This window comes from Jaculus jaculus, chromosome 13, assembly GCF_020740685.1.
Source record: "Jaculus jaculus isolate mJacJac1 chromosome 13, mJacJac1.mat.Y.cur, whole genome shotgun sequence".
Taxonomy (NCBI): domain Eukaryota; kingdom Metazoa; phylum Chordata; class Mammalia; order Rodentia; family Dipodidae; genus Jaculus; species Jaculus jaculus.
In genome coordinates this window covers 35,741,867-35,813,955 of record NC_059114.1, presented here as the reverse complement: position 1 = coordinate 35,813,955, position 72,089 = coordinate 35,741,867, and positions in this window count along the sequence as shown.

Genomic DNA, 72,089 nt, shown 5'->3' with positions numbered 1-72,089 from the left:
TTCAATCTTCTCTTTGCCTTGATTAATTTGTTTAGAGGTTTTGAAATAGGGTTCATAGATAAAAAAGGTTGTTTTTTTAAAAAATAGGAAATAGCTGGTAGAAGAGGTATATTTTGTCATTATTTTTTTCTTTTTTATAACCAGGAAGTAGCTTTTAACTATGCTAGCACAGGCTCAATAGATTCACATCTGACAACTGAGCCCTGAATATAGCCTGGCATTATTGTATGTATGTATGTGTAGATATATGTATACACACACACACATATATGTATATATTTTTTTTGTATGCATATATACATATATACTTTATTGTCCTTGTCTCTGATGTACAGTTTTTCATCCTCTCTACCCTGATTTGTCTCATACAGTAACATACTATTCCAAGCTACTGGGCACATTCAAGGCTGTTATGTGTGCACAGACACAAAGTTGTCTTCTCTTTGTTCTATGACAGTTCTTACCACATTTCCCCCTTAGGATCAGAGTATCATCATGACTTTGGGATTTATACTTCCATAACATCATCTCATATGTGGCTGTTTTCCTTTCGATCATAGCCTCAGTGAGACAAGAGACTAACTTATAATCAAGGGATCAAGTAGGCTTTATCCCAGGGATGCAGGGATGGTTCAATATATGGAGATCAGTCAATGTCATGCACCACATAAACTTATCCATAAGAACCACATGATTATCTCAGTTGATGTAGAGAAGGCCTTTGGCAAAATACTAGAAAGGATAGTCAAGGAAGGTTTATATCTCAACACAATAAAGTCTATATACAAAGCACTTAAAGACTAAATAATACTTAATGGAGAAAGACTCAAGGAGTTCCCATTGATATTGGGAAAAAGATAGGGGTTCCTACTCTCACCAGTGCTCTTCAAAATAGTACCCTAAGTACTAGCCTAAGCAATAAGAGAGGAGAAAGTAATAAAATGATACAAATTGGAAAGGAAGAAATCACGTTAGCCCTATTTGCAATTGACATGATAAGGGACCTGCAAGTCTCTATCTCAAAATATCTACACATACATACATACAATAATGCCAGGCTATATTCAGGGCTCAGTTGTCAGATGTGAATCTATTGAGCCTGTGCTAGCATAGTTAAAAGCTACTTCCTTGTTATAAAAAAGAAAAATTCAATAAAGTGGCAGGATACAAAATCAATGCACAAAAATTAGTAACCTTTTTATATGCAAAGGACAAATATACAGACAAAGAAATCAGTGAGGCTATCCCATTTTTCAATAGCAACAAAAAATATTAAATACCTTGGAATAACACTAACCAATGAAGTGAAAGACCTATATAATGAAAACATAAAACAAAACTCAAGAAAGAAATCAAAGAGGACTTGAGAAGATGGAAAACTTCCCATTTTGGTACTATATATAAATATAATTCAATACTAGTATTAATACTAGCATCATTCTTCACAGTGTTAGAAAAATTGATTTCAAAATTCACATGGAATGGCAGCAGGCCTCTGATATACACACATATCCTTGGAGGAAAAAGAAAAAGCACCTCTGGTGGTATCACCATACCCAACCTAAAGCTATATTACAAAGCCATAGTAACATAAACAGAATGGTACTGGCATAAGAACAGAAAATAGACCAATGGAACAGAACTTAAAACTCAAACTTAGGTCAAGTAACTACAGCTACTTGCTTTAGACAAAGATGCCCATAATGTAGATTGGAGAGAAGACAGCATCTTCAACAAATGGTGTTAGGCAAATTGGATGACCATGTATAGAAAAATGAAACTAGACCCACTCATCTCTCCATACACAAAAATCAAGTCCAAATGGATTAAAGACCTCAACAGAAGACCTGAAACTCTTTTCCTTCTGGAAGAAAAATAGGAGGCAATCCCCATAATATAAGAGTGGGTGAAGGCTTCTGAACAAAATCCCAATAGCCCAGGAAATTAAACAAGCATGCAAACAATGGGATTTCATGAAGCTAAAAAGCTTTCACACAGACAAACATACCATAAGCAAAGCTAATAGATTACCCACTGAATAGAAGAAAATCTTCTCCAGCTAAACCACTGACAGAAGCCTACTACCTTAGAATCTACAAAGAATTACAAAAACTGAACAATTTTTATAAAAATCAAAAAACCCACTCCAAAAATGGGGCAGAGAACTGAGTAGGGAGTTTTCAGAGGAAGAATTACATGTGGATAACACACACTTAAGAAAATATTCAACATTCCTAACCATTAAGGACAGGCAGATTAAAACAGCTCTGAGCTTCCCACTTACTCCAGTAAGGATTTCAATCATGAATCCAGCATCATCCTGATACCAAAAGCAGGCAAAGACAGAACAAAAAAAGAAAATTATAGACCAATCACCCTCAAAAACATAGGAATTCTCAACAAAATATTGACAAACAGAATAAAACAATATATCAGAAGGATCATTTAACTTGTCCACATAGGTTTTATACCAGAGATGCTGGGATGGTTCAACATATGCAAATTGATTAATATAATACATCATATAAATGGACTAAATGACAAAAATCACATGATCATCTCACTAGATGCAGAAAAAGCATGTGACAAAACCCAATATCCCTTCATTAAAAAAATGCCCTTCAGAAACTGGAACTAGAAGGAACATATCTCAACATAATAAAGGCTATTTATGAAAAAACCTACAGCCAACATAATACTAAATTGAGAAAATCTTGAAGTTTTTACACTGAAATCAACAACAAGGCAAGGGATCCACTGTCCCCACTTTTATTTAATATAGTACTGGAAATCTTAACTGTAGCAATAAGGCAAGAGATACACATAAAAGGGATACAAATTGCAAAGGAAGAGATCAAATTACCATTATTTACAGATAATGAATCTATACATAAAGGACCCTAAAGACTCTACCAGCAAACTGTTAGAGCTGGTAAACACTTATAGCCACGTAGCAGGATACAAAATAAAAATATCAGTAGCCTTCCTAGGTGCTAATAAAAACAGGCAGAAGATAAAACAAGAGAATCACTCCCATTCTCAATTGCATGAAAAATAAAAATAAAGTACCTTGGAATAAATCTAACCAAGGATGTGAAGGATTTCTACAATCAAAACTTTAAAACACTCAAAGCAGAAAATGCAGAAGACACTAGGAAATGGAAAGGCATTCTATGTTCTTGTATTGGAAGAAACAATATTGTGAAAATAGCAATTTTACCAAAAGAAATCTACACATTCAATGCATTCTTCATCAAAATCTCAATGACATTATTCACAAAAATAGGAAAAACAATCCTAAAAATTCATTTGGAAGCAAGAGATACCTTGATATAAAACAGTATTGAGCAATAGAAATAAGGCTGGTAGAATCACTATATGTGATTTTAACGTGTATTACAGAGTCAAATAACAAAAGCACCTTGGTACTGGCACAAAAACAGAAACATAGATCAATGGAATGGAATAGAGTTCCAAGAAGCTACAGCCATCATAACTTTGACAAAAATGCCAAAAATACTCAATGGACAATAGACAGCCTCTTCAATAAATGGTGCTGGGAAAACTAGATATGTATCTGTAGAAGGATGAAAATATATCCTTATCACTCTCCACGCACAAAAAGTAAATCAAAATGGATCAAAGACCTTAATATTAGACTTGAAACAATGAAAGTGCTACAGGAAAAGTTAGGTAAAATCCTTCAACATAATGGTATAGGCAAAGACTTTATATCATTCCAGTTGCTCAGGAAATAAAACCATTGATCAACTGCTGTGACTTCATGAAATTACAAAGATTTTGTACAGCAAAAGTCACTGTAAATAGAGCAAAGCGAAAACCTACAGAATGGGGGAAAATCTTTGCCAGCTATACATCTAAAGAGTATTAATATCCAGGATATACAAATAACTCAAAAAATTAATAATAAGAAATCAAACAACCCAATTAAAAATGTGTTATGGAGCCAGGCATGGTTGCACACACTATTAATCCCAGTCCTTGGGAAGCAGAAGTAGGAGGATCACTGCGAGTTTGAGGCCAATCTAAGACTACATAGTGAATTCCAGGTCAGCCTGAGCTAGAGTGAGACCCTATCTTGAAAACACAAGAAAAAATAGTGGGGGGAGGCTATGGAATTAAATAGAGAGTTATCAAAAGAAAAAATACAGATGGCATATAAACAACTAAAAAATGTTCTACACTATAGGTGGGAATGCAATCTGGTACAGCTACTGTGGAAATCAGTGTGGAGGTTCCTAAGACAGCTAAAAATAGATTTACCATATGACCCAGATATATCACTCCTAGGCATATATCCTAAGGACTCATTTCACTACCTTAGAGATACTTGCTCAACCAAGTTTATTGCCACTTTATCTGAAATAGCTAGGAAATGAAACCAGCCTAAATGTCCCTCAACTGAGGAGTGGATAATGAATATGTGGTATATTTATACAATGGAATTCCATTCAGTTGTAACTAAAAATGAAATTATGAAATTTGCAGGAAAATAGATGCATCTGGAAAGGGTTATACTTAGTGAGATAAACCAGGCTCAGAAAAACAAAATATTATATGTTCTTTCTCATATGTGGTTCCTAGCAACAAATGATTGAACTTTTATGTAGTTTGAATAAAACTCAGTAACAAAGGCTAATAAGCTAGAAAGGGAATAGAAAGGGAAAAGAAAGCAGGGACTTAAAATAATGGTATTTTATATATGCAAGTAGAAGAACAGATTAATGGGGGTAGAAAGGACTAAGTGAGGTCAAGGGAAGAGATTGAGTAAAGGAAAGGTAGAGAGTGGACTAATAAAAATCTTACAGGTAGCTGGGCGTGGTGGCACATGCCTTTAATCCCAGCACTTGGGAGGCAGAAGTAGGAGGATCACTGTCTTCCTGAGACTACATAGTGAATTCCAGGTCAGCCTGGACTAGAGTGAAACCCTACCTCAAAAGACCAAAAAAAAAAAAAAAAAAAAAAAAAAAGTAGAGGTTATGAATAAGTCATATGGAAATCTACTTTTTTGGACAATGGAACAATCAAAAGTCATAGATTGTTATTAGAAAATTTTCAGTGCCAGGGATGAGATGCCTTCCAGTAAGTTGTTGACCAAGGAGGTCCCTGACGACCCTAAAACATTACAGACCATTACAAGGATCTTGGTTCCCCACCAAGAATAGATAATAAGAACCTATTGCTGAAAACACCACATATTTGTGCTGCAAAACCACTGAGAGATCCTGCTAGAGCTGAGCTGAAAAACTCCTCTGTGTAAACCACCTGAGAGAAAGGCAGAAAAAGCTACACTGCATGCAGCTCCATGGGCAAGAGAAATCGCTAGGGGAGACATCGGGAGCCATTTGGCTGGACTTGTATCCATAGCGCTGGGCCTTTGGCAGCAAGACTTTAGCAAAAATATAGCAAAAACTTTAGCAAAACTATTGCACCTACATGTAAGCAAGGTTATATATATTCAGTGTAGGAAGCCATTTGACTGGCCTTGTATCCATACCTCTGGGCCATTTGGCAGCAAGACGTTAGCACCTACATGTAAGCAAGATTATGTATATTCAGTGTAGGAAGCCGTTTGGCTGGCCTTAATAGTATTGTGTACTGAGAAGTGATTGAAGTGCAAAAACTCTGTAACAGGAGGGAGTTTTTGATAGAAACTTGTGTGAAGCTCATGAAATTTTTATCCATGGAAAAACTGTAGGAAGATATAAAAAGGAATGCTGTGAAATAAACCACGCTTCAGTCCTGGACTGGAATTCTTGCTTTCATTCTCTCTCTGTCTTTCTTTAATCCTCACTCCCCATCAGGCTCAAACCCTTTCAGCCAGCAGGCTCTGGCAAGTGGCACCCGAACGTGGGGTCTGAAGACAGTGATCTAATGTGAAGGACACCACTGGTTTGAAAAAGAGCACTTGGAAAAGAAAAAGGGAGTGGTGAGTAATATAAGTAAAAATGGGACAAGGTAATAGTCGTATGCTTTTTGTTCATATGCTGAAAAGTATGTTGTGTGCCCGGGGAACCAAAGTTAGTAATTTTTTGGAATTTATAGAAAAAGTCTGTCCTTGGTTCCCAGAAGGAGAAACTATTGATTTAAGAAATCTTGCAAAGGGTAGGGACTGAACTTCAAGATTATTATGATACCCATGGGCCAAGTAAAGTATCAGTGAAAACTTTTAGCTTGTGGGCTTTAGTTAGAGATAATTTAGATCCTAGACATGAAAGAGATAAAGTTAAATCAGGTACAGTTAGTTAAAGACAAAGGACTGCTTCCCAGCATGGACTTAGAAAATGAAACTAAGCCTTCTGTTTCACATGAGGAACCAGAGTCTGAATGTAAGCTCTTATTTAGAGAAGAAGAATGTTGTCTTGATCATTCAGATCCAGATCAGGAAGAAGTAGAGGAAGAGGTGACAAACGGTCACCAAGAGGAAGACCTTCCACTTTTTATAACTTTTACTAAATCTGAGGATGAACAGAAAGAAAAATATTTAGAGGAAATGCAACATTTGCAAAGTGTGGTTAAATCGCTGTCTTTACAAGTACAGCAATGTCAGGGAAAGCATACTCCAGGAAATACAGCCACTCCCAATCCTCCTGCTGTAATGAAACCAAAACACACCCTGAGGATACTCAACACCTACCAAAGCACAGATCCATAGGTTCCTAAGAGCCCATCACTACAGTAGACTTAAAACTATGGCTCAGGGAATTTGGTGGAAGAGAGGGCTTAAAGATTGTGAGAGCCAAAAGTTGAGACATCATTCTTGGAAGCATTTTCTCCCACCAAAAAAACATCCTGACTTCTGCTCCCACCACAACCACAACCACAACCCCACGGGGAATACCTACAACCCCACTAAGGATATGCCCAATGAAATGGGGGCAGGGACAAGGGAAAAGAGGGCATGGACACATATATCCATGCAAAATAAGTTGTTAATAACAACAATAAAAACATTTAAAAAATAAAATTCTCATGATAAAATGGAAAACTACCCAACCCTAACCCACCCAAACAACTAGAAAAAAGGCCTCTTTCCTTTGTTGGAAACTGAATGTGCTCTCTTAATCAATGCTGTTCTTCTCTCGCCCAACACCTAAACTTCTTTTCCTTCAATGGAAGCTTTTGTGTACAATTTAATACTAGTTGCCTATTTTATTTCTTTTATTACTGAGCCATCCACACCTTACTAACACACCAACAAAGTCCCAGTGATTAAGGACTCTAACTGAAAGGCTTCTAGGCACAAACTTTCTCTTAGGTAGATTTGGAAGGGATAAGAGAAAAAAAAAGAAAAGCAAACAAGATCCCAAAAGAATTTGAAATCTGTACCACATATGACTACATCTAATATTAAACACAGCCTATAATGTAGTCAAATTAATAAAATCTTCAACATTCATAGGTTTTCACATAAAGTAACATGTATGGTGTGACTTATAAGACAAGAATAAAATGATACTTTCCTCAAAGAAAAATGATTTTTTGTTGTTGTTGTTTATTTGAGGTAAGGTCCAGGCTGACCTGGAATTCACTATGTAGTCTCAGGGTGGCCCTGAACCCATGGCAATCCTCCTACCTCTGCCTCCTAAATGCTGGGATTAAAGGTGTGTACCACCATGCCCAGCAAAAAAATGAATTATTTGGACCAGACTCAAATATACCACTACTGAGGTTGTAGATTAGAGATATATGAGGACTCCAAGATAAGACTGAATTCTGTTAAAGCACTTGATTATCTACCTGAGGGGAAAGGTAAGACCCTAATGCTGAAGACAACACATGTTGCTGATACAAAATACCAAGAGATTTGGCTGAATCTGGAAGGAAGCCACAGCCCAATGAGTAGCCCATATAGTGCTAAAAACTGCAACATGAAATGGTTGGTAAAAATGGCTGAAAATTCTGTGAGCAAGCAGGGGACCCTGGTATATGAAAGCAACCATTTGACAAGATGTACACATATATGAAACAGTGGCACCCAGCCACTGGGTAACCAGTGGCTTTCTGATTGGCTAGGAGATTCATTCAGTGGAAAGAAACCCATAGCTGGAAGTGGGAACCAAGATTATGGACTCAAATGAGAAGCTCCTCCTAGCCTTTAGCCTAAAATGAGGCTACACCCATCAAAATATCTCTAAGTTAACAATGTTTGTACCCTTAATCTATCCTGATCTCACTCCTCATTGTAGAATATGTTTTTCTATTTCAGAAAGTAGCGAAAACCAAGGACAACCAAAATCTATCAATAGGACAAGGATCATTGACTCCATGTTAGCAGATGAACCACCCCTATCACAGCAGCTATGGGCCAGGTGAAAACACAAAGGAATTGGCAAGATGAGCAAGAGGATTATACTAAGTGAAGTAACCCAGGCCCAGAAAAACAAACATCGTGTGTTCTCTCTCATATGTGGATCCTTGCTACAAATAACTGGACTTCTGTGTGAGTGGGAAGAAAACTCAGTAGCATAGGGCAGTAAGCTAGAAAGGAGATATAAAGGAAATAGAAAGGGAGGGAGGGGGGACCTAATAGGATGGTATTGCATATATGTAAGTAGAAGAACAAATTAATGGGTGTGAAAAGGCCTGAGTGAGGTCAGGGGAAGAGATTGAGTATGTAAAGGTGGAGGGAGGGCTAATCAAAATATAAGAGGATATAAAAAAGTCATATGGAAACCTACTTTTTTGGACAATGGAATACACAGGAGCCATAGATTGCTACTATAAAATTTTCAGTGCCAGGTATGGGATACCTTCCAGTGAGTTGTTGGTCAGGGAGGTCCCTGATGCCCCCCCAAATTACAGGCCATTGCCTTGGTTTCTCACCAGGAATAGATGGTAAGACTATTTGTAGCTGAAGACCCCATATACTTGGGCTGCAAGGTCACTGAGAAACCTTGCTGCAGCTGAACTGAAAACCTCCTCCATGTAGACCAGCTGACAGAAAGCTGGAAAAAGCCATGCTGCATGCAGTTCAATGGGAGAGGGAGAAATCACCAGTGAAGATACCCAACAGTGGACACTGAAAGCCTTATATTTGGCCAACCAGGCCAAATGAGCCAATGGGTGCAATAGTGGTGCATCTTTTTTGGGGAAACCAACCACCCTCTAATTTAACTGGAGGCCTTCTCCATGGGAGGAAATATATCCTTGATACCAAAAACCTACAGCAGTCATGAGCCCAAGGAGTGTAATGTCTATTGCTACTTGGCTAAAAGTATATACCATGCTCACCAAATTGCCCAGTAAGCACTTCTCTTAATGTTCATACCCATATACTAATGCTACTCTCACTTTTGGCTAGAGAACCTTCTCTTTTCAGATGGCAATGACCTTGGGATGACTCAGAAGGCACCATGGTGCTGAGAAGAATTGACAGAAGGAGTGCTCAGCACTGAAATATCTCAATCACTCCTTCCATGGCTCAGGGTCCATTGTGGAAGAGGTGGTGGAAAGTATGTAAGAGCCAAAGGAAGGGTAGGGCTGCTTACAATGTGCTGCTCCAGACACAAAATGGTCTGGATATCTATGACTTCACAGTGCCTGACACTACCTGCACAAGACCATCATAATGGGAGGAAAAGATGATGACATCAACATGAAAGAGAGACTGATTGAGAGGGAGAGGGGATATGATGGAGCATGGAGCTTCAAAGGGGAAAGTGGGGGAAGGGAGGGAATTACCATGTGATATTGTTCACACTTATGGAAGTTGTCAATAAAAAAACATATTTTAGAAAAAGCATCTCCAGGCCAAAAAAAAAAAAAAAAGAGAGAGAGATTTTGGTTCTAGTTTTTTATAAATTAGAAAGAATATATTTGCTGTGTATGCAATGCAGAATATATTTATTGCAAGAATTTCATCTAGTATTTTTGCAGACTTCAGAGATAACATAAATTTATCAATAGGAAATTAAATAAAATATTCTTTATTATTATTTAATGTCATATGAATATCATGCACCCAAAATGTAAATATATTTTTGTAGTTTAAAGAGGATTATCTAAGTACATGCCAAGTTGGGATATCTCCTGGGGAGCAGAATCAATTTTTAACTGAACATTTGGCCACCCAACTAAACCCTGCTTTTGTGAAACAGAGAAGCATCACACTCAGCAGACAAAAGACTAGCATATCCCCAAGAATAAAGAGCTGCCTGGCATCCCAAACCACCACCCTATCTCTTGGATGATTTCTAAGACAGAGGAAAGTTTAATTGGTTTCTTTCAAGCCTCGGAGATTTTGCCAGATACTTTAACATTCAATTGGAGATATGCAGTAAAATTTAAGTTCACATTGCCTAACATTTGTGATCCTCCAACTAACCTGAAGATACTCATTAGAATTCAAGTTTTCAGATATATTTGAGAGTTGCAGATTCTTAATTACAAAGAACATTCCATTTATTTGTACTTTTCATAAACACTCAAGAGTTCTATTATTTATTTGGCTTTGAAAATGCTTCTTTATAACTATCGAAAGTGTCCTTTAGCCGGGCATAGTGGCACATGCCTTTAATCCCAGCACTTGGTGAAGGAATCCCATGCTCTGCCCGGACATGGCGACACCCCAAATCACTCACGAGAAGTGGTCTTGATGAAAACTGCAAGAGGATTTTATTCCAAGTGCGCTGGGGCCCACAGTCGTACACTGCACAGGGGTAGAGGACTGCAGAGCCCCGAATGCAGGAACGGGACAGTTTTTATAGGGTTTCTAACAAAGCCTGTGCAATAGACCAATCATTTTTTTAATATCAGGAGCCCACAGGGTGTGAGCCAGTCAGTTTGTGCAACCCCATAGTTTCTAAGCCAATTAGTTTAATTTGTTCAAGCCCCTCGTGGACCAATCATTCTCTTATGACCTTGGTGGTCAGCATTTGCGCAGGTCCTTGGATGGGAGTAGCAGAGTATGGTATCAGCCTCCTATGACCTTGGTGGTCTGAGGCAGGCTGCTACAGCTTATGGTGTGAGCTACTAAGGCTTACAGTGTGGGCTATTAAGGCTTATGGTGCAGGCTATTTACAGAAACCAAATAAGTGGTTCACTTCATTACTCATTTCCCATCCTTGAGGGCTATCTCATGCCCTTTTTACCTAGTTTTATATTAGGAGTGGGCTCTGATATAATGAGAAGAGGGATTCTTTACTTGCTTCCAACAGAGAGTAAAGCCTGGATTTTGAGGTATGCAGGGGCCCACTTAAGCTCCCTTTGGAGCGTGATAGTATTTCTGGGCTTCTGAATTCTTGGGCCTTTCATTTCCCACTTTTTCTCTTGTTAATAGTTCTAATCCTAGAACTTGGAAGGACTAAATGTAATCTTCTTCTCTGCCCTGAAGGACCTTATATTGTTGTCTAAGTATCATGATCTGGACCGCACTCACTTGTTCTCTAACAAAAGTAAAAATCTTATTAAATATGCAAGGCCCAACTGAAAGCATCAGGAGCAAAGCCATTAAGGGTCCCATCAGGGTGGAAAGCAGAGTAGTCATCCAGGGGGACTTGTTGAACCATCCCTCAAACCATCCTTGGTCAGTTTCCCTCTCCCTTCGATGCTTTTCTAGTCTTTCCCTGAGTTTGCTCATGGAGTCTCTGATAGCTCCTGAGTGATCTACATAAAAGCAACATTCTTCCTTTAAGGCTGCACATAATCCGCCCTCTTTTAGGAACAGTAGGTCTAATCCCCTCCAGTTTTGTAAAACCACTTCAGATAAGGAGGTCAGGGACTCCTCTAGATTACTAACAGATTTCTCTAAAGCTTGGAGATCCTCATTTATGACAGCATGTAGTTCACCAAGCCCTCTTTCTAATTGTTGTGGTCCCGTGACCAGGGCTGTGGTCCCTGTCCCCACACCGGCGGCTATCCCTAAGCCAAGTATGACTGCTAGGGTAAGGGTTACAGGCTCCCTTTTGGATTGGGTGGGATGATAGTCATATTCATCGATGACTACTTCCTCGGGATGGTAGTAAACCCGGGGGACAAGCTGGACCATTATACAGAAATTTTTGGATGGGTTAAAAACTAAAGTAGAAACACAGGGAGTTAGCCCAGTATCACATGCCCACCACCTGTTATACCCTGGCACTAGATATTGGTTGTCTGAAGTCTGACTATAGGTCAGAGTAACATTACAAAGATGTTGGTGGGACGGGGGGGCCTTTCCTATACATGCCCCCCTTCCTGAGACCTCGGGGAGAGTCAACTTGTTTTTGGTCCCCATGAACACTGGCTATTATGTTCTTTAGTCATATTAAACTCCCCCATAGTTGCCATCCCCTCATAGTAGGGTGGTCCTGAGGATAAACAAAGCCAGCAGGCAGAGGTAATGTTGGGGTTGGTGGCATTTATGGCAAGGAAGGCCCCTTGGATTAGGTTAAAGAGCCTCTGTCCTGTCCCGTGTGGGGCTTCCGAGAGTGGGCTAGTCAAAGGGGTTCTAGCAGTCGTTATGTGATGGGTCTTGGCTGCCACTGTGGGTGGGAGCTTGGGTAATGCCACTTTAGGGGGTCCCTGTCCTACTAGAACTTTATTAGGTCCTACTGCTCTTGGGGTGGGAGGCTCTATCTTAAGTCGTATAGTAAAGTTTAGGCCCTTATCCCATCCTGTCATATAAAACCTGAGTCCCCAAGTTTTTCCTTTTATCCAGTCTCAGGACTCTCAACCTTGGGGGTGAAAGAGATGCTGAGAGGAACTGCTTTATTCCCATCTAATCCTTCCTGAACAGTAATCAGGTCCCAGGAGGAAACTGGGTGCCAGTAGGTATTGCCTGTAGTTTCACAACCCCAGTATTTACAGTAGAACTGTTTTATCCCTCCACAACTTCGTTTAGAAGTTCGGGGGCAGACATAAAATGGAGTATGCTGCATCTTACATTGGGCTGGCCCAGAGCTGCACCCCGGGTTGTCTGCCATGTATTGGCCTTGGGAGATGACCCCTTGTGTGAGTGCCCAGTTAGCCACATGAGAGTGGGACCTCCTCTGGGGTAAGTTCTGGGATATCCCAAAATTCTACCCCGGCTACCAGGGAACATATGTCTGGGGTCAGGACAGGCCACCAAGTCCAGGGGGGCGCTTCCCTAGTTGCAGTCCATATTATATCCCCCATTTGAGAAAGCACTTGCCAAGTCAACTTTTGGGGGGCATGGGGATTGGAGGCATCACCTAGCTGGAGAAGGAGAAGCCACACGGCGAAGCCTAAGTTTAAGGGGATTGTCTGTCCTCTCGGCTTGCCATTCAGGGCCCGGTGGCGGAGCAGGCTTGACGTGATATGCATGGATCCAGGTGGGTATTCCTTCAACTTTCATGGCCATTGGAGTGGTCAGTAGGACGAGGTAGGGGCCCTTCCACCGAGTCTCAAGGTTTCCTGTGTGGTGGCATCTGACATAGACCGAATCTCCCACCTGGAAGCGATGTGGGACCTGTAAGTTTCCTTCTCCTGAGTAAGCCTCCCGGAGTTGCTTCCACGCTCATTGTCTCACCCACTTGAGTGCCTTGAGCCTAGAGAACAGAGGCTGGGAAAGCAGCACATCAGTACTATGTATAGAAGTTATTTCTACCAGTGGAGGAGGCCCCCCGTATAGCAATTCATAGGGGGTCAGTCCAAATTGTCCAGGTGTGTTTCTGACCCTAAAGAGCACAAAGGGTAGGAGAGCTATCCAATCATTAGTGCCAGTCTCTGCGGTCAATTTGGTGAGGGTCTCTTTAATGGTTCTATTTATCCTTTCTACCTGTCCTGAGCTTTGGAGTCTGTATGCACAATGTAATTTCCAATCAATCCCCAATATTTTGGCCAGTCCGACTTACCTGGGCAACAAAGGCTGGACCATTGTCTGATCCTATTACCTTGGGTATCCCAAATCTTGGGAAAATTTCTGGCAGTATTTTCTTAGTCACCACGGTTGAGGTTTCTTTCTTGGTAGGATAAGCCTCTACCCATCCTGAAAAAGTGTCTACAAAAACTAGTAAATACTTATTACCATACTTAGCTGGTTTTACCTCAGTGAAGTCCACTTCCCAGTGAGCACCTGTGCTGTCTCCCCTTAGCCTCTTCCCAGGAGGCATTCTTGAGGGATTAGCATTGACCATCTGGCAAGGTACACAATGCTGGACTACTGAACCAGCTATCTCTGGCAACCTCAGAATATGGTAAGGAGATGTCTGCAGCAGTTTTTGTAGATGTTTGGCCCCCAGATGGGTTAGGCGGTGTATTTGTTGAACGTACTCTAGTCCCTTTGCTTGAGGTAGAATCTCTTTTCCCTCTGAAGTAAAACAGGCCCCCTCTGGAGTTTCAGAGAACTGGCCTAACTTTCTAACTTCTTGCCAGTCACCTGGGGTATATCGTTGCTCACTTTTTTGGTTTTTTGGCTTTTCTATTATGGGCAGAAGGTTGACCCCCTGGGCAGCCTGCTTGGCCACTTGGTCAGCCATCTGGTTTCCTTTGGAGATAAAATCTTTGGCTTTTTGGTGGCCAGGGCAATGCATAATGGCCAGTCTTTTGGGTAGATGTAGAGCTTCTAGCAAACTTAGAATTTCTTCTTTGTTTTTAATTTCTTTCCCTGCTGAAGTAAGTAGCCCTCTCTGTTTGTAGATGGCCCCATGTACGTGTGCAGTAGCAAAAGCGTACCTGCTGTCCATGTAGATATTCAAGACTTTCCTTCAGCTAGTCGTAAGGCCTGTGTGAGGGCTATGAGCTCAGCGTTTTGTGCTGAAGTTCCTTCTGGCAGACTGCTGACCCAGACTGTGCGTATTCTGTCTACTATCGCCGCCCCAGCCATCCTCTTACCTTCTACGATGTAACTGCTTCCATCTGTGAACCAGGTTAATGTTCCTCCAGTCAGTGGGACATCTGTAAGATCCTTTTGGATCCCAGTTTCCTCAACCAGCAGTTGATGACAGTCATGAGTCACCGTCTCATCAGTTTCTTCAGGCAGAAGAGTAGCGGGGTTGAGGATGGCAGGTGGGGCAAACGTTATCCTGTCGGTGAGGAGCAGGCTCTGGTAGTGAGTCATACGGGCGTTAGTCATCCATCGGTCTGGGGGCTGCTGGATAATGCTCTCCAGGGCATGGGGGGCAATGACAGTTATCCTCTGCCCTAGAGTTAGTTTATCAGCATCTTTGATCAACGTGGACACTGCCGCTATGGCTTTTAGACATATAGGCCATCCACTAGCCACGGGGTCAAGTTTCTTTGATAGGTAGGCAACGGGTCTTCTCCATGGCCCTAAGGACTGGGTTAGGACTCCCTGGGCTATCCCCTTACGCTCATCTACGTAAAGGGTGAATGGTTTGATCACATCAGGGAGGGCTAGGGCAGGCACACTTAATAGTGCCTTCTTGATGGCATCAAATGCCCCCTGGTGTTCAGAGGTCCAAATGAATTTTCCTTTCTCTTTAGTTAGTGGATAGAGGGGGGCTCCTAGGGTTGCAAACCCTGGGATCCATAGTCTGCAGAACCTAGCTGTCCCCAGGAACTCTCTAACTTGTCTGGCCGTAGTTGGGACCGGTATTTGTACTACAGCCCTCTTTCATGCCTCTGTCAGCCATCTTTGTCCCAGTAAGAAAGACTCTTGGAGCTGGGGAGAGATAGCCCAGTTACTAAAATGCTTGTGCACAAGCATAAGGACATGCTTTTGGATTTCCAGTACCCACATAAAAGCCACACAAGGTGCTGAGCACCTATAATCCCAGAACTGCGGAAGTGGAGACTGGCAGATCCCTAAGGCTTGCTGGCGATCTAGTCTAATCAAATTGTTAAGTTCCAGGAATTGTGGGAAACCCTTCTTCGAAAACCAAGGCAGACAGTGATTGATTCAGACACCCACCATCAGCCTCAAGCTGGCACACAAATGTGCATATATATACAAATGTACCCATCGGAAAGAATGAGCCCATACACATAGGAACATGCACACCCATATTCAAAACATACACAAGAAGGGGTTTTTACTAAAAATGAAATAATGTCACTTATTTATTATTGTAAAGCATACTAGGTTTAATATTATAAAAAATTAACATAACAGTTTTCAAACCATTATAAATTATTGAAATAAAAACCCTTCAATCACATGTTGAAAAGGATATTAAAGATCTTCAGTCCATCATGTGAACTACAGAAAGTGTCACTAGTTGTCTAGGAATTTAAGGCTTTCAGTGAGAAGTTTCAGTGGTCATCTAGGAATTTAAGGCCCTCATTGGAAGATGCCACTTGATTGTAAGATCACTGTGAAACAGGATATAATAGAAGCCATAACAATGTATAGTGTAGGCAAAATTCAGCACTTACCATGATGTTTATATGCCAGTTTTCCTGGTTTCTGACTATAATGGGGGAAAGGCACAAAGAAAAATGAATTATTAAAACATCATTTTCAATTTGCTGAACATTGCATTAACTTCTTTTTAATGAGAGGAGACTGGAACATAGACCAGTTTTGAGAGTCCCTGCTCTGTGATGACAAGCATCTGAGCCCACCCTAGCTGGAGTCCTTTCCTCCTTCTGAGGTTCCTGACTCTTCTTTGTGCCCAGTCCTCACTCAGCCTTGGGAGCGGGATTAAAACTTGTCTGAATGATTCTGTAGAAACAGATGCCAATTTGGTGGTTATATGCACCTAGACTTTCTGAAAGGAAACACTTGTGAGGGCAAAAACCTGCAAGAGTTAGGAATGCAGTGGATCAATGCAAAACAAGTTCATGTATGACTTCACTGGCATTCATCATATTATCTAGAGGCAAGGTTTAGTGGGAATGGTTGAATAGAGGAGCCCTATGCTGCTCTGCCCTCTAAGGAAAGTTTGGAGGCTGTCAACAAGTTCAAGACACAAAGTAGTTGAGAACGCCCTCCATAAAATGATTCATTGTGGGTGGATTTCAGAGTGCCATATCTAGACTTTTTGCTCAATTATGTTACAATACAGTGATTACCACTCAACATGGCACTTTGGAGTTATGTTATTATGTTGGTAACCAGTCTGTCACTAGCAATTCATAATAGTTAAGTTTTAATACATAGGATTGCAACCTCTCTAGCAGGATTATCCTGAGAGATAAACTACAAATTTTTTTCTTATAATTCTTCAAGGAAAACTACAGGGCTGGAGAGATTGCCTAGTGGTTAAGGCACATGCCTGCAAAGCCTAAGGATCCAGGTTTGATTCTCCAGGTCCCATGTAAGCCAGATGCACATGGTGGCATGCCGGAGCCTGCCGGCTGAAAGGGTTCGAGCCTGATGGGGAGTGAGGATTAAGGAAAGATAGAAGAAAGAGTGAAAGCATGGACCCCAGTGCAGGGCTGAAGCCAGGACTGAAGACATCATTTATTTCACAGCATTCCTTTTTATATCTTTTTTACAAACAGTTTTTCCATGGACAAAGATTTTATGAGCTTTACAAGTTCCTATCAAAAAACCTTCCTGTTACAGAGTTTTTGCATTTCAATCATTTCTCAGTACAAAGGACCAGCCAAATGGCTGAGGATACCTAATCTTGCTTACAGGTAGGCTGCTATAGTTTTGCTAATGTCTTGCTGCCAGACAGCTTCCCGACACTGAAGATACACAATCTTACTTGCAGGAAGGCTGCTATAGTTTTGCTAATGTCCTGCGGCCAGAAGCCCAGGGCTATGGATACAACTCCAGCCAAAATGGCTCCCAACAGTGGCACCTGTGTCTGGAGTTAGTTTGCAGTGGCTGGAAGCCCTGGCGTGCCCATTCTCACTCTCCATCTCTCTCTGTCTCTAATAAATAAATAAAAATAAATATTTTTGTAAAGTTGTACTTTGAAAAATACAAGTGGGTTTCTTTGCTACTTGTAGTGAAAAGTGTCAGTTTCCTGTATATGTCTGCGTTGTAAGAATCATGGGGATTCTTCAGCATGTATCTGCAGAATGCTCATTCATTGGGAAAAGTTTGGCCATCAGTTCCACAGATGGGATTTAATTCTCTGGTGCAATACAATTGGAGAGGTCTCTACTTATTACAGTTTGACTGTAAAACATAAGGAGAAACTATAGATGAGCACAATTGTATAATGGAGCTATCTGAGTCTCACTTAGTCCTCATACTCAAGTCAAATCTCCCCCACTATTTTTTGTATAAAAAATTATAAAACTGAATAAGTTCACAGACATTAATACATCCTCTTATGCATATTTTTACATGTATATAAATATGTAGATGTAATTTAACAGTATTGATATTGTATATACCAATGTATACCATGTGTTCTGCTGAATCTATTTTTTTGACTTCTTATCTTTATTCACATGTTTAGAAGTATGATTCATTTTCTTTACTTCTATATAATATTCTACTGGGAGAACACATGAAAAAACTTATTCTACCCTAAGTAAATTATTACTTTCAAACTTCTGTTTTTCTAGAATAAACAATTCTATTTTAAACACCTATTAAAATATATTAGATGCTTGTGGATAATAAGAGCTTTTGGCCTATGAATAGAATTTTTTGAATGATGGGATATTTTGCTTCATATATAATGCTAAATAGTTTTGTGCAATTGGCAGAAGTCCATTTCTTAATTTTGGTGTCACAGTAATACAAGTTTTGTTCAGCTTAGTTCTTAGATTTTTTTCAGAATCATACCATTATACATTTTTTGGTGAAATCATAAATACAATATAAAAAATCTACATACTTATATTTTGACCTTTTCAAATAAATCAGTATTAACTTACCAAGCTAGGAAGATTACTTAAAAGCACAAAAGCAGTTTCTACAATCAGTAGAAAATAGAAAAGTTAAAACTAAGACAAAGAGGAAAACATGTCTACAGTGGGAAGTAGCCACTGATCTTAGTAGAAGTAACATTTGAAATGTGTTTACTAGTGACCATGCCAGTAAGTATGATTACTTATAGTAGTACTAAGTACATATTCATAGAATGGTTTTAAATCTGGGAATGTTTTATTAATTACTCATCTCTGAAACAATCCTCCTAAAGATAACATGTTTTCTATTCCTTAATATATGAAACAAACTGAGGTAAATAATACCTTGCAAAAATTGATGCATCATGTAATTAATTAATACTTAGTAACAATTATTAAGGCTTAATGTACTAGTCTATCAAATATCTTACAAAGAATTCTCTCCTTACACAGACCTTGACTTAGTGGACTCAGCTGGCAAGCAACAAATAGTTTTGCCAAAAAATACTAGATCTGAATGATATCATCACTTCCTATGCTTTAAATATGACCAACATGTAATCTGACCTCTAAAATTGGGTGGGAAGTAGCTTTAACCAAGCTTTTGAAAGTATACTACTGTTTATTACCTTTTTCAATTGTTATTAGCTGTGGACATATTTAATATGTAAGAAATATGCCAGAGATGCAAGCATGCCATTTCAGGATCATGAGGAACTGAGTGCTAAAGAGCTGCACGACACAGTTCCAGCCTATCTGACTCTTCCTTGAAGTCCAATATGGCCCTTCTATAGAAAAATCACTGGCTCTCTATGCTATAGGTATCTATGGTTTCCTGTATAATGTTTGTCTTTCTCTGTCTTTCACTTGGTGTACCAATCTCTAAGTTTACTTTTCCAGTAAAAACTTGTGTTAGTGAAGTGTTGGTCAATTTATCTGAAAGAGGCTCTAGCATAGAATTGGAAAAACAAGAAAATGGGTCAGAGATAATTGTTTTCCTTAAAGGTCTTAATTAAAGTCAGGCATGGAGTACAGTACACTTAGGAGGAAACAATGAACCCCTGGAACAATGTAAAAATTGTTATATGACTAATTTTTGTGAATGGTAGCAATTTCAGCAAACTATGACTATTTAATAAGAATCCTTTCAGAAAAACAACTGAAGTCAGAAAGAGTTCAGTTGGGAGGACCAAAGTCTAAGTATTGGAGAGACATGAAAAGGAAATTTCAAAATAAATGTTTGAGGGATAAATGGATCTATTGGATCAGCGATTAATGATGGGAACCCCTGCTTGTGGTTGTTTTGTCTCTCACCTTTGATACAGTAATTGAAAGTAGAAGTTCAGGAAATCACAAGTGCTTAACTGCACATACATGGGGAAAGTGTGAAAATAGTTAATCACTATAGGGGCCTGACGACTGTACTTGAGGTGAATAATTATGGGATTGTCTGGTGAAAAGGAATAACAAAACGTTTCTATAAATTCTGTGAAACTGTACCTGTTTTGACATTTGCTCTTGCATGACATGATCAGAAAATAAAAGACTAAAGCTAAGAGCTGTGGTAGCATAAAAGTATAGAAGCAGGGAAAAACAGAGAACAGAGAAAAAGAAAAAAAAAAAAAAAAAGAAGCAAAGAGAAAGAGAAAGATGGAAAAACTCAGCTGCCTTCAGCATTAGCCTGTCAGCTTGCACCAGAACTTGACTTTGAGTCATTATTGTGCCACTCCCTTTCACACCTCTCTTCAGGGACTCTCCTTCAAGCCAGGACTGGACCCCAGCAGAAATACATGCTGGTACCATCCTTTCCCTCCTCCTTGCTCATTTTTTGAATAGGCCTTCCTATTTTGGAATGCACTAAGGGGACAGCAGTCAGCTATGGGGGAAGGGCAATGTCTCTGTGTGCAAATTGTTCAACTTGACCATGAGTTGCTCAGACAGATGTTGGCCATTTTACCCCCATAGCTCAATGTAGAACCCTCTGGCACTAAACAAGCTACTGAATGGGGACTGACTCCCTTGCAGATTCCAGCAAGGTCACTATATGTTCTATACCAAGAGCATATGGCGTCTTCAGCAGTAGGGTCTTACCATTCACCTTTGGTGGGTGATCAAGTGCTCTGACAGTCTGACAGAAGTCTGTCTTCTTTTAGGAAACCTTGTGGGTCTCTCTGATCAGCAGCTTAATGTGAATGTTAACCACATCCTGGTAATGGTAGTTACAGGCCAGCACTAAGGGATAAGAAAGAAGAAAAAGATAGGTAACTGCTTGCCTGTGAAGCCTAAGGACCCCAGTAAAGATAGGTAATATAAAAGAGAAATAGAGAAGAGAGAGAAAGAAAAAAACAGGAGAATATTTAGGTTAGTCTTCATCCTACACTCTCCAGGGCCCCTTTGATTCAGGTGTTCCCTCTAAGGACCTGATGAAGGTTCAACCTTTTAGTCTGTCTTTCAGAATATAGGATTTTATGGTACCAGTTGCATTTGGGTCCAGTTTTGGGCAACCCCCCCCACTCGTACCCTCCCCTCCAGTCCCACCCTCACTATTGTCTGGTCCTCAAGATGCCTATTAGGTATATCAGCATCTTGGGCAGATCCAAATTAGGAGCTCCAAATGAGTGAGACCAAGAAACTATTGTCTTTCTGTGATTGGGTGGGTTTGCTGAGAATGATCTGTTCCAAGTTTGGTTACTTTTCTTCAAATTGCATTGTGTCATTTTTCCTTACTGCTGTGTAGAATTTGATCATGTAGATATACCATATTTTAGTTATCCATTCATCTAATGATAGGCATCTGGTTTGATTCCAGTTCCTAGCTAATATGAATAGAACAGCTATAAACATAGTTGAGCAAATCTCTATGAAGTGAAGCATAGAGCTTTTAGGTTAAATGCCCAGTAAGGGAATAATTGGATCTGTTGGGAAATTTATAGTAAACCTTCTTAGGAGCCTCCATACTGCTTTCCAAATTGGTTATACCATTTTACATTCCCACAAATGGTAAATGAGGGTTCCTATTTCTCTACATCCATGCAAGCATTGGTTTTCACTTGATTTTTTAATCTTTTCTATCCTTCTGGGGTAAGGTGGAATCTCATAGTTGCTTTAATTTGCATTTCCCTGATGGTTAAGGTGAGAGATAATGAACATTTTCTTAAGTGTGTGTTTTCCTTTTGTATTTCTTCCTGAGTGGATTGTTTGAGTTTTTGTTGTTTAGGGTTTTGAGTTCTTTGTAGATTCTAGAAATTAGGCTTCTGTCAGTTATATAGCCAGCAAAAATTTTCTCCCATTCTGGGGTTAGTCTACTGGTTCTGTATATATGTCTGTGAAAAACACTTTTTAGCTTCATGAGATTCCAATGATTGAGTGATTGCTTAAGTTCCTGAGCTATTGGAGTTTTGTTCAGGAAGTCTTTTCCCACTCCAATATCATGAAAACTCCCTCCTATTTTTTTTCTTTCAGTAGTATCAGAGTTTCTCATCTTATATTAGGGTTTTTGATCCATTTGGACTTCATTTTTGTGCATGGAGCGATGTGTGTACCTAGTTTAATTTTCCTGTATATGGTTATCCAGTTTTGCAGCCCCATTTGTTGAAGGTGCTATCTTTTTTCCAGTCTACATTGTTAGGGCCTTTGTCAAATATCAAGTAGTTGTAGCTACTTGACCCAAAGTCCAAATCTTCTATTCTGTTCCATTGGTCCATATTCCTGTTCTCATGCTAGTACCATGTTGTTTTTGTTATTATGGTTTTGAAATATAGGTGTAGATCAGGTATGGTGGTGCCTCCAGAGGTATTTTATCTTTTGATAAGGATGTGCTTGGATATCTGAGGCCTTCTGCCATTCCATATATATTTTTACATCATTTTTTTCTATCTCTGTGAAGAAAAATGTTGAGATTTTTATTGGTGTTGCATTAAATCTATATTGCTTTTGCTGTGATTTCAATTTTCACAATGTTAATTCTGCCTATCCAGGAGAATGGGAGGTATTTTCATTTTCTCAAGTCCTCCTCAATTTCTTTCTTGAGTGATTTTATGTTTTCATTACATAAGTCTTTCACATATTTGGTTAATGTTATTCCAATGTATTTTCTTTTTTGTTGTTTTTGCTATTGAAAATGGTACAACGTTGCTATTTTCTTCTGTATCTTTGTCTTTTGCATATAGAAAGGATACTGATATAGTGTGTGTGTGTGTGTGTGTGTGCATGTGTGTGTGTGTGTGTGTGTGTGTGTGTGTGATTTTGTATCTTGCTACTTTACTGAAGGAATTAATCACCTTTAAGAGTCTTTGGATGGAGGATCTTAAGTCACTTATACATAAAATCATGTTGTCTGTGAATAGGGCTAACTTAACGTCTTCCTTTCCAATTTGTATTCCTTTTATTTCTCCTGTCTTACTGTTTGAGCTAGGACTTCTTGTACTATGCTAAAGAGCAGAGGTGAGCATGGACACATTGTTTTGTTCTTGATCTCAATGAGAATTGCTTTAGTCTTTCTGCATTAAGTATTATTTAGGTTTTAGGTGATTTGGGTTTTAGGTAATAAAGTCCTTAGAGCAACTCTTGATTCCAGAACATACCTATTGAGAGTCTCCACCCCACCAACCTGGAAGAGAAAACACAATGCAGAGGCACCACGAGCTCTGGCCACTCTCTATTTGGGTTGTTTTCCCTTTCAAGAGTCATTATCTGGTTGTGGGAGTCTTTATTGTCTTTTTGGTGAGGAATTTGGATCATACAGGAATAATAGCAACACAGGTAAAACACAGCAAGACTGTCCCCAGAGGAGGATGCAACTAGCTCAGGAGACTTGACTCACTTGTTTATCCACAGGCCTTCACTCAGCAGGAGTTTTGGAACATGTTGATCTGATTTACTCCAAAGTATGGGGAATATGAAAGGAATAAATTGTTAGGGATCCTAAGATAAAAAAACAAAATATGAAAGCTTTCTAATATGTCGGGCTGAAAAAAACAACCAAAAGAATAAAAGCAAAAATATAGAAAAATAAATTTAGATAATATCAATTAGACACATGTCTATATGCTTGCTGCTGGGCAGTACCAGACATATTACACTTAAGAGGAAATTAGAAAAATTATAAAAGCTTTGGGTTTCAGGTGCATGCAAATATAAACATGAAGCTATACGTAATACAAAGAGTCAATTATTCTGGTTTATTTTTGGTTTTTGTTTGTTTATTTGTTTGTCTTTGAGGTAGGGTCTCACTCTAGCTCAGGATGACGTGGAATTCACTATGTAGTGTCAGGTTGGCCTCAAACTCACAGAAATTCTCTTACCTCCTTCTTCCAAATACTGGGATTAAAGGCATGTGCCACCACACCCAGTTCCATTGCTCCTTTTAGACAAGGGGACACTGTGAACCTACATTCCAAGTTCACAACCAAGAGTAGACATCAGGTGGAGAACTTTTACCAAAGACCCAGCTCCAGTACCAAAATAATGAATACATGTTTATACAAGAAGCTTGGGAATGGTATGCTTGAAGGGCTCCCAGAAGAGCCTCAGGGTATCCATCACTAGGAAATCCTGGGTAGATGCTAGAGAATATTAGAAACAAGCAAGGGAAGGCTCAAGATGGAAACTGAAACCACATTGCACATGGTTAGATAGTTTGATTTCTATCAGAGAATCAATTAGGAGGATATGTAGCTAAAATTCATTGGAGCCATTAACCTAAGCCTCATCACAGTTTGGGAAGGAATTAGGTGGTTGGAAGGCCTGAGTTCAAACCCTATCTACAACCAATTTATCTTGACACCAAATCTATCATCTCTAAATCACAGATTTGTAACTTTAAATGAGAAACTAATTTCTATCTCATATTTTGTCATAAATAATGTTTATTTTCTGTTTAACTACATTCCTTCCCCTACTGCAACCCAGATTTCTTGATATTGAATAAAGCAATGAATTACAAAAGAATTTTTTGAACTAGTATGCACTATATAAATTTAATGGACAAGATATTTGAGGGGAAATTTAACTAAAGACCAAATTTTAAATTTGAAGTTATTGTCAAGGATTTTGCACCCCCCCCCCCAAAGGTCTCAGTATCTACAGCAAAATGTCTGCAACTCAGTCTTTTTGTGCTTGCCACCTCCCTTCAAGTACAAAGATTACTGGCATGTGACACTATAACCCACAATAGGGTGTGTGTGTGTGTGTGTGTGTGTGTGTGTGTGTGTGTGTAAGAGAGAAAGAGAGAGGGAGAGAGTATACACATGTATGCACATTTTAAAACTTATTATGTTTTGAAATTTCATTATGTATGTTAGTCATGTATATTTCAGTGTGCTGTGTAAGGACATTTTCATGAAAATATATAGTGTTTGAGCAGACTCTACCTCATGCTTTTCTACCCTCTCCTACATCCCCTCTCCTTCCTATGAGTCCTCTTAGTTCCTATAGACAGCTTGACCCTCTTTTTGAAATTCAAAAAAAAAAAAGTTATATTGATGCAATATATACATACAACAAAAAGTGTAGAGAATAGTGGATTCTTTTGGTCATGTATATATTGCATAATATGTTTATATATTGTGTAGCTGTTAAATCAGTTATATCTCCATATTTATAATTTCTCCATGGTAAAAATCATTCAGAATTGTTCTAGCTTTGTGAAGCACACAATACATAATTTTTCAGGTTTTTCAAAGTAGGGTCTCACAGACCTGGAAGTCCCTATGTAATCTCAGGATGTCCTTGAACTCATGGCAATCCTCCTCCCTCTGCCTCCAGAGTGCTAGGATTATAGTCATGCACCCCTATGCCCGGCCATAATTGTTTCTCTAACTCTGCTTTGCATTAGCACATCATATCTTAATTCCAACTGTAATTTAGTACCTGCTGATCATTTTCCATTCCATCTTATGTATTCTTATGTATAATTGATTTGTGTTCATTGGACATCTTTATGGAACACAATTAAATATTTCAATACAACTATATGGTACATGTGTATATTATATTATTATGTGGTATATGTGTATAAGTATATATATATATATATATATATATATATATATATATATATATATATGGTAAACATTGGAATAATTAGCATATATGTCAACTCAGACTTCTTATTTTGATGAGAATATTCAAAATTCTCTCTACTACTATAATTGCTGTAAACCACAGTAGACTTACTATGCTATAGGATATTAGAAATAATTCCTCATATTAAGCTGCACCCTTGCACCCAACAGCCATCTCCACTCAAATACTTACACACACACACACACACACACACACACACACACAAACACACACATGAATACACATTAAACATATACATACTACACTCTCTGTAGGCTCTGGTAGTCCTTGACTTAAGCAATTTTTGCTCAGCTCATAGGTTAGGTTGGCAAAGCTGCCTAAGGAATGTACCTGAGAGGCTTAGAGGATCCCAAGTGGGACACTGTCATCAGCAGCTCAATGGAAGAGGTACAAATATGACCTGGACTATTTCTCCAAGTTGTTATAGCAGTGTTGTGTCCAAGATACTTAAACATAGCTTAAGACCTACAAAGGCTATAGACTGCCTCACCAAGAAGCCAATGGATATGGCATGAGTACAGATTCTAGGAGCCATCTGTTTCTCTTGCCAAGAAGAACAATTTTTCTCTGGGTTCAAGATTAATCTCAGAGATGAAGTTGTTAAGTTAAGGTGCTTGCCTGTGCAGCCTAAGGATCCATGTTCAACTCTCTAGGGCTCACAAAGCCAGGAGCATAAAGGTGAAGCAAGTGCAAGGTTGCACATGCCCACTAGGGAAGGAAGCATCCAGAGTTTGATTTCAATGGCTGAGGCCTGGCATGCCAATTTTCTGTCTGTCTTTCTCTCTGTCTTTCTGTCTGTCTCAATCTCTCTCTAAAAGACTTTTTAAAAAGTGAATTCTGATATTCCAGATTTTATTTTTGAGAACAACTTTGTATTTTATCCTGGGACACAGAGCACAAGTCATCTTGTCTTCTGTGAATGCAAGATCTTGATTGTGAGACTCTAATTGGAGATTCCATTGAAATATGATATCACAATAATAGCCTCAGAGAAATATCAGCATTTACCAAAATGAGAAAGATAAATAAATTTATCACTTCCTCTGTAGAAAAAGAAAAAGAGGAAGAAAGAGAAAGAGTATTAAAAAAACACAACATAATCTCTGAATAATATATGTCTCTAAATGAATACTTAAACCTGGCACATGATAGAAAGGATTTGTTCAACACATCAAGCAGCTAGGCATCCCTGTTCTTTAGCCCCATATCCAACCTCAACCCACTGTGAGATTCATTTGTCCCCACTTGCTCACTCATAACTCAGCCTAGATCTACAAAAGAAAGTCACTAAGGAATATGCTATTCCATGGACACTAAGAGGAACATGTACTTGTGGAAATACATGAGCAATGACTTTATAGTAGAAAAGCCTGTGGATGAGAATGGAAAGTAAGAGAAAGAAAGCTGAGAAATGTGTATACCATTCTGGTAGAAAATCACATTTCAAAAGACAAGGTTGAAAGTCACCTGAGTTACTTTCCACCTTTAATTGTTGTGTTAGCATGGTGAATTTTGGAACTCATCAGTCAACTTGATTTTTGTTCAGTCATGCTGCCTTTAGCTGAAAGACTGCAAGATTGAATTTCAGGGAATCACAGGCATATAGTACTTGGCATCATGGCTTTGCAATTACATCGTAGTGACTACTGCTCTGCCATTAGTATTTCCCAAAGTACTGTACTAAGTCAAATTAATTTGTTTCCACATCTGTAGACATTCCAGCATAGAAATGTTGACCATTCACATATTACCTCATGAAATGAGCATTTTAAGAAAAAAACAGAATTATATTTCCTTGGATTTTATAATATTGTTATAGTTATCTTCGCAATATTTAATGTATAGATTACCAGGCAAAGAATTTTCTTTAAAATGTGTGAAGATTTGTTTATACCTCAGAAGTCAAAGATTTACTGCAGTGTTCTCACCTAACTGCAATGCATAAAGTGCATACATTGGCATAAGTGGTTCCACAGACTGGGAAACATTCTCTTGTACATTCTTTACCATGAGTCCTGTGTCCAAAACAGCCTGGTTTTAAAACAGAAAAATACAGAAAATATTAAATAGTGAGCATGTGAATATAAACCTCTTAAAAATCTTAGTATCATCTGTCCAGTATGTGCTCATCTGTATTTAGGTTCAAAGACAAAGACATACCTACAACCCAGTAAATAATAAAGTATTATTGACCTTTTAACAGAAGTCTTTTGTTGACAAAAGAAGAGTTGTAAAATTGGTCCAATTTGTTTATGTAATGGTGTATAAACACCCCAAAACCTGTAATCTTCCTATCTCAGGTCACACTTGTAAGGCTTCATGCAAACCACTCTGAGGCAAAGATGAAAGCTTTTACTTAGGAAAGGCATGAGCTTCCAGGGCTGACTCTCAAGGGGCACAGCCAACTTGAGTTTCCAGATATTGGGCTTTATAGGGCTTCTTCAGTTGGGGGAAGGTGAAAAAGGGAAAAGTTGAATAAAATTATTTCTTTCAGGGAGATCTAAGATAGCCAGGGTGTGAAATCATGACCTGGGGGCATTGTTAGTCAGGAAAGAGATAAGGGATAGGCAATTTCTTGAGGAATATGGATAATCCACTTCCTTGTTACTGTTGCCATCCTACTCTCCTTGGTGACTCCATTTTGGGAGTCTGGTCTGACCTAACATTCCAGCTTTTGTTAATGATAAGTTTAATTTCTTTATGCTGACCATAGGGGTGATAAATTCTAATGGGAGAGGCTAGATAAGGTGGTGGATGGGTCTCCCTTCAGGGCAGGTGATAAGAATCAGTTTCATGTGACTAGAGGTGCCAGAGTGGTGAGATCAATAGTGAGCACCCTCCACTAGCATTAGTGTGGCATGCTGACTTGGTTCTGAACAAAACAGAGACTTCTCTCATATCATCTCTGTACTGATCTGGCTTCAGAGCAGTCACTGGTGACATCTGTTGTAGCGAAGGTGAGGAAGATGGGCTTTGCGTGCCCCATGAGAGGACAGGAGGAAAAATTAAGAAGCTTCTTACCCTTATCAACAGCTATGAAACCAAAACACCAGGCACAAAGGGGAGGATGGATACTCATAGGTGAGGGATAGAGGGCTTGGGACAACAGAGAGGAGGCAGAAGGACATCAGTGTATTCAAGAGGAGTATTTTAGGATGGGGTAGAGAGTAGGAAAATGAAAGAGAGAGAGAGTTCAATTTTGAGAGTGCCTATGGTATTACTTATTCCTGGATAAGGTAGAGTAAGTGCTAAGGAAGGAGGAGGCACAAGGAATAGTTCTGATTCTGGCTAAGGCAAGTGGGAGGAGCTGGGGCCAGGGTAGGTGAAGTTTAGAAGGAATAAGGGACAGGCAGGGAGAGGCAGAGGCATGAGTTAATGTTAGAGTTTAGTATTGTAAGCCAGCATCAGACTGGGGAGCCAATTAGTCTGAATCTTTGTTTATATTGTAATTATATCTTGTAGTTTATTTTGTAGTTATATTTTTCTTACTGGGTAATTAAGATCATGTAGACTGCCATTATTAACTGTATAATTTGGGGGTCAATAATGGTGCTGTAGGAGAGAATTGTAGGGATCTGTGAGGAATTCTATGACTCCTTTGTTACCTGCTAGGATAAGTCAAAGCCTTGCTGACTAAGTCACCTCCCTCTTTTGGGAAGCATGGAGGACTGATTTTCTTCTGATGTGACTCTCCTGTTGCAGATACACTGACTTGTAATTCATTTCTGGGTCTTCATATCGTCTCTGATCAAGAAGACAGGTAACTTGTCAGAAGCTAGAAGTTAGTACTGTCCCATCATCTCCTGTGGCCTACTGACATGGGAGCAAGAACCAAAATATTGCTTATCCTTTTGGCACCAATGTTTTCAATAGATTTTGGCTTCTACATATGGTTATTAATCACTCAAAGAGACTATACATATCTGATTAGCAAATCAGATTAGTTAAAAAGGGTGCAGAACATATCTGGTTAGCAAAACAGATCTGGCTAGAGAAAAAGACAATAGTTTAAGATTATTTTGATTAGTATTTAAACTTAGTTGTCAGGTGACAGTGTAAGTTATATTTGAAATATAGAATGCATACACATTTATCTTTTCAGTATCTGTCCATTAAAAGTATAGGCAGAACATTTTAGTAGCTCTGAAAACAGTATTTCATTAATAACTTTAAGGCAATTGATTTAATCTAGAAATTATATACCAGGAAAAAGACAAAATGGCATAAAACTTGGCATCTGTGTTTGAAAACAACTTTGATCAGTCTGTCTACCAATGTAAGTACTAATTACCCCCCAAGCTGGAAGCAGAGCAGCAATTTAAGATTATTTTTCTAGTACAGAAACACATCTTAAGTATCAATATCTTTATAAACAATGAAATTAAGATACCAGAAATGAGACAATTAATTAAGTGAATGTCAGACATAGGCAGGGCCCTGGGTTAAAGCAGACCTAAGTTGTCTGATATGAAGGCACTAGGCTATGGAGGGGTCCCAGCAGCCTGATCATATCTCAGGGACTGGACCAGCAGGGGAGCTCCTACCCCCATTCTTAGGGGTAGCAGTAAGCCTGGACGCCTGGACAAAATCTTGGACCCCAAGATTGGCAGGAAGTAAGGCCACTTCCTCTCCAAGCAAGGGATACCTAGACATTAAGATAAGACTTAGGCTTTGCCTATAACCCTGTGGCCTTTGGCCAGTTGCCTAGGAAACTGCTTTTATGGTATCAGCCAGAACCTTGCACAGCCCAAACCCCTGCCATTGCCTACCTGCTGGAATAAATGTCCCCATATGTTAATTAGGTAACAGAAAGCAACCTTGTACATCCAATTCCCTTAGGAGCCTCAACTGCTTATAAACCCATTTCACTGACAATAAACTGAGAGATGTTCACGGAAACTGTTTCCTGAAAGCCTTTACTTTTGTGTGCCCATCACCCTGGTTGCCTGAGTGCCTTTGGGGGGAACATAGCACACCCTGGAGGGAGGACCCAGGAACCCACAAGAGAAACCTTCACTGAGACTGATTATACATAGCTCAAAAATAAAATAAAACTTGGTCATTGTTGAGTTAAGCAAGCCTGATTTTAGTGTACATTAGAGAAACTATTACAGACACAAAGTAATTTCTTAAATAAGTACCTTTTCCATTGAACAATTTTAAGGCTTAACTAAAGAAATATTTATGACTCTTACACGAATCTTAGATAAACCATATTAACATTGTTTGTATACAGTGGATTTCCGTAAGACATAAGGAGTTCCCTCAGTCTTTGTAAGAACAAAATCACAATAAGTCACTTTTTATAAGACTTGGACTATAACTTCAGTGACCATCACCCAGCAAAATCAGCATGAACAAGACAAGAACCATCTTAAAATTAAAAAGTGTTAGCCAGGCATGGTGATACATGCTTATCTATAGCCAAACATCATAGACTTTGTATAAACCAAATTACAATATCCTTATATCTGGAGAAGTCTGATATTGACAAAAAGTAGAGTTTACATATCTAAGGTTCATGATGCTACAGAGAGTAAACTATGAAAAAATGATCTGCTAAACAGAATTGAAAATAAACAAGAAATCTATATTATGTAGTAACATTTTTAGCTTAAATATGAAGACGTTAAAAATATTACAGTTTTAAGCTTATGAGAGAGAAAGAGAGAGATTTAGCACTTTTAAAAGCTAAATAAGATGTCCCTCCAATCTCTAAGTCAGTTTCTAAAATTAATTCACCTATATCTAACATACCCCCAAAATAGAGGACCTGAACTAAACTGCCATGATCTAATGAAAAAAGGAGATAAATCTCATGGTAAAAAAGAGGTAATGGGCATACTAGGGCCGCTTGCCACTGCAAACAATTTCCAAATGTATGCTCCACTATGTGCATCTCACTTTTCAAACAAGCATCTTTAACTGCTGAGACAAAAATAAATATTTTTCATCACCTCCAAAATCAATTTTATAGAACTATATTGAATTCCAAACATACATAAAATTTCTTGACACAATCTATGACTATTCAAACCTTAATGAACTCTATAATCCTGTCTGTGGTACTTTGATAAACTTTCTCAGTAATGATATAAGTTAAATTTAAAGTACTAAGCTTGACAGAGGAAATGAGAAATTACATCTTAAATCACAGCATAACTTTGTTTAGGATTTTTTTTTTTTAACTGTTCACCATGAAGAAAATAGTTTTCAAGAGTGTGACAGATAAATACTCCTTACTTTTCCAAATGTTATCTATTTATCTTTGTTATGAGCATGTAAGGACCAGCATATGGTCCAGGGACAGTTTAGATAAATAACTTTGTTTTTCTTTGTGTGTGAGAGTAAAAATGCAAAGTCAAACTTTGTAAGCAAAAAACTAAGAGTACAATGACATAGTAAGAGATTACCAGAAGGTGTGTGTAAAACCCTAGATAAGTAGTGGAAAATACAAAAACCACAGCTGCTCAGCAACCGTTCTCCCAGTCCTCCCGACACTATGACTGACTGAACAGCTGCTCAGCAGTCCAGACTGAGACCACCGGAGACGCATCACCGATCCGAATTCATCTGCCCGACACGCTGTCTGAATGACCGAGACGACCGAGACTCGCCTTGAACCGAGAGAAAAGTCGGAGCACGGACCGCGCAACCAGGTTGTAAAACGTCAGAAATCTCGCAGACTGAGTCTCGCGTTGAGACCGAGTCTCGCGATACTGCGTCCCAAGATCGCGATATCAGGTTGTATACATGTTAGACTCGTTAGAAATATTCTTGTGTTAGTAGTGATGAATATAATTTGGTTATATATTATATTAGCTATAATATTAGTTGTGATAGTTTGGACTTGCTTGTGTGTGACTTTCATCCCAGTAAACTCCTTTGCGAGTACACCAGCGTCTGAGTATTATTGACCTTCGTGGGCGGAATCCTCTCAACCAATCATCTTTGAGAGTGCTCGCGACAGCTGGCGTAGTCGGCAGGATCCGCCATAATTAGAAGGTCAATTTCAAATTATAGCTTCTAGAAATCCTAGCTTTGAAATTGAAACTAAGTGTATGACTAAGTGACTGACGGGTTAGTACCAACCACCACGATGCCAACTTTGTAACAGGAGGAAGAGCAGGTATTGGTGCTGGAAAAAGCCTGGCCAAGAAAACACCTCCCTCCCTAAGGGTGCGGAAGTATCGGTAACTTCACGCCACGATGCCAACTCTGTAACAGGAGGAAGAGCAGGTTGATGCGCATTGGAACCATGTCACTAAGTCAGAACTTATGTGGAAATTTCTAAGCAAAAGGATTGAAAGAAGAGCTGATTTAAAATTTGAACAGCTCATGAGACTAGAAAATCCATCGAATTTGACCTGGTATATTCGCAAACGAGAAGTTAAGTTTCTTTATTGGTTATCAGACCTATTGTGGAGATGAATTCCCTAATTAAAAAACTGAAGGGAATAAAGCTTTCTCCAGTTACAGGAGAACCTCCCTCCTCAGAAGAGGAAGACAAATGGAGAACTACTGCTGAAGCAGTACAGTCTAGGATAGGAATGGAGCCAATTAATATTGATTTGGATTTAATTAACCCAGAAAGAGTTAAACCCTTTGTGGAATCAGTTTCTAAAAAACATGTGCCGGCAGTATTAATGAAAACTGTGCAAGATTTAGACAAGGACAGATTAATGGGCAAAAGGCTAGCCATGAATATTGTGAAGAAGCAGAAGGACCTGATCAACCCTTCTGGTGCTTCTTACTCCTTCCCGGTTACTACTACTACGAAAAGGACTCCCATGGGTAGAGCTATACAAAAATTAGCTTCTAATTGGTCTAAAGCCCCCGCCGAACCGGGAACTTGCATAGAGGAGTCCAGAACCTTTAGTCCCCAAGAATTGTCTGATTTAAGGAGGGATTATGCACAGAATGGACTAAAGGATGCCCAGTACTTAGTAAAATTATGGGAAAAGGGGGCAGACACAGTGATGCTTCATGAAACAGAAATGAGAAAAATTAGAGGTATTATTGAAAACCCCTCCATTCATGAAGCTTTAGAACATGTTTTAGAAACTTCAAAGGGTGACACCCATTCCCTGATAGACTGGCTAACTGCAGCTTGGAGATTAGCTTTCCCCTCTCTGGACTTAACTCAATTTGAAACTGCAGGAAGGTGGAATTCATATTCAGACGCAATACAAATTTGCAGAAAACTGGGAGTATTATATTATGTGTATAATCAGGTAGAGACACCACAAGCCTCACCTTTATTACCTGCTTTTAGAAGGCTCATTATTAAGGGCACCCCACAACATCTAATGAGTCTTGTAGGTAACTTACAAGGTGCAGAAACTATAGCTGATGCTATTCAGTTTTTTAAAGGATTCAGAGAACTTGAAGCACAAAATGTAGTGTCTTTTCAAGTTAAGGCACGGACACTTCCCAGGAAGACAAATGGAGAACTACTGCTGAAGCAGTACAGTCTAGTTTCTAAAAAACAGGTGCCGGCAGTATTAATGAAAACTGTGCGAGATTTAGACAAGGACAGATTAATGGGCAAAAGGCTAGCCATGAATATTGTACATTCATCGACATACTTTTTCTCCACAATCTTTGTAACCACTCTATAACGATCGTTTTCATCAAACATTTAAAGTTTTCCCTCCAGTTTATCTTCTTTAGTCAGTTCATTTTATAACATCCAACAAAACTTTCATTGTCCTTACCATGAGACTTTTTAAAAAGGCCTTTTGAAATAACTTTTTTTTATAAAAGAGTAGACCAGATTTGAGTTATACTATTTATTCAGAATAAACATAGATTTTTATCATTTATTTATTTATTTTGGAACATTGTTTTTATAACTTTCAAAACATATTTTTTTAAAAAAATATGAAAGTAGATTTGAGCATTACTAGAAATTTTCTGATAAACTCAGTATTGAGTACTTCTAAATTTTTTTTTTAATTTATTTGAGAGTGACAGACACAAAGAGAAAGACAGATAGAGGGAGAGAGAGAGAGAATGGGTGCGCCAGGGCTTCCAGCCTCTGCAAACGAACTCCAGATGCATGCGCCTCCTTGTGCATCTGGCTAACGTGGGACCTGGGGAACTGAGCCTCGAACCGGGGTCCTTAGGCTTCACAGGCAAGTGCTTAACTGCTAAGCCATCTCTCCAGCCTGAGTACTTCTAAATTTAAACACAAATATTAAGACTGTTTTTCTGTTAGTAGTCCCACTGAATCATAGAGAGATAAAGTAAACCTAAAAACAGTTGCAAATTTCTCATAGGAAGCCCCTACTTTTGTCCATGCTATAGAGTTTCCTCAGCCACAGCAGTTTTTTCCCAGGTTCTAGCATTCTACCCGTCGGGAACACAGTGGGACAACATAACCTCCTTTAAAAAAATTCAGCGATAGTTTTGGACTTCCTTCCAAGGTGCAAGTCAACTTTCTGATCCTGCCAGTTTACAACTCTTTAAGAGTTGGGGAGTCTTGTATTTTTTCTTGCCTATGATCTTACTTTCAATGTTCCTCTTGGGGGACACTCAACAGTAAAAGTTGGCAATGCCATCTAATACAGTGGGCTTGGTGGAGAACATCCCCCATAATGAATAGCACTGCTCAGAACAAAAATCATTCTGCAGCCTTAGGGCTGTGAGCCACATACATACTCATACACACACATTCAATTTAAGTGCACTTTTCATACAGACACCAGACAAACATTTCTCCTTCACGCATACATTCATTCAGAAGCTATGCATTCCTATCTTAAATTTCTATTCTATTTACAACTCCTGAGACCAAAATCAAAACCTTGATACCAGGCAGGGAGTCAGGAGAGGCTGAGGGAGCTGGAATTTCCCAAGGAACTGTTGGGTCCAGGTATCTGATGTCCAAGTCAAAAGTAGAGGGTGAAGAAAGAGAGCACATCCTGAAACCTTGGCTAGAAGGACCTGGAAGGAAGAGCAGGTAGAGCAGAGAGAAGGCTGTACACAGAGAGTGAAAAATGCCTGAATATAGGGTATATTGGACAATCTGCCTGTACGTTGGCAGAAGTTTTTTTTAACGCAGTGAGGATTTGCAAATCAGAAGTACCCATTGTCTAGCTTATATTGTGGCCAGGCAGACTTACAGAGAAAGATAAGATGCCTTCCAAGAGTTATAGTGTTTCTTAAGGAGACAGGGAAAGAGCAAAACAAGGGTGAGAGAAAGGTACCAGGGCTTAAGCTGGGTTTACACAGAACACCAATATGATCACCCTGGCCCATTAGGGTGAACGGGCCCTGCACCTACCATGTACGCAGAAGACATATGGGACACAACTGTCGACTTTTTAGCCTGTTCGTGGGCAACTGTTCTCCCAATGGCATAAGCAGCTGACAGTGAAAGATGATACCTCCGGAGGTGGAGGAAGAAGATTGAGGAGGAGAATGTCCTGAGATGGTACAACCAAACCAAAAGGCGCCCCTTAGGGTCCAGTAGACAAGAGGCCCAGAGGTGTTGAGAGTGTCTTTCTGGAGACCTGGGTTTGAGACCCAGAAGTAGGTTATGGGATAGCCTGGCATATTGGCATGTCTTCCAAGAGGAAGGATTAACCTGAGAGCAGCCCAACCCTAGAGGGACACTTACCAAGGAGGCAGGAGATGAACAAAGGAAGAAGAGTGAGGCCAAATTGTGGTGGGTGTGAAAGCCAATATCAGGCTGAGATGATATGAAGCCTTCAGAAGATCAGTGGCAGCTCAAAGGTCTGGCCAGGGGAAAGGAGGTCTGTACACCCAAGAGGACAACCAGAAACATCCTGAGTCCAGGCACTAGATGGAAGGTTTGGGAGTGACCAAGTCGATGAAAACCATTCTAGGCAAAGATGAAAGTTTTTATTCAGTAAAAGCACAAGCTGCCATTGCTGGGAGCACAGCCAACATGAGTTTACAGGCAATGGGCTTTATCGGGCTTCTTCATTTGGGGGAAGGCAAGGAAAGGAACATTTGAATAAAAAGGGTTCCTTTAAGGGAGATATAAGGTATCCAGTGTGTGGAACAAGAGTAGTGACCATGAGACTTAAGAAATAAGGGGGAAGGAAATCATGACCTGGGGGTGTTATAAGGCAGGGAAGGGATAATGGCTGGGTAGTGTCTTGAGGAATGTGGGTAATCTAATCCTTGTCTCTGTTGCTATCCTCCTGTCCTTGGTGACTCCATTTTGGGAGCATGTCACAATCTAACACCCCTTTCCTCATTCCCCCAAGCTAAAAGCGATCACTTAACTAAATTTCTGTTTACTATCTTCTTTTTTTTTCTCAACTTTTATTAACATTTTCCATGATTATAAAAAAATATCTCATGGTAATACCCTCCCCCCCCCCACTTTCCCCTTTGAAATTACATTCTCCATCATATCCTCTCCCTATATCAATTAGTCTCTTTTACTTTGATGTTATGATTTTTTCCTCCTGTTATGATGGCTTTGTGTAGGTAGTGTCAGGCACAGTGAGGTCATGGATATGCAGGCCATTTTGTGTCTGGAGGAGCATGTTGTAAGGAGTCCTACCCTTCCTTTGGCTGTTACATTCCTTCCACCATCTCTTCCACATTAGACCCTGAGCCTTGGAAGGTGTAATCGATATGGTACTCAGTACTCCAGTCACTTTTTTCCAGCACTATGATACCTTCTGAGTCATCCCAAGGTCACCTCCATCTGAAAAGAGAAGATTCTTTACCCAAAGTGAGAGTAGTGTTAATATAAGTGTATAAATATTAAGAGAAGTACTTACTGGGCAGTTTGATTAAGAATAGTATATACATTTTTCCAGACATCAGCAGATGTGATACCTCAAGGGCTCATGACTACCCCTGTTTAAAGTTTTCAGTATCAGGTATGTATTCCCCCCCCCCCCATGGAGTAGGCCTCCAGTTCAATTGGAGGGCAGTTGGTTTCCACCATGACAGACGTGCTGCTGTTGCACCCGTTGGCTCATTTGGCCTGGCTGGCCAATTATAAGGCTTGCAGTGTCCACTGTTGAGTATCTTCACTGGTGGTATCTCTTTCTCCCATTGAACTACATGTAGAATGGCTTCTTACAGCTAGCTTTCTGTCAGCTGGTTTATATGGAGGAGGTTATCAGGTCAGTCCCAGCAGGATTTTTCAGTGGGCTTGCAGCCCAAGTATGTGGAGTCTTCAGCAATAGGATCTTACCATTGATTCTTAGTGGAAAACTAAGGGCCTCAGCAATGGCCTATAATGTTTTGGGGGCATCAGGGACCTACCTGGCCAACAACACACTGGAGGTATCCTATGCCTGGCACTGAAATTTTTCTAACAATGATCTATGGCTCCTGAGTGTTCCATTGTCCTCAAATGGAGGATTCATATGATTTATTTGCATCCTCTTAGATTTTTATTAGCCCTCCCTCCACCTTTCCTTTACTCAATATAGCTGTTTTAAGAACCTCCACACTGATTTCCACAATGGCTGGACCAGATTGCATTCCCACTAACAGTCTAAAAGGGTTCTTCTTTTTGCACATCCCTGTCAGCATTTATGATCACTTGTTTTCATGATGGTAACCAATCTGACAGGTGTGAGATGGAATCTCAGTGTAGTTTTAATCTGCATTTCCCTTATGACTAGGGATGTAGAACAGTTTTTTAAATGCTTATATGACCTCCATATTTCTTCTTGTGAGAACTCTCTATTTAGCTACATAGCCCATTTTTAATAGGCTTGTTTGATTTCTAATTATTTAACATTTTGAGTTCTTTATATATCCTAGATATTAATACTCTATCAGATATATACCTGGCAAAGATTTTTTCCCATTCTGTAGGTTGCCTCTTTGTTTTATTCACAGTGTCCTTTGTAGTACAAAATCTTTGTAATTTCATGAGGTCCCTGTGGTTAATCTGTGGTTTTATTGCCTGAGAAATTGGGGTTGTATTCAGAAAGTCTTTGCCAAGACCAATATGTTGAAGGGTTTCCCCTACTTTATCCTCTAGCAGTTTCAGAGTTTCAGGTCTGATGTTAAGGTCTTTAATACATCTGGACTTAATTCTTGTGCAGGGAGAGAGAGAATAATCTATTTATAATCTATTTATATTTATATTTATAATTTATATTTATAATCTATTTACATTTTATTATAATCTTCTAGATACATATCCAATTTTCCCAACACCATTTGCTGAAGAGGCTGTCTTTTCTCCATTGAGTATTTTTAGCAGTTTTATCGAATATCAGGTAGTTTTCAGTGGCTGGACTTATATCTGGGTTCTCTATTCTGTTCCATTAATCTACATGTCTGCTTTTGTGCCAGAACCACACTGTTTTTGTTACTATGGCTCTGTAGTATTGGTTAAAATCAGATATGGTGATACCTCCCGCATTATTTTCATTGCTCAGTGTTCTTTAAGATATTCAAGTTTTTTTGTGATTCCAAATGAATTTTGGTATTGTTTTTTCTATTTACATGAAGACTGCCTTTGGAATTTTGATGGGGATTGCATTAAATATGTGCATTGCTTTTTGTAAGATTGCCATTTTCACAATAGTGATTGTTCCAATCCAGGAATAAGGAATGTTTTTCCATTTCCTAGTGTCTTCTGCAATTTCTCAAGTTGGTGTTTTATAGCTTTCATTGTACAGATCCTTTATTTCCTTGGTTAGGTTCATTCCAGGATACTTTATTTTCTTTGATGCAGTTGTGAATGGGAGTGATTCTCTGATTTCATACTCTGTGTGTTTGTTGTCAGCATATATGAAGGCTACTGACTTCTGTGTATTTATTTTGTATCCTGCTACATGGCTGTAGGTTTTTATCAGCTCTAACAGTTTGCTAGTAGAGTCTTTAGGGTCCTTTATATATAGGATCATGTCATCTGCAAATAATGATAACTTGATTTCTTCCTTTCCAATTTGTATCCTTTTTATATGTGTCTCTTGCCTTACTGCTAAGGCTAAGACTTCCAGAACTATATTCAATAAAAGTGGAGATAGTGGACACCCCTCCAGTTTTTCCCCATTTAGTAATATGTTGGCTGTAGGCTTGTCATAAATAGCCTTTATTATATTGAGATATGTTCTTTCTATTGCCAGTCTCTGCAGTACTTTTATCATGAAGTGATGTCGGATTTTGTCAAACACTTTTCTCCATCTAATGAGATGATCATGTGGTTTTTGACCTTCAATCCATTTATATAATTTATTATTGTATGTATTCAATCCATTTATATAATGTATTGCGAGTATTTTGTTCAGGATTTTTTACAGATTTGTGTATATTGAACCATCCCTGCATCTCTGGGATAAAGCCTACTTGGTCAGGGTTAATGATCTTTCTGATATATTCTTGTATTCTGCTTGCCAATATTTTGTTGAGAATTTTTGCATCTTTGTTCATGAGGGAGATTGGTCTGTTATTTTCTTTTTTCTGTTCTATATTTGCCTGGTCTTTGTATCAGGTTGATGCTGGCTTCATAGAAGGAGTTTGGTAGAGTTCCTTCTTTTTCTAATTTATGGCAAAGCTTAAGAAGCAATGGTGGTAGGTCTTCCTTGAAGGTCTGGTAAAATTCAGCAGTGAATCCATCTGGGCCTGGGCTTTTTTTAGTTGGGTGATGTTTGATAACTTTTTGGATTTCCATGCTCTATTTAAGTGATTAATCTCATCTTGATTTAATTTAGGTAGGTCATATAAATCAAGCAAATCACCCATTTCTATCAGATTTTCATACTTTGTGGAGTATATGCTTTTATACTATGTCCCTATGATTTTTTGAATTTCTCTGGAATCTGTCGTGATGTTACCTTGTTCATCTCTGATTTTATTAATTTGTGTCTCTTCTCTCTTTCTTTTGGTCAGATTTGCTAAGGGTTTATCAATCTTGTTTATCCTTTCAAAGAACCAACTCTTTGTTTCATTAATTCTTTGGACTTTTTGGTTGTTTGTTTTTATTTCATTAATTTCTGCCCTAATGTTTATTATTTCTTCCCATCTGCTGATTTTTGGTTTGCTTTGTTCTTCTTTTTCCAAGGCTTTAAGATGAAGCAGTAGGTCGTTTTTAGGTGAAGCATTAGCAGTACTTGCAACCTTTCTACTTTCTTAATATAGGCACTTAAAGCTATTAATTTACCTCTTAGGAGTGCATTCATTGTGTCCCAGAGATTTTGGTATGTTGTGTTCTCATTATCGTTTGACTCTATAAATTTCTTGATTTCCTTCTTGATTTCTTCATTGACGAATTCATCATGTAGTAGTGTGTTGTTTAAATTCCATGGTTTTGTGTATGCTCTAAAGCCTTTCTTGCTATTGATTTGTACTTTGATTCCATTGTGGTCAGATGGAATCCAAGAAATTATTTTAATTTTCCTGAATTTGTTAAGATTTGCTGTGTGTCCTAATATATGGTCTATTTTAGAGGATGTTCTGAGTGCTGCTGAAAAGAATGTATATTCTGCAGCATTTGGATGAAATGTCCTGTATATATCTGTTAGATCCATTCCTTCTATGACCTCATTTAGTCCTGATGCCTCTGTGTTTATTTTTTCCTGGGATGACCTTTCAATTCATGAGAGTGGGGTGTTGAATTCACCCACTTCAACTATGTTTGGTGTTATCTGTGACCTTCATTCTAATAGTGTTTATTTGATGAATTTGGGAGCCCCCTATTAGGTGCATATATGTTTAGGATTGTAATGTCCTCCTGTTGGAGTGTGCCCTTAATCAATTTAAAGTGACCTTCCTTATCTTTCTTGACTAACATTGGACTGAAGTCTACCTTGTTAGATATTAGGAAAGCAACCCCTGCTTGTTTTCTAGGCCCATTTGCTGGAAACACCATTTTCCAACCTTTCAACCTAAGATAATGTCCAGCCATTGTAGAAAGGTGAGTTTCTTGGAGACAACAAATTGTAGGATCCTGCTTTTTAACCCAGTCTGCAAACCTATGTCTTTTGGTTGGGGCATTGAGGCTGTTGATATTAAGAGATATTATTGAAAGGTGTGTATTTATGTTTGCCAGTTTTTTTGTTTTTTGTTTTGTTTTGTTTATTGTGGTTCTGGTTCTAACTTTGCCCTCTTGTGTTAACTAGTATTTTTGAGTATTAGTTGTTTTTTCCAGGTTCCTTATATGTGTGCTTTCCTTCTCTTTGGCATAGAGGATTCTTTCAAGCATTTCTGTAGAACTGGTTTTGTCTTCAAATACCCCTTTAGCATGCTTTTGTCATGGAATGTCCTTATTTCTCCATGTATGTGAATGGATAGCTTTGTAGGATTAAGTAACCTTGGTTGACAGTTGTTATCTTCAGAATTTGGAATACATCACTCCACACCCTTCTGGCTTTTAAAGTTTGTGTTGAGTAAACTGCTGTAATCCTTTGCCTTTGTAGGTAACTTGATTTTTCTCTCTAACTGCTTTCAATACTTTTTCTTTGGATTGTGTGTTTGGTAGTTTGATTATAATATCGCAAGGGGAGGTTCTTTACAGGTTGTGTCTGGTTGGTGTTCTAAAAGCTTCCTGTATCTGCATTGGCAACTCTTTCCCAATTTGGGGGGAGTCTTCTTCTATGATTTGGTTGAGGACACCCACTATGCCTTTGGAGTGAAATTCTCCTTCTACTATGCCCTGAATTCTTATGTTTGATCTTTTCATAGTGTCCCGAATATCTTGAAATTCCCATTCATACTTTTCTATAAGTTTGTCTTTCTCTTTGTTGGACTGTATTAGATCTGCCACCTGGTCTTCTAGCTTAGATGTTCTGTCCTCTCCTTCATCCATTATACTGGTAAGATTTTCTACAGAGTTTTTTTTTTGTTTCATTAACTGTGTTCTTCATTGCTAGTAATTCTGACTGGTTTTTCTTTATTATTTTCTTATCTATGTCTTGTATTGACTTCTTTATTTCATTAAATTGGTGTCCTGTGTCTTCTTTGATTCCTTTGATTTCCTCTCTGATTCCTTTGTACACATTTACAATCATTCTCTTGAAATCTTTCTCAGGTATTTCTTCTAACTTGTTGTCACATGAGGTCATTTCTGATGCATTAATACTTTTTGGTGGACTTATATTCTCTTGATTTTTGGTGTTGTTTGTGTCATGATGTATATATTTTTGTATCTTGGATTAAGTTAATGCTTGGATTTTCTCGTTAGCTGGGTATTCTTTGCTGTATCAATTGATCTGATGTTATATATCTTCAGGGTAGGAGATTAAGATGTTAGGTGTGGCTCTTAACACTGTGAGTATCTAGAAAAGTGTTCCTTGGGGTTGAGTTTGCCAGCTATGGGAGTATTCAAGTAAGGTGAATGGAACAAAATACAGGTGTATTCTAAAATTTAACTAAACACTGTACACATTCAATCAAAAACAGCACCAAGTATTTATGCAAGAGTAGGTATTATAACAACCAGATCCTCTATCAACAAAGAGGTTAAGATTTCTGGTCTGTTGAGGGTTCCAAGTGAGCTTGTGACCAAGTGAGACCCTTCCCTGGTGCAATCCCAGTTAACTTTTTGGACGATTTTGGTCTCAGTCAAGTAGGATGGCTGGGTCACTGGTTCGCTGTTCTGTTTTCTGGAGCTGTGCACTGGCTTTTCCTGTGGGGCAAACCGCGCCTGGCAACTGTGGCCCTGGAGACTGGCACTGCCTCTGCTGGAACTGCCATTGCTGGAGCCACTGCTGTTGCTGCCAGAGCCAGAGCCATGGTTTCCACCACCACTTCCACTGCCGGAGCCGGAGCCGGAGCCGGAGCCGGAGCTGCTTTGGCCTGCCTGTGTGGGCTCTGGATCTCTTTTACTTCTCTGCTGCTATTTTAATTTCTTTTACTCCTCACTTTTTAGTAAAAGTGTGTATTTTTCTGGGTTTTCTTTGGCTTTTTCTCCCCTAGGTTGTTTTGTCATGGTTCAATGCCGCCATCTTACCTGGAAGTCCCTTGTGAGGTAGGTTTCTTGAAGGCAACAGATTGAGGGGTCTATGTTTTTGATCCATACTGTTAGCTTGTGTCTATTGATGGGTGAATTAAGGACATTAATATTTATTGTAATGACTGTAAGATTTGATTTGATCCCTGCCATATTTTGATAGTAAATGTGGGTTGGTGTTTTCATGGACTTTGAAATTTTTTGTACCTATTATGATTTTGTTGGTGTGATCTGCTTCTTGTAGGCATTTGAGCTTGGTTATTTCTTTCTTCTCTGTGGAAAATTTCCTGAAATACTCTATGTAGGTTTGGTTTTGTGTTCATATAATTATAAAGCTGCATTTTGTTATGGAAAGTTTTTCTTTCACCATCTATTATGAGGGATACTTTTGCTGGGTAGAGTAGTTTGGGTTGGGAACCATAGGTTCTTTGATTTTACAGTGTTTCATACCAGGCCCTTCTAGCTTTCAGGGTTTCCATTGAGAAGTTTTAAGTAATTCTGATGGGGTTAAGTTTGAAAGTTGTATGCTGTTTTTCCTTAGCTGCTTTTAGGATTTTCTCTTTGATGTCAATGTTTAGAGTTTTAATGGCAATATTTCTTGGGTAGTTTCTCCTTTGGTCCAGTCTGTTTGGAGTTCTGTTAGCTTCTTGTATCTTGATGGGCCTTTCTTTTAAGAGACTGGTGAAATTTTCTTCAATTTTTTTTTGTTAAATAAGTTCTGGTATTCCAGTGATCCTGATATTAGGAAGTTTAACTGTATCCCACAATTCCCTCATGTTCTGTTCACAGGAACTTTTTGAACTTACTGAAATTTTTGAACTCTTGATCTGTTTATTCCATCTTGTCTTCTAGATCAGAGTTTCTATCCTCTACTTGGCTGACTCTATTCTTGAGAGCTTCTAGAGAATTTTGGACTTGTTCAATTAAGTTTGCATTTTCTGCTACCTTTCTATGTATAATTTCCATCCCTCTGTCAAGCTCCCTTTTCACATCATTTTCTGATTTTCCTGATGATTCTTGGAATTCATCCTTGTAGTTCTTTATGTCTTCATTTAGCATGGCCAGCTAATTTTTGAGGTCTTCTTCTTTTTTTTTTTTTTCACTCTCCCTCAACTTTCTTAACTCTCTTTGAACTCCTTCCAATTTCTTATCCATTAATTCTAGTTTAGTGATAGCAGCGTCCACATGATTATTGGTCCTTTGTTGCTTTCCTGCCAGTTTTACCAGTATGTTGGTCAAGGTTGCATTGCTCATAGCTTCAATTTGATGTTTTGATCCTAATGACTTTTCTATATTTGGGTTAGATATATTCATTGTAGGTCTGGGTGCTGTAACTGAATTTTCTTGCATTTGATTTTTCATGTTATTTCTTTTGCACTGTGGTCTGCCCATGACAGTGTATGGGTACATAGGTGGGTGGATCAGCCTAGGCTCAAGCACAATGGGAATCTGAGGCAACCTGGGGCAGTTGCCAAGCAGCCTGGGCTTGAGTTGTCACTTGCCAAAGCTGCCTGGTTTACTGCCTGGCAGGGGCACCAAAGTTGCCTGAATTCTCAAGCAGTAATGCACCAAAGCTGCTTGTGTTCAAGCTAGGAGGGAAATTGAGGCACCAAACACTGAAGCATCCCAAATTCTGGCTGAGAACACTGGGATCCGGAAGCAGCTGTGGTCCCTGCCACAGGACAATGACAGATAGCATGAGCAGCAGACAGGTAGGGGATGGCATCTGAGCTGGCACAGTGAGAGAGACAGTCTGAGCTGGTGTGGCAGTTGCTATGGGACTGGGTTTGCTGAAGTGCAGTGGCAGGAACAGTAAGTGAGTGAGTGGGCAGAGAAGTCTCATCTTTTACATGCAAGGATCGATCTGTGTCCTGCTGTGCTGTGGATAGGTGGCTACTTGGAGTGTATACTCACTCCTGAGGGAATAAGGGATTACCTGTTATTGCCAGGACTCACTGAATGTGCAGTGGCTGGAGTAGTAAGAGGGCGAGTTGGTGGAACAGTCTAATCTTCTACAGGCAGGGATTAGTGCGTGGTGGCTCCTGACTGTTTTGGGTATGGTGGCTACTAGGGGGAGGGGTGGGCTACCCCCCCATGAGGGAATTTGTGATTCTCTGTTATTGCCAGGACTCGCTGAGTGCACGCAGTGGCCGTATGGTGGCTGGAGCAGTAAGAGGTGGAGCAGTCTAAGTTTCCCCACACAGGGAACAATCGGTGTTTGGTGGCGCCATGGAAATGGTGGCTATTTGGGTGGAGGGGATAAGCAAATCCCTGATTTTCCCCCTCTGTGCCCTCCCACTGACAATCTGTTGGAGACTGCTCTCCCTTAATAGACCCAGTGAACTGTTAATGACTTACCTTTCTTTCCCCTGGATTTGCAGTGCAGCTTGGTGGTCGCCATATTGGCCATAAGTCCTTCTCTCTTACTTTGGAGAATTAATCAGTTTCTACTAGTAAAACCAATTCTATGAATGCGCTCCCCAGAAATTTATCCCACTACCTCATTAGTTCACACTAAGTCAATTTCAGTCTTTCCAAAATAAACCATTTGTAAGATCCTGTGAATTTCTAGCTAATGTGTTAATATGCTCAAAAATGTGAACTTATTATACTATCCATTTCTTTTCATGTTTCAAAATGTTTATTTTTATGTCTATAGAGATCTGAAAGGCTCCAAAATCTTTTTTATTTTTGAATTGTATATCTTTATTGTTATTATTGATTTTTTTAAAAGGCAGAAATGGTTACTTATAGGCTCTGAGTTCTGGAACAGAAAACCAAAATTTGAATTTTTAAAAATTTATGTATTTTTTTATTTTGTAGTCAGTGAAGACATTAAAGTTGGAACCATTGTTAGCCTCCTCCATTTCCTACCCCTCTCCACTGGGATCCTCCTTGTTGGGGTATATGTGTCATGCATTGTGGGGTTAGTCCTTAGTTTCAGGTAGGAGGAAATGTCTCTGTGTGTCATGATCCAATGTGTGGCTCTGTCATTCTTTCTGCCCCCTTTTCTGCAAATTTTCCTGAGCCGTGTTGGGTTCATATTAGGTCTGCTTCCATGTTGAGATCTTGGGTGCCACTGCGTCTCTGGATATCTGGTTTGGTAGGGGTTGATGATTGTCTATGTCTATCTCCTTCACCATTGGTTCCTGGTTCACAAAGAAAACGCCATTCTTGCATGTTTCCCCAATTATTCTTAGTTTCAGCTGGGGCCCTTTGGAGGTATGATGGAGTGGTTCTCTCCTTAGGATCTGTGTCTATCTGGAAAAGGTAAGCAGATTATCCAATGGAAAGTAAAGTTAGCACCAAGTAGATGTGTTAACCATTGTTTTCTAGAGATAGTTTAGTGGAGAACAGGTTCAGTTTTGGATATGGTTCTGACCAGGTTCCCAGCTCCAGCTATTAGTTCTGTTCCACTGAACAGATCATTTTGCCAAATTGAGAGCAGTTGGTTTCCCAGCATGGCTATGAGCCACTATTGCACTTGTATGATCAGCATGTCAGGTTGTTTGTTGCTAAGTAACAAAGACCATACATTACTTGGGCAGATATTGGTCTTTATCCCCCAGTCATTCATGTAGCACCTTCTGGCACTAGATGTGCTAACTGTCTGGGTACTGACTCCCTTCCAGCTTCCAGCCATTTTGGTCTATACTACATACCAACAGTGTATGGTGTCTTCAGCAGTAGGGTCTTACCACTAACCTATGGTGGGTCCTCAAGTGCTCTGACATAAATCTGTCTTCTTTTGGAAAACCTTGTAGGTCTCTGTGATCAAAAGCTCATTGTGGATGATTACCACCTGCTAGTTCTTGGAGTTACAGGTCAGAAGCAAAGAAGAGAAGGAAGAACCAGATAAGTGATATAAAAGAGATAGAGGGATGAGAGAGAAGAGGGAGGGAGGCAGGGATAAAGAGAGAGAGAGAGACACAGAGAGAAGCAGAAATAGGAGAAGATAATGAACAGTTTTTTCATACCTTCTCCAGGGACTTGTAAATCTTGTGTTGCCTCTAAGGGCCTGGTGGAGGTTCATCTATTTGGTCTGTCTTTTAGGATGTAGAATTTTATGGTACCATTCATTTTTGGGTCCAGTTTAGTGTACTCCCTCCCTTCCTTTCCTTACCCTCCCTTCCCACCCTCCCTATTGTCTGGTCCTCGAGATGCTTGGTAGGTATGTCTGCGACTTGGGTAGATTCAGGTTAGGAGTTGTAGATGAGTGAAACTATGTGGCAATTATCTTTCTGTGATTGGGTGAAGTCACTGAGAAAAAGCTGTTCCAGGCTCCACCAAATTTCTTCTAATTTCATTGTGTCATTTTTTCTTACTGCTAAGTGGAACGCCATCATGTAGATACACCACATCTTTTTTATCCATTTGTCTACTGATGAACATCTGGGTTGATTTCAGCTCTTGACTATTATGAATTGAGCAGGTATAAACATGGTTGAACAACCATGCTGAGGTGTGGAGCTTTTAGGGTATATTCCCAGTATGGGAATAACTGGGTCTGTCGGTAACTCTAGAGTCATTTTTTTTTTTTTTTTTTTTTTTAAGGAGTCTCCAAATTGCTTTCCAAAGTGGTTATATCATCTTACGTTCCCATCAACAGTGGATGTGGGTTCCTATTTCTCCACATCCTGGCCAACATTTATTTTCTCTGGATTTTTTGATGCTTGCTATCCTTACTGGGGTAAAGTGGAATCTCATAGCAGTTTTAATTTGTATTTCCCTGATGATTAGGGATGATGAATATTTCCTAACGTGGGTGTTTGCCATTTATATTTCTTCCTCTGTGAACTGCCTGTCCAGTTCCTTGCCCTATTTTGTGAGTGGGTTATTTGACTTTTTATTGTTTATGTTTTTGAGGACTTTATAGATTCTAGTAAGGCCTCTGTCAGTTGGATATTCATCAAATATTTTCTCTCATTCTGTGGGTAATCTATTGGCTCTGCTTATTGTATGTTTGTCTGGGAAGAAACTCTTCAGCTTCATGTGATCCTATTGGTTGAGTGATTGTTTAAGATCCTGTGCTACTGGGGTTTTGTTCAGAAGTCTTTTCCCATTCCTAGATCATGAAATGTTTCCCCAAACTTTTTGTCCAGTAGTAGCCAAGTTTCTGGTGTTATGTTGAGGTCATTGATCCATTTGGACTTGGTTGTTGTGCATAGCGAGATGCATGAATTAAGTTTAAATTTATTGCATATGGTTATCTAGTTTCTCCAGCACCATTTGTTGAAGATGCTGTCTTTTTACCAACCTATACAGTTAGGGCCTTTGTTGAATATCAAGTAGCTGTAGTTACTTGACCCAAAGTCTGCATCCTCAGTTCTATTCCATTGGTCTATACTCCGGTTTTTATGCCAGTACCATGCTGTTTTTATTACTATGGCAATAATATAGTTTTAGATCAGGTATGATTATCACTCCAGAGGTGTTTCTTTTGTGGAGGATATGCTTGGTTATCTGAGGCCTTTTGTTTTTCCATATGAATTTTGAGATCAATTTTTCTATCTTTTTGAAGAATGATGTTGGAATTTTGATGGGAATTGCATTATATCTGTAGATTGCTTTGGAAGGATTCCCAGTTTTACAATGTTATTTCTGCCTATCCAGGAGCATGGGAGGTCTTTCCATTTTCTTAAGTCCTCCTCAATTTCCTTTTTGAGTGTTTTTATGTTTTTGTTGTACAGATCTTTCACTTCTGTGTTTAATGTTATTCCAGTCACTTTTTTTTTTTTGGTTGCTATTGAAAATGGGATAATGTCACTTATTTCTTTCTCTGTATTTTTGTCATTTGCATATAGAAAGGCTACTGAGTTTTGTGCATTTATTTTGTATGCTGCTACTTTGATGAAGGAGTTTATCACCTTTAAGAATTTTGGAATGGAGGTTCTTGGGTATCTTACATATAGAATCATGTCATCTGTGAATAGCACTATCATGACTTCTTCCTTTCCAAATTATATCCCTTTTATATCTTTCTCTTGTCTTATTGCTTGAGCTAGGACTTCCAGTACTATATTGAAAAGCAGAGGTGAGAGTGGACACCCCTGTCTTGTTTCCAGTCTCAATGGAAATTCCTTCAGCCTCTCTTCATTAAGTAGTTTTTGAGCTTTAGGAGCTTTGTATATAGCCTTTATTGTGTTAAGTTGTAAACTGTCAATGCTGATTCTCTCCAATGTTTTGATCATGAAGTGATGTTATCTTTTGTCAAAGGTGTCTCTGCATCTATTGAAATGATCCTGTGGTTTTTGTGTTTAGCCTTGTTTATGTGGTTATATTACTCTGGCAGATTTCCATATGTTGAACCACCCCTGCATTCCTGGGATCAAACCCACTTGATCAAGGTGGGTAATGGATTTGATGTGTTGTTGAATTTGGTTTGTGAGGATTTTGTTCAGGATCTTTGTGTCTAAGTTCATCAGGGAAATAGACCTGTAGTTTTCTTTTCCCATGGCATTTCTGCCTGGTTTTGGTATTAGGGTGATAGTAGCTTCATAGAAGGAGTTGGGGAGCGTTCCTTGATCTTGAATTGTGTGGCATACTTTGAGAATAACTGGTTTCAGTTTTCCATGAAGGTTTGATAGAATTCAGCTGAGAAGTCATCTGGTCCTGGACTCTTCTTTGGGGGAGTTTTTTTTTTTTTTTTTTTTTTTTTCCACAGTTTCAATTTAGATGGGTGTGATAGGATTTTTGTTCAGGAGATTAATCTGCTCTGAGTTTAGCTTTGGTAGATGGTAAGTATCTAGGAATTCATCTATTTCCTCTATATTTTCCAGTTTTGTAGAGTAGAGGGTTTTTTTTTTTAATTTTTAATTTTTATTTATTTGAGAGCAACAGAGACCGAGAGAGAGATTGAGAAAGAGAGAGAGAATGGGTCCCCCAGGGTTTCCAGCCACTGCAACAAACTCCAGATGCATGTGACCCCTTGTGCATCTGGCTAACGTGGGTCCTGGGAAATTGAGCCTTGAACCAGGGTCCTTAGGCTTCACAGTATGCATTTAACTGCTAAGCCATCTCTCCAGCACTAGAGTAGAGGTTTTTGAAGTAAGACCTGATGATTCTTCCAATTTCACTTATGTATGTTGTGATCTCTCCTTTTTCATTTCTAATTTTGTTAATTTTAAGCACCTCTTTTTTTTTTCACTTGATCAAATTGGACAGGGGTTTGTCAATCTTGTTTATTTTTTCAAAGAACCAACTTTTTATTTTATCAATTTTCTTAATTGTTTTCTTAATTTTAATTCATTAATTTCTTCTTTGATCTTAATTATCTCTTTCCATCTTTAGCTTTTTGTGTTGGCTTGGTCTTCCTTTTCCAGTGCCTTTAGGTGGATGGTTAGGTTATTGATTCGGGATTTCTCTGTCTTTCTTATGAAGGCATTTAGTGCTATAAATTTTCCTGTGAGGACTGCCTTCATTGTGTCCCATAAGTCTTGGGACAATGTGTTCTCATTGTCATTCATTTCTACAAACTTCTCTATTTCATTTTTTATTTCATCCACTACTCATTTATTGTTTAAAAGTGTGCTGTTCTATAACTGTGGGCTAACTCCACAATACATGACCTATATACCTCAACAAGGAGGGGCCAGGTGGAAGGGGCAGGACATGGATGAGCCTAACAATGATTCCAACTTGACTGTATTCACTGAGTACAAAACTAATCAATAAAAAAAATAAATTAAAAAAATGTGTTGTTCAGTTTCTAGGAGCCAATGGGATTTTTGGTGGGTTTTTGGATGTTAATTTCTAGAACGTTAGCATTGTGATCTGATATCATGCAGGGTATTATGTCAATCTTCCTAAATATATTGAGGCGGGCTTTGTGACCCAGTATATGATCTATTTCAGAGAAGGGTCCTTGTGCTGCTGAGAAGAATATGTAGCCTGTGGATTTGGGATGGAATGTTCTATAGATGTCCATTAGGTCTAAATGTTCTATGGATTTGTTGAGCTTTCTCACTTCCCTGTTGAGTTTCTGTTTGGATGACCTATCTATTGCTGATAATGATATATTTACATCCCCAACTATGATGGTGTTGGTGGTTATTTCTGTTTTATTGTTGAGAAGGTTTTGTTTTATGAATTGTGGTGCACTTGTGTTTGGTGCATAATATCTTCTTGTAATACTCTCTTGCTGGATTGTTCCCTTGATCAGTAGGAAGTGACCTTCTTTGTCTTTTTAAAATTATTTTTGGTTTGAAGTCTATTTTTACCTTATATTAATATGGCTACACCTCCTTGTTTCTTATTCCCATATGCTTGGAATATTGTTTTCCACACTTTCACACTGAGGAGGAATCTGTTTTTAGTTGTGAGGTGGGTTTCTTGTAGACAACATATTGAGGAGTCTAATTTTCTGACCCATCCTTTTAGTTTGTGTCTCTTTTTTTTTTTTTTTAAATTTTATTTATTTGAGAGCAACAGACACAGAGAGAAAGACAGAGAGAGGGAGAGAGAGAGAATGGGCGCGCCAGGGCTTCCAGCCTCTGCAAATGAACTCCAGACGCGTGCGCCCCCTTGTGCATCTGGCTAACGTGGGACCTGGGGAACCGAGCCTCGAACCGGGGTCCTTAGGCTTCACAGGCAAGCGCTTAACCGCTAAGCCATCTCTCCAGCCCAGTTTGTGTCTCTTGATGGATGAATTAAGGCCATTAATATTTAGGGTAATGACTGTGAGGTTTGATTTGATCCCTGCTATATTATGTTGGTTTATGTAGTTTGTTGTTTTCATGGACTTTGAAGGGTTTGTTCCTTCTCTGAGTTAGGTGAATGTGATCTGCTTCTTGTAGGTGCTTGAGGTTGATTATTTGATTCTTCTGTATGGAGAATTTTCTGCAATACTCTCTGTAGGTTTGGTTTTGTGTTCCTATAGTTGTATAGTTGAGTTTTGTCATGGAAGGCTTTTCTTTCACCATCTATCATGAGGGATGATTTTGCTGGGTACAGTAGTTTTATTTGGAAGCCATAGGTTCTTAGAGTTTGCAGTCCTCCATTCCAGGTCCCTCTGGCTTTCAGGTTTTCTGTTGAGAAGTCTGAAGTGATTCTGATGGGGTTACCTTTAAATGTGATGTGTTGTTTTTCCCTAGCTGCTTTTAGGACTTTCACTTTGATGTCAATATTTAGAGTCTTAATGACAATATGTCTTGGAGAGTTTCTCCTTTGGTCGAATCTGTTTGGAGCTCTGTTAGCTTCTTGTATCTTGATGGGCCTTTCTTTTGAGAAAGTGGAAAAGTTTTCTTCAATTATTTTGTTGAATAAGTTCTCCATGCCTTTGGTCTGAATTTCTTCCCCTTCTGGTGTTCCCATGACCCAAATGTTGGGACATTTGAGAGTATCCCACATTTCACTTGTATTCTATTCACAGAAAAATTTGAACTTACTGAATCTTTTGAACTCTTGAACTGTTTCTTGTGTTTTGTTTTCCAGATTTGAGTTTCTATCCTCCACATGGCCTACTCTGTTCTTGAGAGCCTCAAAGGAGGTTTGAGCTTGTTCAATTAGGTTTGTATTTTCTACTACTTTCCTTTGTATGGTTTCCATCCTTCTGTTCCCTTTTCATATCATTTCTGATTTATTGATACTTCTTGGAATTCTTCCTTGCATTCCTTTATGTCTTCATTTAGCATAGACAGGCATAAGGGCTAGAGTGGAGCTTCAGGGAGGGTCATAAGGGGGCTGGACAGAGAGTCCAGAGTCCAGACTCCCTTGGGGGCTTGGTGAGGTGGGGCTGAGTTGGTCTGAATTTGCAGGGGCAGGTGCTGGGCTGAGCAGAGCACAGCAGAACCGAGCAGAGCAGAGTAGGTCTGAAGTCCAGTGGGATGGGGTTGGAGCAGTGCCTGAGGGGGATCATAATTCATGAGAGGGCAGGGCTGCAGGTGGTGGGGGTGGGGGCCGTGGTGGGGCCAAGCAGATTGGGTGGAAGGAAGACACAGGGCAAGGTGGTTGGGTGGAAGTCCAGGGGGTGACAGGGCAAGGGTGGAGCCTCTGCAGGAAAGAGTAGGGAAGGTCAAGAGTTGGTGGAGTGGAGCAGACCAAGTCTGTATTCACAGGGGACAGATGCACATCCAAGCATAGCATAGCAGAGCAGGACTGAAATCCAGTGGGTTGGGGGTGGAGCAGAGCAAATGGGGTCAGGATTTGTGTGGGGGTGGGACCAAGCAGTTGGATCTGATATGCAGGGGAAGATCTTCAGGACAGAGTGGGGAGGGTCAAGACTTGCCAGAGGGCAAGTGAGGTGGAGCAGAGCAGTTCTGAATTCCCAGGGCCTGGGCTGGGCAGGGCTGAGCAAACTAGGTCTGAAGTCTGGCGCTAGAGAAGTTGCATGCTCAGGAATCCGGTCCTCAGGGGTGCAGCAGGACAGAAGGGATCAGAATTTGCATGTGGGCAGGGCCTAGCAGGTCCATCTGAAGTTTTGGGTCAGCAGCTGGCCAAGCAGAGTGGGTGGAAGTTGAGGTGTGGGCAGGGCAGGATGGAGGGGGACAGGAGTGGGAGTGTTAGGGGGGTCTGAAGACATGCGGGGGGGGGGGAGTGATCTGTGACCTGGGAGGCGGGGGGGGGGGGGGGGGGGGGGGGCTTTACAGGGTGTTGTGGATCCTGGCAATCGTCTGTGCCTGGGGGTGCAGTTGGAACTACTGGCCTGGGTCTCATTTACTGCAAGAGTAGCCTGACACTGGGACTCTGGTTAGGACAGCCGCTTGGGGTGACTGCGTAACAGGTGGGTGACCTGAGAGCCTGGGAATTAGCCAGTTCCTTTTTATGCCTCTCTGCACCCTCCCACTGGCAATCTATTAGAGATTGCTCTCCCCTAAAAGTCCCAGTGGCCCCTTGATTCCTTGCTTGTCCTTCCCCGGAGTTGCAGCGCAGTAAGGTGGACGCCATCTTCACTGAAAGCTCCAAAAGTTGACTTTTGAAGTTTGTATTTTTATGAAATGGACAGCTTTAAAAATGTTCACAATTAGGGCTGGAGAGATGGCTTAGCAGTTAAGCTCTTGCCTATGAGGCCTAAGGACCCTGGTTTGAGGCTTGATTCCCCAGGACCCACATTAGCCAGATGCACAAGGGGGTGAATGAGTCTGGAGTTTGTTTGCAGGGGCTGGAGGCCCTGGAGCATCCATTCTCTCTATCTATCTGCCTCTTTCTCTCTCTATCGCTCTCAAAGAAATACATAGAAATAAACAAAAATTTTGAAAAAGTGTTCACAATTAAAATAATTTTTATTAAGTAGAAAGTTGTATGGATATGTCATATGTTAGTACCACCATTTACCTCCTCCTTGGCCCCATTCTGCTGAGGTCCCTCCTCAATGGGATTGCTGGCATTACCCCTATGTTTGTAGGTTATGAGATCTGAGAGCATCATTCAGTCATTTTAAGGATGGGGGTAGTACATCTAAACATTCTCTTCCACTTAGTGACTCATTATTTTCACCACTTCCACAAAATTCCCTGAGCCATGGGGGTTGTTTTTGTTGTTTTTTAAGTCTACTTTAGTGTTGTGCTCTCAGCAGGTTCTGGGTTTATGCTGTGGTGAATTTTGTGTATCCTTGGTGTCTGTCTTCATGACCCTGCTGCTGGTCTACAGGCTCACTATTGAAACAATACTCTTTCTCATCTTGCCAATTCCTCTGTGGTTTCACCTGGTACCTGGATGATTGCTACGGCTGGTTTATCTCCTCATTCTAGCTGCCTTTTGAAAAAGAAAACAGATTTTCCAAAGGGGACTAAGGTCAGCATAAACATTATTATTAAGAGACATTTAGGTAGGTTGTGGTGATTTGATCCAGGTGTCCCCCATAAACTTAGGTGTTCTGAATGCTAGGTTCCCAGATGATGGATAATTGGGAATTAATGTCTCCTGGAGGGAGTGTATTGTTGGGGGCAGGATTATGGGTGTTATAGCCAGTTTCCCCATACCACTGTTTGGCACACTCAATTGTTGCTGTTGTCCACCTTATGTTGGCCAGGGGGTGAGTTCCACCCTCTGCTCATGCCATCGTTTCCCCCTGCCATTGTGAAGCTTCCACTTGAGCCTGTAAGCCAAAATAAATCTTTTCCCTACAAACTGCTTTTAGTTGGGTGATTTCTACCAGCAATTCAAACCGGACTGCAACAGTAAAGTGGTACCGAGGAGTGGAATTGCTGCTAGACACCTGACTGTGTGGATTTGGCATTGTGGAGCTGATTTTCAAGAGGAATGTGGAAATATTTGAAACCTTGGCCTAAGAGATGCCTTGCAGGGCTGGAGAGATGGCTTAGCGGTTAAGCGCTTGCCTGTGAAGCCTAAGGATCCCAGTTCGAGGCTCGGTTCCCCAGGTCCCACGTTAGCCAGATGCACAAGGGGGCGCACGCGTCTGGAGTTCATTTGCAGAGGCTGGAAGCCCTGGCGCGCCCATTCTCTCTCTCTCCCTCTATCTGTCCTTCTCTCTGTGTCTGTCACTCTCAAATAAATAAATAAAAATTAAAAAAAAAAAAAAAAAGAGATGCCTTGCAGTGCTGTAAGGACTATTCTGGTCTGAGCTGCAAGAACTGAATGCAGTAAGAACTATGGACTGTGAGGTTTGGCTTATGAGGTTGAGAAAGAGTTTTGCTTGGACTGGGCTAGCAGTTTGTGTGAGCAGCTTGCTCTAATGCCCATGTCCTGAGAATTTGTGTGGGTTGCTTTGCATAGAAATGAACTGATGTGAGCAGAGGGATATGACATAGAAAAAAAAATTTTGAGGTTATTTTTTGGTATTATGGCTCAGTTAAAAGATCTTGGACTATGGGGATGTATGAACATCATTGGAATCGATAAAAACTATGGGGATTTTTAAAGTTAGATGAATACATTGTATTTTACATCATGTATGGTTATCAGTTTTGGGGGGCCAGGGGCAGAATTTGCTTGTTTGATTCAGGTGTCCCCTGTAAACTTAGGTGTTTTGAATGCTAGGTTCCCAGATGATGGCTATTTGGGAATTAATGCCTCCTGGAGGGAGTGTATTTTGGGGGGTGGGCTTATAGGTTTTATAGCCAGTTTTCCCATACCACTGTTTGGCACACTCTCCTGTTGCTATTCACCACCTTATGTTGGCCAGAGGGTGAGTTCCACCCTCTGCTTATGCCATCATTTCCCCCTGCCATCGTGGAGCTGCCCCTTGAGCCTGTAAGACAAAATAAATCTTTTTTTTTTTTTTCCCCCAGATGCTGCTCTTGGTTGGGTGATTTCTACCAGCAATGTGAACTGGACTGCAACATGGGTGTAGCATAACTTTTTGCTAATTACTGGTGGGAGCTTCTTGTTGGAGTCCACATTTTGGTCTCTATGGCATTCTCACTCCATTATCAGTTCCAGCATAGGGTTTCTTTCCGCTGAGTGGATCTCTTAGCCAATCACGGAGCCATTGGTTCCTCATGCACAGGCATGTCCATCTTTTTCAGGCTGGTTGCTTTTGTATAGCAGTGTCCCTTGCTAGCTCAAAAGTGTTTTTGGTCATTTCTCCAAGCAGCTTGTGTTGGTTTGATTTGGGTGTCCCCCATAAATTTAGGTATTCTGAATTCTAGGTTTCTAGCTGATGGAGATATGGGAATTATGCCTCCCCAAGGCAGTATATTGTTGGGGGCAGGCTTATGGGTATGATAGCCAGTTTCCCCTTGCCGATGTTGGGGCACACTCTCCTGTTCCTGTTGTCCACCTGGTGTTGGCAAGGAGAAGATGCCCATTATTTTCCCTTGCCATTGTGGATCTTGCCCTTGAGTCTGTAAGAAAAAATAAACCTGTTTTCTCCACAAGCTGCCCTTGGTCAGGTGATTTTCTGCCAGCAATGTGAGCCTCACTACAACAAAGCTCATACAAGCTGGCCATCTGGGAACTGGCTTCCTTTCATAGTCCATCTGGAGCTCTCCGTGGTCTGTGTTGCTAGCATGTGGTATCTTCTGTAACAGAGTCTTATCATTTACCTCAGACGGGTAACTTGACTAAGTGCTTTGAAAGAAGGCTGTCTTGTTTTGGGGGCCTCATAATTCTCTGTGATCAGCTCAATGTGGATTCTAACTGATTTCTGGTGCAGAATTAGAAGCCACAGCCAAAGGTTTTAAGATTAGGCTTCATCCCTCCCTTTTTTGGGCCCCTCCTACCCTACAATCCCTGTACCATTCTGTCGAGGGTTGTATCATTTCATCTGCATTCCAGTAGAAATGTTTCTATGGAAGAAATTAATCTTGGATTTAGTTTTGTGTGTATTTCCCCCACCTTCCCATCCTGCTTCCCCATCAAGCTTCCATCCCCATTATCTGACCCTCAAGTTGTCTGTCAGGTATGGCTGCAACTTGTGGTATTTCAGGTTAGGAACCACAGATGAGGGAGAAAATGTAGCATTTGTCTTTTTGTGTTTGTGTGAGTTCACTTAGTATGATCTGTTTCAAGCCCATCCATTTTCCTAAAAATTTCATCATATCATATTTTTTGTATTGCTGAGTTGAATTCCATTGTGTATGTGTGCCACATCTTTATTATCCAATCATCAAACAATGAGCATCTGAGTTGATTTCAGATTTTAACTATTGTGAATTAGCACCTATAAACATGGTTGAGTAAATAACTGTGCAGTGAAAGTGGATCCTTTAAGGTAGATGCCCAATAGAGGAATATCTGGGTCTGTTGTTCACATTTGTCAGGAGGCTCCATATTGATTTTCATAGTGGTTGTACAAGTTCGTACTCCTACAAGTTTTCTGACTATTTTTTTTTTTTCCTTTTGCACAGTGTTCTATCCATCTTGGGAAAACATTTTATTTTATTGAAAGGGAAGCAAGTCATTGTTCTTGCAGGATTCACAGTGGGTGATCTTTTTTAAATGTGAACCAGATAGGTGTATCACAGAGTCATAATCACAGATGCACAAATTGTGGAGAATGCTAGTACATCAAAGGTACCTGGGGATCTGGGAGGTGGGGAAATGGGAGCTCAGACCTACTCACCCCATTTATATGTACTTTGCAGCACATGGATATCAGGATTGCTGGATAATTAGGGGCAAGAGAATAGCTTCCACAGTGGCCAGTGTACCCTTTGGCTAAGGGGAATAGGAATTTGGATGCTTAGGGACCAGGCAATCAGAAAACTAGAGCAAAAGGCCTTCTTCCACAGCCCATATGCAGGGATCAGGCTGCCCCAAGGCATTAGCAGGAGTACCAGGACCAGGTCCTGGGATGATGGGGGAGGTTACCAGGGAGATCATACCTATTAACTTCTTCACCCTTCAGAGCAGGGGGTCTCATAAACTTCAGCAGGATTTCTTAGTGCTGGCAGCCCAAGTATGTGGAGTCTTCAGCAATAGGGTCTTAACATCTTTTCCTGGTGGGAAACCAAGGGCCTCGGCAATGGCCTATAATGTTTGGGGGGCATCAGGGACCTCTCTGGCCAACAGCTCACTGGAAGGTATCCCATCCCTGTTACTGAAAATTTTCTAGCAACAATCTATGGCTCCTGAGTGTTCCATTGTCCAAAAAAGTAGGTGTCCATAAGATTTATTTATATACTCTTAGATTTTGATTAGCCCTCTCTCTACCTTTCCTTTACTCAATCTCTTTTCCCTGACCTCACTTTGGACCTTTTCACCCCTTTATTCTTCTACTTACATGCATATGTATAATATCATCTTATTAAGTATCCCCAACCCTTCCTTTATAAAAGAGGGAAAGAAAGAGGGAGAGGGAGAGGGAGAGGGAGAGGGAGAGGGAGAGGGAGAGGGAGAGAGAGAGGGAGAGAGAGAGAGAGAGAGAGAGAGAGAGAGAGAGAGAGAGAGAGAATGGATGTGCCAGGGCTTCTAGCCACTGCAAACAGAATCCAGACTTATGTGCTACCATGTGTATCTGGCTTATATGAATTCTAGGGAGTTGAACCTAGGTCATTAGGCTTTTCAGACAAGTGCCCTAACCACTAAGAACTCTCTCCAGTCTTAAAAATAATATTAATAATACAGAAATGAAGAGACTATATGACTACTGGGAAGTGCTGCCCCACATTCATTGTTGCCTGCATATTCTGCTGCTGCATCCCACACGATGTCAGTTCCCATCCAGTACCTTACTTCAGGTCAAAGAAAAGTGGACAAATCCTGTTTTGGAAGCCAGGATAAAATAAAAGAATTGAAAAATTCTTATAATTCGAAATTTAAATAAATTCCAAATTTTAATCATTAGTCTATGTGTTTAAAGAACCCAGTAAAAGATATTTATCAATCATTAAATAGTTTCACCTGTATACTGCATAGAATTTACTTTATTAAATTAATCTTCCCTTTGTGATTATGCAGTTGAGTTATGCAAATGTGTAATATAGGCAATGCTACTTATGGAAATGTCTCCATGCTTGCTTTTGCTGTGCACGAGAACCTGTTTATTATCCCCAACCTCATCCTTCAAAAACCCCTTTCTAATAGAACATATGTGATGTAAACATAGATCGGAGACTATTGGGGGAATAGAGGTATAAGTAGAGCTGGGAAGGGATATCAACCACGGATAAGTATGTTGGAAAATGCAAAGGAAAACATACTTTATCAGCTAATAAAAATGCAATATATATATATATTTTGTGACCTTTCTACTTCTAGTGAATCAAAACCATCAAAATCACCAGCAAAACTTATGTTGGTGTCTGGGTAAGATGGCAGCCTAGGAGCCACGCCAAACCAGCCTAGAGAGGTATTTATGAAAAACCCCAGCAAAATACACTCTTCTTCTGAAAAGTTAATGAATATAGGTTTTTATTCGACACAGCAGAGAAGCCAGAGAGACCAAGACCCACCAAAAGGAAGAAAATGGCCAGAGTCCCACTGAGGAGGTCTGAGCCCACTCTCCCATCCATGAGCCCATCCCGTGCAGTCCCACCAGGCGCGCCAGGTGGCAGCAGCAGCAGAGACCAAACAAGAGATGTTACAACTCCATCAGCCTTCTCGCAAAATTAAAAAATCTGAAGAAAAGACAGCTGAGATCAACTAAAGAGCTACTGTAAGTGTGAGCAACTCCAGAAGTCTGAACTCTCCTATCCCACACCATCAGAACCATGAACTTCCAGCATTCAGTCCCCAGTGGCAGCACAGCAAACAGAGTGGATCAGAGGTACAGCTGCACAGCACAACACAGAGGATTGCAGACGGGCACTCAGAATTGGTGAGATTGGAAGCCACTCCAAAAGGTAATGAGACTGACTGACAAGCAAACACACAAAAACAGGTACACAGTCCTACTAGAGCTAATCTCTCTTTCCTTGCCAGGGCAGGCTATGGGGTATATATTCTTGGTTAGCTTTACCATTTTCAAATAACCTATATTTGGGGGTTGAATTTTCTTTGGTGTTTTCATATGTATTGGGCTTTTTTTTTACTTCTGTCATTATTGGGGGCAGGGTCTGATCCAGATTTAGGTTGAATCGCTTCTCGGCCTTTTGGCTAAGATCAAGTGCAGATTTAGGTTGACCTGGAACCCAATTCAGAACAGAAATCTCTACCTCCCAGATGACAGGATTAAGGGTGTAGAACAACACACACCCTTAGGGATTTTGGCTTTATATGACATCTGTTTGTTTTAATCCCCACAGTTTCATATTTTGTGCTGGTTTTTATTGATTGTGTATGTTACCTGGTTGAAGTTTAGAATTTGACAGTAAATTATTCCACCCAGTCCACTAGAATACTAGCGTAGCAAGCAACTCAACACTTGGATTACTTCTGTGGCTTGTTGCTACACTATAATACAAGAAACTCAAAGAATCAAGACAAAACAGTCTCATTAAAAACTATAAATGTATCAGAAATTATCACCAATGAGACTGTTTTAGGTGAAATTCCTGACAAAGATTTCAAGAAATTGATGGTGTCTATGCTCAAAGAAATCAGAGAAGAAATCAAGGGAATCAAAGAAGGAAACAAAGGAATTAAAGAAGAAAACAAACTTCTGAACCAGAACACAAGAAGACAGCTTAATGAAATTATGAGGTCATTACAAGACATGAGTAAGGAAATAGAAATACTAAAGAAAAACCAGGCTGAAATCCTGGCTCTGAAGAATACAGTCAATGAAATAAAAAACTCTGTGGAAAGTCTCTCCAGTAGAATAGATGAAGGAGAGAATAGAATATCTAAACTAGAAGACCAGGTAGCAGATCTAATATAGTCCAACAAAGAGAAAGACAAGCTAATACTAAGGTAGGAATAAGAATTTTAAGAAATATGGGACACTATGGAAAGATCAAACATAAGAATTCAGGGTATAACAGAAGAATAATTTCAATCCAGAGGCTTAGTAGATGCATTCAACAAAATCATGGAAGAAAAATTTGCCCAAATTGGGAAAGAATGCCAATGCAGAAACAAGAAGCTTTTAGAAGACCAACCAGACAAAATCTGGAAAGCACTTCTCCTCACCATGTTATAATTAAACTACTAAACACAAAAACCAAAGAAAATATATTGAAAGCAGCTGGAGAGAAGAAGCAAGTAACCTACAAAGATAAGGCCATCAGAATAACTGCAGATTATTCAACACAAACTTTAAAAGCCAGAAGGGCCTAGAATGATGTATTCTAAGTTCTGAAAGATAACAACTGTCAACCAAGATTACTTTATCCTGCAAAGCTATCTATCCAAATTGATGGTGAAATAAGGACATTCCACAACAAAAACAGGCTAAAGGAATTAATGACAGCTAAACCAGAAAATACTTGAAGGAATTCTTAACACTGAAGAGAAAGCAAAACACACATAGGAGTAAACAGGAAAAATAAACCACCTTCAACAAGGTCATTTTATACTGATTAAAGGAACACTACAGCAGGAAGACGTTATAATCCTAAACATATCTGCATCTAACATGGGGGCTCCCAGTTTTATCAAACAAACACTATTAGACTTAAGGTCACAGATAACATCAAACACAATTGTAGTGGGAGAATTCAATACCCTACTCTCATCAAATACCAGTTCATCCCAGCAGAAAATAAACAGAGATACATCTGAATTAAATGATGTCATGAAACAAATGGACCTAACATATATCTACAGAACATTCCATCCAAATGCTGCAGAATACATTTTTCTCAGCAGCACATTGAACATTCTCTAAAATAGACCATATGTTAGGACACAAAGCAAATCTCCACAAATATAGGAAAATTGAAATAATCCCTTGTACTCTATCTGAACACAATGGAATTAAACTGCAAATCAGCAATAAGAAAAGCTATAGAGCATGCAGAAATTCATGGAGACTAAACAGTACACTATTTAATGATCAGCGGGTCATTGAAGAAATCAAAAAGGAAATCAATAAATTCATAGAATCAAATGATGATGATAATACAACATACCAAAACCTTTGGTTCACAATGAAGGCAGTCCTGAGAGGGAATTTATAGCTCCAAGTGCCTACACCTGAACCACAAGACACTGGAGAGGGTAGGATCAAGACTGACCTAAATCTCCTCATCTTCCCTCCCTCCCTCTCCCCCTCTCCCCTCTATCTCTCTCCTCTCTAACTCTTGTATATTAGTTATCTTTTTCCTCAATTTCTTAGTGGACACTGACCTGTAACCCCCACTTCCAGCTTGGGCCTACCATCCACAATGAGCTTTTGATCAGAGAAACCTACAAGGTTTCCCAAAACAATGACAGACTTCTGTCAGAGTACTTGATGACCCACCAAAGGCCAGTGATAAGACCCTATTGCTGAAGACTCTATACACAGCTGACGCGTAAAATGGAATGACATGGCTGGAAGCCAGGAGAGAGTCAGTCCCCAGACAGTCAGCGTGTCTAGTGCCAGAAGGCGCTACATAGGCGACTGGGGGAAATGACCAAGATCTGTCCAAGCAACACATTGTTTAACCTAATTAGCAACAAATAACCAGATGTGATGCCCACACAAGTGCAATAGTGGTACACAGCCATGGTGAGGAATCAATTGCTCTTGATTTGGCTAACTGATCCACTCAGTGGTACTAGACCCTTAGCTGGAGCTGGGAAACAAGTCAGAACCATACCCAAACACAAGCCCACTCTACAATATCAAGCTACCATCAATCACGGGGTATAAGAGGGCCTATACCTATCAAACTGTCTATCAAAAAAGTAAGTGTTATCTCAATTTTCCAGGTGCTAACTTACTCTCCGTTGGAGAATCTGCTTCTCTTTTCCAGATAGATGCAGATCCTAAGAAGAGAGCTGCCCCAACATACCTCAAAAGGGGCCCAACTGAAACTAAGGACAACTGGCGAAATAAGCAAGGGTGTTGTTTTCCTGTGAACCGGATACCAGCACAAAGGGGAAGGAGATCAACGCAGAGAAAAATCAACTCCTACCAAATCAGAGAGCCAAAGCCTCAGAGGCCCCGAACACCTCAGCACTGAAGCAGACCAAAAATGAACCCAACATGGCTCAGGGAAATCTTGCGGAACAGGGGGCAGAAAGAATGTCAGAGTTACATGTTGGGTCATGATTTGCAGAGACATTTATCATACTAATAACTGGGGGCTAACTCCACAATGCACGACCCATTTTCATTAACAAGGAGGGTCTAATGGGAGGGGGTAGATCACAGATGAGCCTAAATAATGGTACCAAACTGCCTGTATTCACTGAAATGAAAACTAATAAATTAAATTAAAAAAAAAAAGGAATTAGAGAGTTCACAAATAAACAATTTAATGTTCCACCTTAAGTCCTTGGTAAAAGAAGAACAAAGCAAACCAAAAAGCAGTAGATATGAAGAAATCATGAAGATTAGGGCAGAAATTCATGAAATAGAAACCAAGAAAACAATCCTGCCGGGCGTGGTGGCGCACGCCTTTAATCCCAGCACTCGGGAGTCAGAGGTGGGAGGATTGCCATGAGTTCAAGGCCACCCTGAGATGACAGAGTTAATTCCAGGTCAGCCTGGACCACAGTGAGACCCTACCTCGAAAAACCAAACCAAAACAAACAAACAATCTAAAAGATCAATGAAATAAAGAGTTGGTTCTTTGAAAGGATAAAAAAAAATTGATAAGCTCTTAGCAAATTTAACTAGAAGAAAGAGAGAAGAGACAAAAATTTATAAAATTAGTGATGAAAAGGGCACCATTACAACAGATACCAAAGAAATTCAGACAATTATAAGGACATCTATGGCTCCTGAGTATTCCATTGTCCAAAAAGTAGTTTTCCATATGATTTATTTATATGCTCTTAGATTTTAATTAGCCCTTCATCCACCTTTCCTTTACTCAATCTCTTCCCACCATCACTTGTGTTTTTCACCCCTATTAATCTATTCTTCTATTTACATATAAAAAAATACCATTCTATTAAGCATCACCTTTTATACCGCTTTTCTAGTTTACTGGCCTTTGATACTGAATTTTCTTCCTAAGATATGGCACTTTTATACAATGAAGTTCTACACAGTAGTAAAGAAAAATGAAGTTATGAAATTTGCAGGAAAATGGGTGGATCTGGAAATGATTATACTAAATGAAGTAATCCAGGCCCAGAAAGCCAAACATTGCATGTTCTCTCTCATATGTGGATCCTAGCTACTGATGACGGGGCTTTTGTGTGAGTAGGAAGAAAATCTCCTTTCTTAAATAATGGCACATCCAGAAGCCATAGAGTGTTACTAGAAAATTTTCAGTGCCTGGGATGTGATACCTTCCAGTGAGTCATTGGCTAAGGAGGTCCCTGTTTCCTCCAAAACATTACAGGCTATTGCCAAGACCCTTGGTTCCCTGTCAGAAAGAGATGGTAAGACTCTACTGCATAAGACTTCACATGCTTTGTAGGCAAAGCCACTGAGAAATCAAGTTGGTGCTGAGCAGAAAACTTTCTCCCTGTAGCCCAGCCAACTGCACTATATGCAGCCTTGTGGGAGACAGAAGTTATCAGCAGTGAAAACAGTGGACACTGGAAACCTCAAGTTTGGCCAGAGAGGCCAAATGACTTAACAAGTATAATAGTGGCATGTTTCCTCTGGGGGAAACAAACTGCTCTGTAATTGGACTGAAGGCCAACTCTATGGGAGCAAATATGTACTTAGTACTGAAAGCCTAATTAAAAGCCTATGGTGGGGGAGGCCATGAGCATTAGAGGTATAAAGCCTGCTCTTGTCTGGGTAAGTGCATATATTACTCTCACCAAATTGCCCTGAAAACACTACACTCAATGTTCATACTCATATGTTAATGCTACTCTCACATCTCACATCTGGTTAGAGAAGCTTCTCTTTTCAGATGGTGATGACCACTGGGATATCCCAAAAGACAACATAATGCTGAGAAGAAGGGACAGAAGATTGTTCATCACTGAAACATCTCATACCCTTAAGGCTCAGAGTCCATTGCAGAAGTGGTGGTAGAAAGAATGTAAGAGCCCACCTAAACCTTCAACATTTTCCCTCCCTCCCTCTCCCTCTCCCCTCCCTACCTCTTGTATATTAGTTATATTCTTCCTCATTTTCTTAGTGGGTACTGACCTGTGACTCCCAGTACCAGCATGGGGATATCATCCACAATGAGCTTTTGATCAGAGAAACCTACACGATTTCCTAAAAGAATGACAGATTTCTGTCCAAGTACTTGATGACCCACCAAAGGTTAGTGGTAAGACCCTCTTGCTGAAGACACCATATGCAGCTGACATGTAAAATGGAATGGCATGGCTGGAAGCCAGGAGAGAGTCAGTCCCCAGACAGTCAGCGTGTCTAGTGCCAGAAGGTGCTACATGGGCGACTGGGGGAAATAACTAATATCTCTCCAAGCAACTCATGGTGTAACTTACTTAGCAACAAGTAACGGGTTTTGATGCCCACCCAAGTGCAATAGTGGCACACAGCCATGGTGGGGAACCAACTGCTCTTGATTTGGCTAACTGATCCCCTCAGTGGTACGGGACCCATAGCTGGAGCTGGGAAACGAGTCAGAATCATATCCAAACATAAACCCTCTCTCCAATATCAAGCTACCATCAATCATGGGTTACAAGAGGGCCTACACCTATTAAACTCTCTATAAAAACAAGTAAGGGTTATTTCATTTGTCCTGGAAATAACTTACTCTCTGTTGGATGATCTGCTTCTCTTTTTCAGATAGATGCAGATCCTAAGGAGAGAGCCACCCCATCATAGTTCAAAAGGGCCCTGGCTGAAACTACGGAAAATTAGCGAAACAAGCAAGGGTGCTCTTTTCCCGATGAACCAGATACCAGCACAAGGGAGAAGGAGACCAACACAGAGAAAAATAAACTCCTACCAAAGCAGAGAGCCAGAGCCTCAGAGGACTCCAACACCTCATCACTGAAGCAGACCAAAAATGAACCCAACATGGCTCAGGGAAATTTTGTGGAAAAGGGCTTGGAAAGAATGTCAGAGCCACATGTTGGGTCAGGATATGCAGAGACATTTATTGTACCAATTACTGTGGGCTAGCTCCACAAGGCATGACCCACATACCTCAACAAGGAGGGGCCAATGGGGAGGGGGTAGGTCATGGATGAGCCTAATAATGGTACCAAACTGCCTGTATTTGCTGAATAGAAAACTAATAAAAAAAATAAATTAATTTTAAAAAAAAGAATGTAAGAGCCAAAGAAAGGGTACCACTCCTTACATACAACTGTCTGGACAGAATTTGGCCTTGATATCCAAGACCTCACAGTGCCTAGCAATACCCACACAGGACCCTCATAATAGGAGAAAAAGATGGTGACATCAAATTAAAAGAGAGACTAATGGACAGAGGGAGGGGATAGGATGGAGAGCAGAGTTATGAAGGGGAAAGTGGGGGAGGGGTGGGGAGGGAGGGAAATACCATGGTTTGTTGTATGTAAGTATAGAAGTTGTCAATAAAAATATGTATATTTAAAAAAATATTGTGCTTAACAACTTTAACCAGTAGTTTTTACATTAAAATTAGGTAAGAACATAATAGTAAATATTTTTGTTTTTAGTGAAACAATCAGTATAATATACTATGCCCTTCCTTGTTTCTGTATTTTGTGAAGATGGGAGCAAGAGTCTTATGTAGCTCAGCCTAGCCTAGATTGAACTTTTGATTTTCCTGCCTCAACCATCTGAGTGATGTTTTTCTTTTGATCTTTAACCATGTACACAGTAAATAGCTGTTTTGTTATTATTAAAATATGAAAAAAAATAAGCTTCAGCTTTCCTCCTGGAGTCCTCTCTTCTGAACATAGATTAGCTTGAGCCATGTATATGATAATGTTGGCTCCTTCTTAAATATTAAGATTAATTCATTATGCTTGTTTATATTATGTACATGTATATTATATGACTAATTATATGACTACTTTAACTGGTAGTCTTTAACCCTAACATGAGTTTGGTTTTTAAAGAATTGCAAAGTGAATACAAAACTTTGGTAATTACTGCTTTCTTTGCTATTGTATGGGAGAAGCCAATATAACAGGCATAAAAGAGAACACATGTTAAATAATTTGTAACTTTGATTCTGCTTCACATAATGGTTCGAAGATGGTAGATAGACTTAGGTTGGAGAGGTTCTGCTACTTGCAAATCAAGACTTATATTTAGAGTGACAGACAGAGGTTGTTCTACTCCTCTCTACTTTTAAGCCAATAACAATTATTTTTAGGGCTGGAGACGGAAACAATAAAGTTCATAGTGCGTTACTATATTTCACTGTAAAATAGAAAATGATTATCATAAATTTTGCCATGTGATGCAGACTGATCTGTACCTCATGGTGCAAGGAGGTATCAGGCACTTGAATATGCTACAAGTTAGCTGTAAAATTCAGAGATGTAGAAGAAAAATCAGAGAATGTACCTCTAAAAATAATGTTCTTAATATGTTATGATGAGGTACTGTACATAAAAGTAAAGAATCTGCCCATTTTTCCACATTTCTTAAATTAACAACATACTTTTAGATACATCATGTATTGGTATCATCTTTTCCTTCCTCCCTGCCCCCATTCCACTGGAGGCCCTCTTCAATGGGGTTGCTGGTACCCCTTATGGGGTTGTGGGGTATGCTTTGTGGGAGCAGCAGTCAGTTATTGGGGGGCATGCCTCTGGGCATGATGTGCCAACCAGTACCTCTTACAATCTTTCCACCCCATCTTTAAACAAAAGTCCCTGCATCTTGGTGAGAGTGTTTTAATTCTCCTTCAATGATAAGCAAATAGGAGCCTCTGTGTTTTCTACTTTAGTATTTTTTGAGTATCCCAGTCTCCCTAATTCTTCCAAGGTTACCCCTGGGCCTTGACTGGGGTGTGAGGGGTGGTTTATCTCTCCGGGTCTCACTACCTTCTGAAAAAGTGAAACAGATTCTCCAGTGAAAAGTGAAGTCAGCATAGGTTAAATAAGAATAAGCACGATCACTTTAGAGAGACTTTGATGGCTGCGTCCCCTCTTTTAGCCAACGACTAGTGGGATCTTGACATTGGAGAGCACAGTCTTTGTCTCCATAGGATTCTGATCTGGTTCCCAATCCTAGATATGGGTTCCTTTCCCGAGTGGATCTTTTAGCCTATCAGAAAGACATTGGTTACCCACCAAGGCCATGTGCTACCACTACACTGGTATCAGGCTTATTGTTTCTGAGTAGTTTAGACCCTTGCTTGCTCACATAGTTGTTGCCACTTTCCCCTGGTAGCTCATGTAGCACTTTCCAGCACTAGACTAGGCTAACTGTCTGGGGACTGGCTCTCTTCAAGATTCCAGCCAGGTCTCTTCATGTTGTGTGTTGGCAACATATGGTAACTTTAGCAATAGTGTGCTACCTTCTACCTCAGGTGGGTAATCAAATGCTTTGACAGAAGCCTGTTTTGTATTGGGGAACCTCATAAGTAAGTCTCTGATCAACAACTCAACATTGGTAGCACCAATTTCTAGTACTGGGAGTCACAGGTCAGAACAAACTTTTTAAGTTTAGCTTTCATCCCATCCTCTCCAGGACCCTTCTATTTGGACACAGACCCTCTACCCCTGTTGAAGGTTGTCTTTAGTCTACTGTCAAAGAGAAAAGTTTCTATGGTACCAGTACATTTTGGGTTTAATTTTGTGTTTATTTCCTTCCACCTCCCCTCCTCCTCCCCAGATCTCTTCCATTCCTATTGTCTGTGCCTCAAGTTGCCTATCTTGTATGCCCAGCAATTCTAGTGGATCCAAGAACCTGTGAATTTTTATAGACACATAACCAAACAAAAATAATATAAAGAGAATTCACTTTAAAAAGAAAAATAATTTTCATAACCTTTTAAACTTTTGTAGCCTTCCCTATCAGGTGCTCCCTTCAAATTCCATGGGTAATTAATAACCTCAATTTTAAATTTATAAATTAGTTTGTCTTCTTCAAAAACTTTCCATGTTTTTGGGATGCATAAAATTGTGTACTGCTGGATGTTCTTTAAATTTATCTTTAAGGATATAGCCTATTCTAACTTTCTAAAAATTTTCAGGTATAGATTAATTTTTTTTTTAAATATTTTTTGTTCATTTTTTACTTATTTATTTGAGAGTGACAGACAGAGAGAAAGACAGATAGAGGGAGAGAGAGAGAATGGGCAAGCCAGGGCTTCCAGCCACTGCAAATGAACTCCAGATGCGTGCGCCCCCTTGTGCATCTGGCTAACGTGGGACCTGGGGAACCAAGCCTCGAACTGGGGTCCTTAGGCTTCACAGGCAAACGCTTAACCACTAAGCCATCTCTCCAGCCCGTAATTTTTTGAATTTTTATAACTGCTATTGAAATAATATGATTTTGTAATCTTTATTATGGTATATATATAATGCTATATAAATAGAACAGATGGCTTCACACACCCATATGCAAAAATTGTCAAAATTTAGGTTTATTTGATAATACATACACTTAATATATTTTATCATATTCAACCCCTCATATTCCATACACATTAAGGTGTGGGGTGAATTTGTAAATCCAGTCTAAAGATATGCAAAGCTCTATAACTTTACCTGGAGCTCTTGAAAGGTGCTTGTCTGTGCTGGTGTTGGTTACTTTTTTGCTTTTCTCTTTCTCTCTGTATGGTCCTGTGAAGACAACTTCTACCATTCTGGAGCTTTATATAAGCTTCTAATAAATGTCCTTTTTCCCATAACTTTGCCTGGTATGGAGCTTCATTCCAGCAATGCGAGGCTGTCTGCAACAAGCAGGAAGAGCAGTATTCATATAACAACTTCCTCTGCAATTTCATTTGGGCCCTAGCAGATGTGGTAGATGTGGCAAGTCTTGGGGTGGGCAGTTGCCTATTTTCTTGTCTTACTGATGGATCTTGGCTCTCCTGTTTCCTTTGCCATCTGTCCCACATGAGACTTTTGAGGAATATAAACTTTTATAAAAAGGATATAGTTGAGTAATTAATAGAATAAAAATAAATTCAAATGTAAAATATTTTACAGAACAGAAAAACTACACAGGTAAGAAATACCCATGATAAAATATAATAAACAGTAATTTTATCAATATTCTAGGGCATTATTGAGAACATTTATTTGTTATATTAATAAGTATGAAAGAATCCAACCACCCCAAAATATATTGTCAACTTGATTATTGGATATTGCACCTAACATATAAAACAAACTGATTTAGAGACTGAAATAGATAGAAAGAGGAGTGTCAAGAATAAATGCAATTAAACTATACATTGTATCCCATTATCAACAAAAGCAAAGACAAAAGTTATTGAAGACAAAAACCATTAAAGGGGAGATGCCTCTGGTTAAAGGCACTTGACTGCAAAACCCGATGTCCTGGGTTGTATTCCCCAGTGCCCATGTAAAGCCAGATACACAAAGTGGAGCATGCATTGTTTGCAGTAGGATGAAGCCCTTTCACAACCATTCTCTTTCTCTCTTTCTCTCTCTCTCTCTCTCCTCTCTCAATGTCTGTCTATAACTTTCTTTCATATGAATAACAATATACTTTTTATTTTTTTAATTTTTTTAATTTATTTATTTGAGAGCGACAGGCACAGAGAGAAAGACAGATAGAGGGAGAGAGAATGGGCGCGCCAGGGCTTCCAGCCTCTGCAAACTAACTCCAGACGTGTGCACCCCCTTGTGCATCTTGCTAACGTGGGACCTGGGGAACCGAGCCTCAAACTGGGGTCCTTAGGCTTCACAGGCAAGTGCTTAACCTCTAAGCCATCTCTCCAGCCCAACAATATACTTTTTAAAGTTATTATACATGACAATGAGGGATATGTTATGGCTCTAAATCTACATTACACAACATAAAATAAACATATTTATAAAACAAAAACTAAGTGAGATAGCAAGGATGTTCATATAAGAATAGAATAGCATAAAATTGCACTTTCTTGTGCTAGACTAGCCAAGTCTGTGAACTCAGTCTCAGAAGATAGGCTAGTGAACAACAAAGGGCTTAGACTACAAA